Consider the following 69436-nt stretch of genomic DNA (forward strand, 5'->3'; position numbering starts at 1 on the left):
CAGCTCTCCTGCTGACAGAGCCTGAGACCACAGGTTCAAACACGGTCTCTACCGGACAGCGGGCTTCCCCCAAGAAGGCTGTGGCGACCCAGACACAGAGGGCCTGCGCAGAGATGTGGCGCTTCAGGTCTCTGGCTGCAGGGAGTGCCTGAGTGCCGTGGATATCAGGGTCAGAGTCGATTGCTCTCGGGTGGGGAAGCACGACAGTGCTCAATATACGAGTGGTCAGGCTTCAGTTTATTACCCGGACAGCCTTATTCTTATAGTGTTCAAGACAGGGGCGTATATAAAATATCACACAACCATTGGTAGAGAGCCTTGAGAAAAACAACTTTAAAACAACTCCCAACAATTAACAGCAGTGAGAAACACATTCTGGAGGAGGCGACTTTTGATCTCATCCTAATCCTAAGAAACCAGGCAGGAATGCGTCGGCAGCGGATGTGAAGTGCAGTGCTAGCAGGGCGTCCCCTGTTTCAAAGTGCACTTTTCCTCTCCCACTCGCCGCAGACCATCTCCTGCTTGTACTTTTGTCAAGGTTCAAACAGTGTAGTTTCCTTTGAGCACCGTATCAGCGTGGCCAGTGCATAACACAGAGCCCAAAGGGAACACCTGCTAGCTAAACAGAATGGACTATCAAGGACAGCTTACTCTAAAAAATACCTATAGTTACAATTATCAGCAGTCCTGTGAGGCCCTCTTTGCTGAAGGCAGGCTGAACAACATAATCACAGAAGTTTCCCATAGACATCTCGGCAACTTGGGCTGCTCAGCTGAAGCATTCATGTCCACCTTGAGTTGTTTGTCGCTTGGCCCAGGGCCATCATGACCTCCTATCGACATCTAATACTTTTCCATGAGTATATAGTCTGTGCTGCAGTGCAAACTATGCTCGTACATATCACCGTGACCTCCCTGCTCCTGCAGCCATTTCCCAACACCGGAGCCTGCTGCTGCCGGGGGAGGATGGGAAGGATGCCACCTGCGTGCGGTGCGGTGCGAGCAGGCGGACGAGCTGCTCAGCCTGGTGGTGGAGCTTAGGGAGGAGGTCGAGAGACTGAGGACCATCAGAGAGCGCGAGCGGGAGATCGACTGTTGGAGTGACTCTCTGCGAGAAAGACACAGAGATTGCACCCCCTAAACCGTAGCGGACCCTCTCCCTTGCCGTAGTCGAGCAGAGAGAGCCAACTTGAGAGGCAAGGAGGAACGGCAGCAGGTCCCAGCTCGGCAAGGCGGGCAACCCCCATCCCAACCTATCTCAGTTCCCCAGGTGCCTCTATGTAATAATATAGGATGTGCTGTGTGTTTGAGGCCTTGCCATCTTCCCCCAGCTTCCAATTCGAGGGTTGGCCAGGACTGCCGAGGGATAACTGAGGGAAAGCGGCTTGGCGATCACTTCGGCCAGCTCCCTCAGGACCCTCAGGCAGATCCCATGTGGCCCCACGGCCTTGTGACAGTCTCGGAGGAGTAGCAGGTCGCTAACCACTTCCTCCTGAACTGTGCGGCGTTTATTCTGCTCCCCGGCCCCGTCTTGCCGCTCAGGGGGCTGCGTACCCTGAGGACAGCTGGTCTGACTGTCAAAGACAGAAGTAAAGGCAGCATTGAGAACTTCGGCCTATTCCTCCTCCTCCTCCTCCTCCTCGGTGGCGATGTTCCCCACCGCATCGAATAAGGAAAGGGGATTCTCCTTGGCCCTCCCCTTGCTGTTAGTATCTTTGTAAAATCGTTGTTTTAATCGTCTCGAACAGTGGCGGCCACATGAAGATCTTGCTGGGCTTTTGCCTTTCTAATTTTCTCTCTGCATATCCTAGCAACATCCTCGTACTGTTCCCGAGTTGCCTGTCCCTTCTTCCAAAGATGGCAAACTCCTGGGCTGCCCCGCCAATAGGCGGTCGCTTGACTGGAGGGATCGGCAGCCAAAAACCAAACGCGCCCAGCGCGTTTGCGGAGGAGCCGATAAGGGCGATCCGAAATACTTGGGGGGCCTTTTCTGCGGGCCTCGTTTCCCCGCCGCAGATTTCGGGGCGCAGCACTAGAGGGCGCAGATTCCGTTCGCGGAGACGCCCGCCCCTGCCCGCCCGCCCCTGCCCGCCCGCTCCCCTCAGGTCGCCCCCTGCGCGCCCGGAGGCGCGCGCGAATTCCCCGAGCCCCGAAAAGCACCGGGACGACGGGAGCGGAGCCGCCAACAGGGCGGGGACAAGCGTAAAGGGGAGGCGAAGGCACGGCAGGGCGCGGCAGAGCAGGCGAGACAGCCAACCGGGGCGCGGCAACGGTCGGCGGCGGCGCTCCGTCGGCCAATGAGCGCCACCGAGGGTCGCGCCGAGTGGGGGAGGTTCGGGGCGGAGGGAGTGTTGTAGCGAGCGGGCGCCGTCATGGCCGGCAGGACGGTTAGGTCGCCGGCCGCCTGGCGCGGTGGCGCCGCTCTCTTCGGAAAAGTCGCCCGCCAGGAGTTCTCCGCCAACGTTATCCGTGACGAGGAGCCGTTGCGGACGAGGAGGTAGCCGCGGCTTTGCTCTGCGTTGTGCGATTCTTCCCCTTCCCTTCCTCCCTTCCCACCCCTCCCCCAGCCTAGCTCGCTCGCAGGCCCTCCGGAACGAGGGCCCGTTGCGGCGCCGGCGAGTGCGGCGGGGCGAGCGACGGGGCGGGCCGGGGCGGAGCGGGACGAGTGGACGGACGGAAGTGCCTTTCTGGCTGGTGACGCTCGCTTACTGCAGTGCTTCCGCTAGAACCCCGCGCTCCTTCGGTGCCACGGGGCTGCCGCGGCGCGTACTGGCTTGCCGGTGCCGTCTGGCTCGCCTGGCTTCCCAGCGCCACCGTGTGGTGTGTCCGCGTGTATCGAGGCGGGCCCAGAGCCACATCCCGCCTTGCCTTGCCTTGCCTTGCCTTGCCTTGCCTTGCCTTGCCTTGAATGCCTCCAGGGATGGGGCATCCACAACGTCTCTGGGCAACCTGTTCCAGTGCATCGTCACCCTCTGTGTGAAAAGCTTCCTCCTGATATCTCACCTAAATCTCCCCTGTCTTAGTTTAAAACCGTTCCCCCTTGTCCTATCACAGTCAACCCGTGTAAGCAATCGTTCCCCCTCCTGTTTATACGCTCCCTTCAAGTACTGGAAGGCCACAATGAGGTCTCCCCGGAGCCTTCTCTTCCCCAAGCTAAACAAGCCCAGTTCCCTCCACCTTTCCTCGCAGCAGAGGTGCTCCAGCCCTCCGATCATTTTAGTGGCCCTCCTCTGGACCCGTTCCAACCCCAGGCTCTTTGAAAATGCCTCAGTCCTAAGTAGGATAGGAAGGTGATATTTGTCTGTAACTGAGGGATGGTGAGCAACTGTTTGCCGCTTGAGTATTTATGCAGGGTCTAAATAAGGGAGTGGCAGAAGCAGAAATGGAGGTGCTTTTGGTTTGGTTTAAAATCGCTCTGTGCTCGTAGCAGCAGGAGCCTGTGAAAAGGTGTTTTGTGTATACAAGGGAGAGGGATTGGCCAATTCAAAGATCGCTGAGGAAAAATCACCATCTGGTCTTGCGTTTGGGGTACCCGATAATCTGCTTCTGTACGAGTTCGGTGGGGCGTAGCGATCTGCTTAAGCTGTTGCCTTTCTCCGAAGCCAATCCCGTTGTAACCATGTACTCTTCCTCCACTGCCTTGCTTTCCACCAAGCTCCTACGCTTTTTCCTAGCCGCTCCCGAGAAGGCCGTTGCCAGGTCATCCGAAGCGGAAGATTCTGGTGGACCGGTAAGTACCGTGGAGGCTTTCCGTACACTAAACGGTACCTGTAAGCGGTAGGTAATTTAGTAGGCTCTGTCCTGTCGTCCTTTTTCCTCCTGATGCTGCAAAGAGGCACAGTAGGCTACTTGGGGTTTCCCGGCGCCGTAATCTTTTGCCTCTAGCTTGTTAACGGAGCTGAGCGTTTTGACTGGGGGAAGCGGTAGAAAGCGATGCTCGTTTCTGGGTACGTACATGTAGTGCAAAATGCAGTGCTGTTCTGAAGTACGGCCCGATGCCTGTTTGCACGGTTTCTGGACGGCGGTACATGCTGTAATACGGAGAAGAGGGCTTGGGGTTTTGAGCAGGTCGGAGGTGAGGAAAGGGAAAGCTGGCTGAGGGGTGCTGGTTGTTTCACTGTCAGCTATAGAAGTCAAGGTGGATGGCTTTTGCGCAGGCTCACAAAGCGTACATCGAGTTTTTCTGTTCTGCCAGAAAGACTTAACGTCGCCCGAAGATGTAATGGGGGGGCCGGAACCCTGAGACAAATCTGGCTTCTGTGCCTGATTTGTAGTCTTCCGCTACTGTCTAGCTCAGAGTGGGGAGTGGGGGGCGTGGGAAGTGGGTGATAAAAAAAAAAAAAAAACAAAGAGAAAAAAAGAAAAAGAAAAGAGATGGTAAGTCCCCTAGCTTCCCCTCCCCCCATTACGCGTAGTCGGCCTTTGCAGCTTGGCTTGGAACGTGTCCGTTGCAGACAGGCAGTAATTTGATGAGCAGCGTTAGAACTGCGAAGAACTAGCTAACCGCATTCTGTGGACGGTTCTCTGCTCGCCTTCCTTTGCGTCCTGCCCTCTCTGCTCTTCTTTGCGTTGCGGCATGCTACTTTCCGTAACGCTATTTCCTTCTCCAGCTTCTTGGGCGTTTGATGATTGCTGACGACAAGTGTGCTGCTAACCTGGGCCTGACCAATGGATTCCGGATGGCTGTGAGATACTCACCCTCAGGCCCTTCAGACTACCGCGCGCGTCTCTGTATTCTGGGCGACCGTCAGTTGGGCCAGCCTCCCGGCTAAGATGTTTGCACCGCCGGAGTTGCTGCGAGCGTACGGATGGCCACCGAATAGATTTCACAGGTTGCCCGTCAGTCTAGCCACCGTTGATGTATAATTGTTTTTGGTGGGTGTCTATGGAGGGTAATAGAAAGCTCTGAGCAGCATTTGCACAATAAAGATGGAGCATGGGGATATCATCTCTGTCTCGAGGTCCTTACTGATGGACATGGTTCTGCAAGTTAAAACGAGGGGGTCTCCGTCTCCCAAAGATAATCATAGCATCATAGAATCAGCAAGGTTGGTGTCCGTCTCCCAAAGATAATCATAGCATCATAGAATCACCAAGACCCACAGGATCACCCAGGATCACCCAGCCCAACCATCCACCCATCACCACTAGTTGTCACTAAACCATGTCCCTGAAAGCAACGTCCAAACATTCCTTGAACACCTCCAGGGTCAGTGACTCCACCACCTCCCTGGGCAGCCTATTCCAGTGCCTGACCACTCTTTCAGAGAAGCAGTATTTCCTAACGTCCAGCCTGAACCTCCCCTGGCGCAGCTTGAAGCCATTCCCTCAAGTCCTATCCCTGGTTACACGAGAGAAGCGGCCGACGCCCAGCTCACTACAACCTCCCTTCAGGTAGTTAGAGAATGCAATCAAGGTCTCCCCTGAGCCTCCTCTTCTCCAGACTGAACAATCCCAGCTCCTTCAGCCGCTCCTCGTAAGGCCTGTGCTCCAGACCCCTCGCTATCTTTGTTGCCCTTCTTTGAACACGCTCCAGGGCCTCAATGGCGTTCTTGCAGTGAGGGGCCCAAAAGTGGACACAGTACTCGAGGTGCGGCCTCACCGGTGCTGAGTACAGGGGGGACAATGACTTCCCTGTTCCTGCTGGCAGGACTGTTTCTGATGCAAGCCAGGATGCCATTGGCCTTCTTGGCCACCTGGGCGCGCTGCTGGCTCGCGTTCAGCCGAGCGTCAATCAATACCCCGGGTCCGTTTCCTCGACACGGTCTTCCAGCCGCTCTGCCCCAAGCCTGTAGCAATGCCTGGGGTTGCTGTGGCCAAAGTGCAGGACCTGGCATTTGGCCTTGTTGAACCTCATCCCGTTGGCTTCAGCCCAGCTATCCGGCCTGTCCAGATCCCTCTGTAGGGCCTCGCTACCCCCAGGCAGATCGACACTTCCAGCCAACTTGGTGTCATCTGCAAACTTACTGAGGGTGCACTCAATGCCCTCGTCCGGGTCATCAGTAAAGATATGGAAGAGGACAGGTCCCAGCACCGACCCCTGGGGAACACCGCTTGTGACCGGTGTCCAGCCGGATTTAAGTCCATTCGCCACCACTCTCTGGGCCCGGCCACCCAGCCAGTTCCTTACCCAGCCAAGATTGTACCCGTCCACGCCACGGGCTGCCAGCTTCTGCGGGAGAATACCGTGGGAGACAGTGTCAAAGGCTTTGCTGAAGTCTAGGTAGACTACATCAACAGCCTTTCCCTCATCCGCCAGACGGGTCACTAGATCATAGAAGGAGATCGGGTTGGTCAAGCAGGACCCGCCCTTCGTCAGGCTAGGCCTGACCCCGCGGTTGTCCCGCACATGCCACGTGATCTCCCTCAAGACAGTCTGCTCCATAGCCTTCCCTGGCACCGAGGTCAGGCTAGCAGTCCCGTAGTTCCCCGCATCCTCCTTAAAAACCCTTCTTGTAGATGGGAGTCACGTTGGCAAGCCTCCAGTCTTCTGGGACCTCACCAGTCAACAAGGAGCGCTGATAGATGATGGAAAGCGGCTCGGCTATCACCTCCGCCAGTTCCCTCAGCACTCTCGGGTGAATCTCATCCGGCCCCATGGACTTGTGGCAGTCCGGTTGGAGTAGTAGGTCTCTGACTGTGTCCTCCTCAATCGTGGGGGAGGTTTGTCTGCTCCGCAGCCGAGACTACCAGGTCAGAGAGTGGAGTCCCCCGAGGGGGTCCTTCAGGGTGGGCTGCTGAGCCAGCAGGGGTGGAGCTGGCACTACCCACTCCTATCTCTTGAGCTTGACCTTGACCCTTGGCTGTGAGGCGAAAAGCAGCCCTCGGGTGAGAAAAGGGTGTTACTGTCCGCTGACAACAGGGAGGGAAGTCCGAGCGTGGGCACAGCCCACGCTGCCCATACGATACTGCAGCAGCAGGTGTGGGAGGTGGGTCTTGTGGCAGGACACCTGAGTGCTTTTGTCTTTGCTCAGGAGACCAGCTCTCCTACTGACAGAGCCTGAGACCACAGGTTCAAACACGGTCTCTACCGGACAGCGGGCTTCCCCCAAGAAGGCTGTGGCGACCCAGACACAGAGGGCCTGCGCAGAGATGTGGCGCTTCAGGTCTCTGGCTGCAGGGAGTGCCTGAGTGCCGTGGATATCAGGGTCAGAGTCGATTGCTCTCGGGTGGGGAAGCACGACAGTGCTCAATATACGAGTGGTCAGGCTTCAGTTTATTACCCGGACAGCCTTATTCTTATAGTGTTCAAGACAGGGGCGTATATAAAATATCACACAACCATTGGTAGAGAGCCTTGAGAAAAACAACTTTAAAACAACTCCCAACAATTAACAGCAGTGAGAAACACATTCTGGAGGAGGCGACTTTTGATCTCATCCTAATCCTAAGAAACCAGGCAGGAGTGCGTCGGCAGCGGATGTGAAAGGCAGCGCTGGCAGAGCGTCCCCTGTTTCAAAGTGCACTTTTCCTCTCCCACTCGCCGCAGACCATCTCCTGCTTGTACTTTTGTCAAGGTTCAAACAGTGTAGTTTCCTTTGAGCACCGTATCAGCGTGGCCAGTGCATAACACAGAGCCCAAAGGGAACACCTGCTAGCTAAACAGAATAGACTATCAAGGACAGCTTACTCTAAAAAATACCTATAGTTACAATTATCAGCAGTCCTGTGAGGCCCTCTTTGCTGAAGGCAGGCTGAACAACATAATCACAGAAGTTTCCCATAGACATCTCGGCAACTTGGGCTGCTCAGCTGAAGCATTCATGTCCACCTTGAGTTGTTTGTCGCTTGGCCCAGGGCCATCATGACCTCCTATCGACATCTAATACTTTTCCATGAGTATATAGTCTGTGCTGCAGTGCAAACTATGCTCGTACATATCACCGTGACCTCCCTGCTCCTGCAGCCATTTCCCAACACCTGAGCCTGCTGCTGCCGGGGGAGGATGGGAAGGATGCCACCTGCGTGCGGTGCGGTGCGAGCAGGCGGACGAGCTGCTCAGCCTGGTGGTGGAGCTTAGGGAGGAGGTCGAGAGACTGAGGACCATCAGAGAGCGCGAGCGGGAGATCGACTGTTGGAGTGACTCTCTGCGAGAAAGACACAGAGATTGCACCCCCTAAACCGTAGCGGACCCTCTCCCTTGCCGTAGTCGAGCAGAGAGAGCCAACTTGAGAGGCAAGGAGGAACGGCAGCAGGTCCCAGCTCGGCAAGGCGGGCAACCCCCATCCCAACCTATCTCAGTTCCCCAGGTGCCTCTATGTAATAATATAGGATGTGCTGTGTGTTTGAGGCCTTGCCATCTTCCCCCAGCTTCCAATTCGAGGGTTGGCCAGGACTGCCGAGGGATAACTGAGGGAAAGCGGCTTGGCGATCACTTCGGCCAGCTCCCTCAGGACCCTCAGGCAGATCCCATGTGGCCCCACGGCCTTGTGACAGTCTCGGAGGAGTAGCAGGTCGCTAACCACTTCCTCCTGAACTGTGCGGCGTTTATTCTGCTCCCCGGCCCCGTCTTGCCGCTCAGGGGGCTGCGTACCCTGAGGACAGCTGGTCTGACTGTCAAAGACAGAAGTAAAGGCAGCATTGAGAACTTCGGCCTATTCCTCCTCCTCCTCCTCCTCCTCGGTGGCGATGTTCCCCACCGCATCGAATAAGGAAAGGGGATTCTCCTTGGCCCTCCCCTTGCTGTTAGTATCTTTGTAAAATCGTTGTTTTAATCGTCTCGAACAGTGGCGGCCACATGAAGATCTTGCTGGGCTTTTGCCTTTCTAATTTTCTCTCTGCATATCCTAGCAACATCCTCGTACTGTTCCCGAGTTGCCTGTCCCTTCTTCCAAAGATGGCAAACTCCTGGGCTGCCCCGCCAATAGGCGGTCGCTTGACTGGAGGGATCGGCAGCCAAAAACCAAACGCGCCCAGCGCGTTTGCGGAGGAGCCGATAAGGGCGATCCGAAATACTTGGGGGGCCTTTTCTGCGGGCCTCGTTTCCCCGCCGCAGATTTCGGGGCGCAGCACTAGAGGGCGCAGATTCCGTTCGCGGAGACGCCCGCCCCTGCCCGCCCGCCCCTGCCCGCCCGCTCCCCTCAGGTCGCCCCCTGCGCGCCCGGAGGCGCGCGCGAATTCCCCGAGCCCCGAAAAGCACCGGGACGACGGGAGCGGAGCCGCCAACAGGGCGGGGACAAGCGTAAAGGGGAGGCGAAGGCACGGCAGGGCGCGGCAGAGCAGGCGAGACAGCCAACCGGGGCGCGGCAACGGTCGGCGGCGGCGCTCCGTCGGCCAATGAGCGCCACCGAGGGTCGCGCCGAGTGGGGGAGGTTCGGGGCGGAGGGAGTGTTGTAGCGAGCGGGCGCCGTCATGGCCGGCAGGACGGTTAGGTCGCCGGCCGCCTGGCGCGGTGGCGCCGCTCTCCGGAAAAGTCGCCCGCCAGGAGTTCTCCGCCAACGTTATCCGTGACGAGGAGCCGTTGCGGACGAGGAGGTAGCCGCGGCTTTGCTCTGCGTTGTGCGATTCTTCCCCTTCCCTTCCTCCCTTCCCACCCCTCCCCCAGCCTAGCTCGCTCGCAGGCCCTCCGGAACGAGGGCCCGTTGCGGCGCCGGCGAGTGCGGCGGGGCGAGCGACGGGGCGGGCCGGGGCGGAGCGGGACGAGTGGACGGACGGAAGTGCCTTTCTGGCTGGTGACGCTCGCTTACTGCAGTGCTTCCGCTAGAACCCCGCGCTCCTTCGGTGCCACGGGGCTGCCGCGGCGCGTACTGGCTTGCCGGTGCCGTCTGGCTCGCCTGGCTTCCCAGCGCCACCGTGTGGTGTGTCCGCGTGTATCGAGGCGGGCCCAGAGCCACATCCCGCCTTGCCTTGCCTTGCCTTGCCTTGCCTTGCCTTGCCTTGCCTTGCCTTGCCTTGCCTTGCCTTGCCTTGAATGCCTCCAGGGATGGGGCATCCACAACGTCTCTGGGCAACCTGTTCCAGTGCATCGTCACCCTCTGTGTGAAAAGCTTCCTCCTGATATCTCACCTAAATCTCCCCTGTCTTAGTTTAAAACCGTTCCCCCTTGTCCTATCACAGTCAACCCGTGTAAGCAATCGTTCCCCCTCCTGTTTATACGCTCCCTTCAAGTACTGGAAGGCCACAATGAGGTCTCCCCGGAGCCTTCTCTTCCCCAAGCTAAACAAGCCCAGTTCCCTCCACCTTTCCTCGCAGCAGAGGTGCTCCAGCCCTCCGATCATTTTAGTGGCCCTCCTCTGGACCCGTTCCAACCCCAGGCTCTTTGAAAATGCCTCGGTCCTAAGTAGGATAGGAAGGTGATATTTGTCTGTAACTGAGGGATGGTGAGCAACTGTTTGCCGCTTGAGTATTTATGCAGGGTCTAAATAAGGGAGTGGCAGAAGCACAAATGGAGGTGCTTTTGTTTTGGTTTAAAATCGCTCTGTGCTCGTAGCAGCAGGAGCCTGTGAAAAGGTGTTTTGTGTATACAAGGGAGAGGGATTGGCCAATTCAAAGATCGCTGAGGAAAAATCACCATCTGGTCTTGCGTTTGGGGTACCCGATAATCTGCTTCTGTACGAGTTCGGTGGGGCGTAGCGATCTGCTTAAGCTGTTGCCTTTCTCCGAAGCCAATCCCGTTGTAACCATGTACTCTTCCTCCACTGCCTTGCTTTCCACCAAGCTCCTACGCTTTTTCCTAGCCGCTCCCGAGAAGGCCGTTGCCAGGTCATCCGAAGCGGAAGATTCTGGTGGACCGGTAAGTACCGTGGAGGCTTTCCGTACACTAAACGGTACCTGTAAGCGGTAGGTAATTTAGTAGGCTCTGTCCTGTCGTCCTTTTTCCTCCTGATGCTGCAAAGAGGCACAGTAGGCTACTTGGGGTTTCCCGGCGCCGTAATCTTTTGCCTCTAGCTTGTTAACGGAGCTGAGCGTTTTGACTGGGGGAAGCGGTAGAAAGCGATGCTCGTTTCTGGGTACGTACTTGTAGTGCAAAATGCAGTGCTGTTCTGAAGTACGGCCCGATGCCTGTTTGCACGGTTTCTGGACGGCGGTACATGCTGTAATACGGAGAAGAGGGCTTGGGGTTTTGAGCAGGTCGGAGGTGAGGAAAGGGAAAGCTGGCTGAGGGGTGCTGGTTGTTTCACTGTCAGCTATAGAAGTCAAGGTGGATGGCTTTTGCGCGGGCTCACAAAGCGTACATCGAGTTTTTCTGTTCTGCCAGAAAGACTTAACGTCGCCCGAAGATGTAATGGGGGGGCCGGAACCCTGAGACAAATCTGGCTTCTGTGCCTGATTTGTAGTCTTCCGCTACTGTCTAGCTCAGAGTGGGGAGTGGGGGGCGTGGGAAGTGGGTGATAAAAAAAAAAAAAAAACAAAGAGAAAAAAAGAAAAAGAAAAGAGATGGTAAGTCCCCTAGCTTCCCCTCCCCCCATTACGCGTAGTCGGCCTTTGCAGCTTGGCTTGGAACGTGTCCGTTGCAGACAGGCAGTAATTTGAAGAGCAGCGTTAGAACTGCGAAGAACTAGCTAACCGCATTCTGTGGACGGTTCTCTGCTCGCCTTCCTTTGCGTCCTGCCCTCTCTGCTCTTCTTCGCGTTGCGGCATGCTACTTTCCGTAACGCTATTTCCTTCTCCAGCTTCTTGGGCGTTTGATGATTGCTGACGACAAGTGTGCTGCTAACCTGGGCCTGACCAATGGATTCCGGATGGCTGTGAGATACTCACCCTCAGGCCCTTCAGACTACCGCGCGCGTCTCTGTATTCTGGGCGACCGTCAGTTGGGCCAGCCTCCCGGCTAAGATGTTTGCACCGCCGGAGTTGCTGCGAGCGTACGGATGGCCACCGAATAGATTTCACAGGTTGCCCGTCAGTCTAGCCACCGTTGATGTATAATTGTTTTTGGTGGGTGTCTATGGAGGGTAATAGAAAGCTCTGAGCAGCATTTGCACAATAAAGATGGAGCATGGGGATATCATCTCTGTCTCGAGGTCCTTACTGATGGACATGGTTCTGCAAGTTAAAACGAGGGGGTCTCCGTCTCCCAAAGATAATCATAGCATCATAGAATCACCAAGGTTGGTGTCCGTCTCCCAAAGATAATCATAGCATCATAGAATCACCAAGACCCACAGGATCACCCAGGATCACCCAGCCCAACCATCCACCCATCACCACTAGTTGTCACTAAACCATGTCCCTGAAAGCAACGTCCAAACATTCCTTGAACACCTCCAGGGTCGGTGACTCCACCACCTCCCTGGGCAGCCTATTCCAGTGCCTGACCACTCTTTCAGAGAAGCAGTATTTCCTAACGTCCAGCCTGAACCTCCCCTGGCGCAGCTTGAAGCCATTCCCTCAAGTCCTATCCCTGGTTACACGAGAGAAGCGGCCGACGCCCAGCTCACTACAACCTCCCTTCAGGTAGTTAGAGAATGCAATCAAGGTCTCCCCTGAGCCTCCTCTTCTCCAGACTGAACAATCCCAGCTCCTTCAGCCGCTCCTCGTAAGGCCTGTGCTCCAGACCCCTCGCTATCTTTGTTGCCCTTCTTTGAACACGCTCCAGGGCCTCAATGGCGTTCTTGCAGTGAGGGGCCCAAAACTGGACACAGTACTCGAGGTGCGGCCTCACCGGTGCTGAGTACAGGGGGGACAATGACTTCCCTGTTCCTGCTGGCAGGACTGTTTCTGATGCAAGCCAGGATGCCATTGGCCTTCTTGGCCACCTGGGCGCGCTGCTGGCTCGCGTTCAGCCGAGCGTCAATCAATACCCCGGGTCCGTTTCCTCGACACGGTCTTCCAGCCGCTCTGCCCCAAGCCTGTAGCAATGCCTGGGGTTGCTGTGGCCAAAGTGCAGGACCTGGCATTTGGCCTTGTTGAACCTCATCCCGTTGGCTTCAGCCCAGCTATCCGGCCTGTCCAGATCCCTCTGTAGGGCCTCGCTACCCCCAGGCAGATCGACACTTCCAGCCAACTTGGTGTCATCTGCAAACTTACTGAGGGTGCACTCAATGCCCTCGTCCGGGTCATCAGTAAAGATATGGAAGAGGACAGGTCCCAGCACCGACCCCTGGGGAACACCGCTTGTGACCGGTGTCCAGCCGGATTTAAGTCCATTCGCCACCACTCTCTGGGCCCGGCCACCCAGCCAGTTCCTTACCCAGCCAAGATTGTACCCGTCCACGCCACGGGCTGCCAGCTTCTGCGGGAGAATACCGTGGGAGACAGTGTCAAAGGCTTTGCTGAAGTCTAGGTAGACTACATCAACAGCCTTTCCCTCATCCGCCAGACGGGTCACTAGATCATAGAAGGAGATCGGGTTGGTCAAGCAGGACCCGCCCTTCGTCAGGCTAGGCCTGACCCCGCGGTTGTCCCGCACATGCCACGTGATCTCCCTCAAGACAGTCTGCTCCATAGCCTTCCCTGGCACCGAGGTCAGGCTAGCAGTCCCGTAGTTCCCCGCATCCTCCTTAAAAACCCTTCTTGTAGATGGGAGTCACGTTGGCAAGCCTCCAGTCTTCTGGGACCTCACCAGTCAACAAGGAGCGCTGATAGATGATGGAAAGCGGCTCGGCTATCACCTCCGCCAGTTCCCTCAGCACTCTCGGGTGAATCTCATCCGGCCCCATGGACTTGTGGCAGTCCGGTTGGAGTAGTAGGTCTCTGACTGTGTCCTCCTCAATCGTGGGGGAGGTTTGTCTGCTCCGCAGCCGAGACTACCAGGTCAGAGAGTGGAGTCCCCCGAGGGGGTCCTTCAGGGTGGGCTGCTGAGCCAGCAGGGGTGGAGCTGGCACTACCCACTCCTATCTCTTGAGCTTGACCTTGACCCTTGGCTGTGAGGCGAAAAGCAGCCCTCGGGTGAGAAAAGGGTGTTACTGTCCGCTGACAACAGGGAGGGAAGTCCGAGCGTGGGCACAGCCCACGCTGCCCATACGATACTGCAGCAGCAGGTGTGGGAGGTGGGTCTTGTGGCAGGACACCTGAGTGCTTTTGTCTTTGCTCAGGAGACCAGCTCTCCTGCTGACAGAGCCTGAGACCACAGGTTCAAACACGGTCTCTACCGGACAGCGGGCTTCCCCCAAGAAGGCTGTGGCGACCCAGACACAGAGGGCCTGCGCAGAGATGTGGCGCTTCAGGTCTCTGGCTGCAGGGAGTGCCTGAGTGCCGTGGATATCAGGGTCAGAGTCGATTGCTCTCGGGTGGGGAAGCACGACAGTGCTCAATATACGAGTGGTCAGGCTTCAGTTTATTACCCGGACAGCCTTATTCTTATAGTGTTCAAGACAGGGGCGTATATAAAATATCACACAACCATTGGTAGAGAGCCTTGAGAAAAACAACTTTAAAACAACTCCCAACAATTAACAGCAGTGAGAAACACATTCTGGAGGAGGCGACTTTTGATCTCATCCTAATCCTAAGAAACCAGGCAGGAGTGCGTCGGCAGCGGATGTGAAAGGCAGCGCTGGCAGAGCGTCCCCTGTTTCAAAGTGCACTTTTCCTCTCCCACTCGCCGCAGACCATCTCCTGCTTGTACTTTTGTCAAGGTTCAAACAGTGTAGTTTCCTTTGAGCACCGTATCAGCGTGGCCAGTGCATAACACAGAGCCCAAAGGGAACACCTGCTAGCTAAACAGAATGGACTATCAAGGACAGCTTACTCTAAAAAATACCTATAGTTACAATTATCAGCAGTCCTGTGAGGCCCTCTTTGCTGAAGGCAGGCTGAACAACATAATCACAGAAGTTTCCCATAGACATCTCGGCAACTTGGGCTGCTCAGCTGAAGCATTCATGTCCACCTTGAGTTGTTTGTCGCTTGGCCCAGGGCCATCATGACCTCCTATCGACATCTAATACTTTTCCATGAGTATATAGTCTGTGCTGCAGTGCAAACTATGCTCGTACATATCACCGTGACCTCCCTGCTCCTGCAGCCATTTCCCAACACCTGAGCCTGCTGCTGCCGGGGGAGGATGGGAAGGATGCCACCTGCGTGCGGTGCGGTGCGAGCAGGCGGACGAGCTGCTCAGCCTGGTGGTGGAGCTTAGGGAGGAGGTCGAGAGACTGAGGACCATCAGAGAGCGCGAGCGGGAGATCGACTGTTGGAGTGACTCTCTGCGAGAAAGACACAGAGATTGCACCCCCTAAACCGTAGCGGACCCTCTCCCTTGCCGTAGTCGAGCAGAGAGAGCCAACTTGAGAGGCAAGGAGGAACGGCAGCAGGTCCCAGCTCGGCAAGGCGGGCAACCCCCATCCCAACCTATCTCAGTTCCCCAGGTGCCTCTATGTAATAATATAGGATGTGCTGTGTGTTTGAGGCCTTGCCATCTTCCCCCAGCTTCCAATTCGAGGGTTGGCCAGGACTGCCGAGGGATAACTGAGGGAAAGCGGCTTGGCGATCACTTCGGCCAGCTCCCTCAGGACCCTCAGGCAGATCCCATGTGGCCCCACGGCCTTGTGACAGTCTCGGAGGAGTAGCAGGTCGCTAACCACTTCCTCCTGAACTGTGCGGCGTTTATTCTGCTCCCCGGCCCCGTCTTGCCGCTCAGGGGGCTGCGTACCCTGAGGACAGCTGGTCTGACTGTCAAAGACAGAAGTAAAGGCAGCATTGAGAACTTCGGCCTATTCCTCCTCCTCCTCCTCCTCCTCGGTGGCGATGTTCCCCACCGCATCGAATAAGGAAAGGGGATTCTCCTTGGCCCTCCCCTTGCTGTTAGTATCTTTGTAAAATCGTTGTTTTAATCGTCTCGAACAGTGGCGGCCACATGAAGATCTTGCTGGGCTTTTGCCTTTCTAATTTTCTCTCTGCATATCCTAGCAACATCCTCGTACTGTTCCCGAGTTGCCTGTCCCTTCTTCCAAAGATGGCAAACTCCTGGCCAGCCCAGCCAATAGGCGGTCGCTTGACTGGAGGGATCGGCAGCCAAAAACCAAACGCGCCCAGCGCGTTTGCGGAGGAGCCGATAAGGGCGATCCGAAATACTTGGGGGGCCTTTTCTGCGGGCCTCGTTTCCCCGCCGCAGATTTCGGGGCGCAGCACTAGAGGGCGCAGATTCCGTTCGCGGAGACGCCCGCCCCTGCCCGCCCGCCCCTGCCCGCCCGCTCCCCTCAGGTCGCCCCCTGCGCGCCCGGAGGCGCGCGCGAATTCCCCGAGCCCCGAAAAGCACCGGGACGACGGGAGCGGAGCCGCCAACAGGGCGGGGACAAGCGTAAAGGGGAGGCGAAGGCACGGCAGGGCGCGGCAGAGCAGGCGAGACAGCCAACCGGGGCGCGGCAACGGTCGGCGGCGGCGCTCCGTCGGCCAATGAGCGCCACCGAGGGTCGCGCCGAGTGGGGGAGGTTCGGGGCGGAGGGAGTGTTGTAGCGAGCGGGCGCCGTCATGGCCGGCAGGACGGTTAGGTCGCCGGCCGCCTGGCGCGGTGGCGCCGCTCTCTTCGGAAAAGTCGCCCGCCAGGAGTTCTCCGCCAACGTTATCCGTGACGAGGAGCCGTTGCGGACGAGGAGGTAGCCGCGGCTTTGCTCTGCGTTGTGCGATTCTTCCCCTTCCCTTCCTCCCTTCCCACCCCTCCCCCAGCCTAGCTCGCTCGCAGGCCCTCCGGAACGAGGGCCCGTTGCGGCGCCGGCGAGTGCGGCGGGGCGAGCGACGGGGCGGGCCGGGGCGGAGCGGGACGAGTGGACGGACGGAAGTGCCTTTCTGGCTGGTGACGCTCGCTTACTGCAGTGCTTCCGCTAGAACCCCGCGCTCCTTCGGTGCCACGGGGCTGCCGCGGCGCGTACTGGCTTGCCGGTGCCGTCTGGCTCGCCTGGCTTCCCAGCGCCACCGTGTGGTGTGTCCGCGTGTATCGAGGCGGGCCCAGAGCCACATCCCGCCTTGCCTTGCCTTGCCTTGCCTTGCCTTGCCTTGCCTTGCCTTGCCTTGAATGCCTCCAGGGATGGGGCATCCACAACGTCTCTGGGCAACCTGTTCCAGTGCATCGTCACCCTCTGTGTGAAAAGCTTCCTCCTGATATCTCACCTAAATCTCCCCTGTCTTAGTTTAAAACCGTTCCCCCTTGTCCTATCACAGTCAACCCGTGTAAGCAATCGTTCCCCCTCCTGTTTATACGCTCCCTTCAAGTACTGGAAGGCCACAATGAGGTCTCCCCGGAGCCTTCTCTTCCCCAAGCTAAACAAGCCCAGTTCCCTCCACCTTTCCTCGCAGCAGAGGTGCTCCAGCCCTCCGATCATTTTAGTGGCCCTCCTCTGGACCCGTTCCAACCCCAGGCTCTTTGAAAATGCCTCGGTCCTAAGTAGGATAGGAAGGTGATATTTGTCTGTAACTGAGGGATGGTGAGCAACTGTTTGCCGCTTGAGTATTTATGCAGGGTCTAAATAAGGGAGTGGCAGAAGCAGAAATGGAGGTGCTTTTGGTTTGGTTTAAAATCGCTCTGTGCTCGTAGCAGCAGGAGCCTGTGAAAAGGTGTTTTGTGTATACAAGGGAGAGGGATTGGCCAATTCAAAGATCGCTGAGGAAAAATCACCATCTGGTCTTGCGTTTGGGGTACCCGATAATCTGCTTCTGTACGAGTTCGGTGGGGCGTAGCGATCTGCTTAAGCTGTTGCCTTTCTCCGAAGCCAATCCCGTTGTAACCATGTACTCTTCCTCCACTGCCTTGCTTTCCACCAAGCTCCTACGCTTTTTCCTAGCCGCTCCCGAGAAGGCCGTTGCCAGGTCATCCGAAGCGGAAGATTCTGGTGGACCGGTAAGTACCGTGGAGGCTTTCCGTACACTAAACGGTACCTGTAAGCGGTAGGTAATTTAGTAGGCTCTGTCCTGTCGTCCTTTTTCCTCCTGATGCTGCAAAGAGGCACAGTAGGCTACTTGGGGTTTCCCGGCGCCGTAATCTTTTGCCTCTAGCTTGTTAACGGAGCTGAGCGTTTTGACTGGGGGAAGCGGTAGAAAGCGATGCTCGTTTCTGGGTACGTACTTGTAGTGCAAAATGCAGTGCTGTTCTGAAGTACGGCCCGATGCCTGTTTGCACGGTTTCTGGACGGCGGTACATGCTGTAATACGGAGAAGAGGGCTTGGGGTTTTGAGCAGGTCGGAGGTGAGGAAAGGGAAAGCTGGCTGAGGGGTGCTGGTTGTTTCACTGTCAGCTATAGAAGTCAAGGTGGATGGCTTTTGCGCGGGCTCACAAAGCGTACATCGAGTTTTTCTGTTCTGCCAGAAAGACTTAACGTCGCCCGAAGATGTAATGGGGGGGCCGGAACCCTGAGACAAATCTGGCTTCTGTGCCTGATTTGTAGTCTTCCGCTACTGTCTAGCTCAGAGTGGGGAGTGGGGGGCGTGGGAAGTGGGTGATAAAAAAAAAAAAAAAACAAAGAGAAAAAAAGAAAAAGAAAAGAGATGGTAAGTCCCCTAGCTTCCCCTCCCCCCATTACGCGTAGTCGGCCTTTGCAGCTTGGCTTGGAACGTGTCCGTTGCAGACAGGCAGTAATTTGATGAGCAGCGTTAGAACTGCGAAGAACTAGCTAACCGCATTCTGTGGACGGTTCTCTGCTCGCCTTCCTTTGCGTCCTGCCCTCTCTGCTCTTCTTCGCGTTGCGGCATGCTACTTTCCGTAACGCTATTTCCTTCTCCAGCTTCTTGGGCGTTTGATGATTGCTGACGACAAGTGTGCTGCTAACCTGGGCCTGACCAATGGATTCCGGATGGCTGTGAGATACTCACCCTCAGGCCCTTCAGACTACCGCGCGCGTCTCTGTATTCTGGGCGACCGTCAGTTGGGCCAGCCTCCCGGCTAAGATGTTTGCACCGCCGGAGTTGCTGCGAGCGTACGGATGGCCACCGAATAGATTTCACAGGTTGCCCGTCAGTCTAGCCACCGTTGATGTATAATTGTTTTTGGTGGGTGTCTATGGAGGGTAATAGAAAGCTCTGAGCAGCATTTGCACAATAAAGATGGAGCATGGGGATATCATCTCTGTCTCGAGGTCCTTACTGATGGACATGGTTCTGCAAGTTAAAACGAGGGGGTCTCCGTCTCCCAAAGATAATCATAGCATCATAGAATCACCAAGGTTGGTGTCCGTCTCCCAAAGATAATCATAGCATCATAGAATCACCAAGACCCACAGGATCACCCAGGATCACCCAGCCCAACCATCCACCCATCACCACTAGTTGTCACTAAACCATGTCCCTGAAAGCAACGTCCAAACATTCCTTGAACACCTCCAGGGTCGGTGACTCCACCACCTCCCTGGGCAGCCTATTCCAGTGCCTGACCACTCTTTCAGAGAAGCAGTATTTCCTAACGTCCAGCCTGAACCTCCCCTGGCGCAGCTTGAAGCCATTCCCTCAAGTCCTATCCCTGGTTACACGAGAGAAGCGGCCGACGCCCAGCTCACTACAACCTCCCTTCAGGTAGTTAGAGAATGCAATCAAGGTCTCCCCTGAGCCTCCTCTTCTCCAGACTGAACAATCCCAGCTCCTTCAGCCGCTCCTCGTAAGGCCTGTGCTCCAGACCCCTCGCTATCTTTGTTGCCCTTCTTTGAACACGCTCCAGGGCCTCAATGGCGTTCTTGCAGTGAGGGGCCCAAAAGTGGACACAGTACTCGAGGTGCGGCCTCACCGGTGCTGAGTACAGGGGGGACAATGACTTCCCTGTTCCTGCTGGCAGGACTGTTTCTGATGCAAGCCAGGATGCCATTGGCCTTCTTGGCCACCTGGGCGCGCTGCTGGCTCGCGTTCAGCCGAGCGTCAATCAATACCCCGGGTCCGTTTCCTCGACACGGTCTTCCAGCCGCTCTGCCCCAAGCCTGTAGCAATGCCTGGGGTTGCTGTGGCCAAAGTGCAGGACCTGGCATTTGGCCTTGTTGAACCTCATCCCGTTGGCTTCAGCCCAGCTATCCGGCCTGTCCAGATCCCTCTGTAGGGCCTCGCTACCCCCAGGCAGATCGACACTTCCAGCCAACTTGGTGTCATCTGCAAACTTACTGAGGGTGCACTCAATGCCCTCGTCCGGGTCATCAGTAAAGATATGGAAGAGGACAGGTCCCAGCACCGACCCCTGGGGAACACCGCTTGTGACCGGTGTCCAGCCGGATTTAAGTCCATTCGCCACCACTCTCTGGGCCCGGCCACCCAGCCAGTTCCTTACCCAGCCAAGATTGTACCCGTCCACGCCACGGGCTGCCAGCTTCTGCGGGAGAATACCGTGGGAGACAGTGTCAAAGGCTTTGCTGAAGTCTAGGTAGACTACATCAACAGCCTTTCCCTCATCCTCCAGACGGGTCACTAGATCATAGAAGGAGATCGGGTTGGTCAAGCAGGACCCGCCCTTCGTCAGGCTAGGCCTGACCCCCCGGTTGTCCCGCACATGCCACGTGATCTCCCTCAAGACAGTCTGCTCCATAGCCTTCCCTGGCACCGAGGTCAGGCTAGCAGTCCCGTAGTTCCCCGCATCCTCCTTAAAAACCCTTCTTGTAGATGGGAGTCACGTTGGCAAGCCTCCAGTCTTCTGGGACCTCACCAGTCAACAAGGAGCGCTGATAGATGATGGAAAGCGGCTCGGCTATCACCTCCGCCAGTTCCCTCAGCACTCTCGGGTGAATCTCATCCGGCCCCATGGACTTGTGGCAGTCCGGTTGGAGTAGTAGGTCTCTGACTGTGTCCTCCTCAATCGTGGGGGAGGTTTGTCTGCTCCGCAGCCGAGACTACCAGGTCAGAGAGTGGAGTCCCCCGAGGGGGTCCTTCAGGGTGGGCTGCTGAGCCAGCAGGGGTGGAGCTGGCACTACCCACTCCTATCTCTTGAGCTTGACCTTGACCCTTGGCTGTGAGGCGAAAAGCAGCCCTCGGGTGAGAAAAGGGTGTTACTGTCCGCTGACAACAGGGAGGGAAGTCCGAGCGTGGGCACAGCCCACGCTGCCCATACGTTACTGCAGCAGCAGGTGTGGGAGGTGGGTCTTGTGGCAGGACACCTGAGTGCTTTTGTCTTTGCTCAGGAGACCAGCTCTCCTGCTGACAGAGCCTGAGACCACAGGTTCAAACACGGTCTCTACCGGACAGCGGGCTTCCCCCAAGAAGGCTGTGGCGACCCAGACACAGAGGGCCTGCGCAGAGATGTGGCGCTTCAGGTCTCTGGCTGCAGGGAGTGCCTGAGTGCCGTGGATATCAGGGTCAGAGTCGATTGCTCTCGGGTGGGGAAGCACGACAGTGCTCAATATACGAGTGGTCAGGCTTCAGTTTATTACCCGGACAGCCTTATTCTTATAGTGTTCAAGACAGGGGCGTATATAAAATATCACACAACCATTGGTAGAGAGCCTTGAGAAAAACAACTTTAAAACAACTCCCAACAATTAACAGCAGTGAGAAACACATTCTGGAGGAGGCGACTTTTGATCTCATCCTAATCCTAAGAAACCAGGCAGGAGTGCGTCGGCAGCGGATGTGAAAGGCAGCGCTGGCAGAGCGTCCCCTGTTTCAAAGTGCACTTTTCCTCTCCCACTCGCCGCAGACCATCTCCTGCTTGTACTTTTGTCAAGGTTCAAACAGTGTAGTTTCCTTTGAGCACCGTATCAGCGTGGCCAGTGCATAACACAGAGCCCAAAGGGAACACCTGCTAGCTAAACAGAATGGACTATCAAGGACAGCTTACTCTAAAAAATACCTATAGTTACAATTATCAGCAGTCCTGTGAGGCCCTCTTTGCTGAAGGCAGGCTGAACAACATAATCACAGAAGTTTCCCATAGACATCTCGGCAACTTGGGCTGCTCAGCTGAAGCATTCATGTCCACCTTGAGTTGTTTGTCGCTTGGCCCAGGGCCATCATGACCTCCTATCGACATCTAATACTTTTCCATGAGTATATAGTCTGTGCTGCAGTGCAAACTATGCTCGTACATATCACCGTGACCTCCCTGCTCCTGCAGCCATTTCCCAACACCTGAGCCTGCTGCTGCCGGGGGAGGATGGGAAGGATGCCACCTGCGTGCGGTGCGGTGCGAGCAGGCGGACGAGCTGCTCAGCCTGGTGGTGGAGCTTAGGGAGGAGGTCGAGAGACTGAGGACCATCAGAGAGCGCGAGCGGGAGATCGACTGTTGGAGTGACTCTCTGCGAGAAAGACACAGAGATTGCACCCCCTAAACCGTAGCGGACCCTCTCCCTTGCCGTAGTCGAGCAGAGAGAGCCAACTTGAGAGGCAAGGAGGAACGGCAGCAGGTCCCAGCTCGGCAAGGCGGGCAACCCCCATCCCAACCTATCTCAGTTCCCCAGGTGCCTCTATGTAATAATATAGGATGTGCTGTGTGTTTGAGGCCTTGCCATCTTCCCCCAGCTTCCAATTCGAGGGTTGGCCAGGACTGCCGAGGGATAACTGAGGGAAAGCGGCTTGGCGATCACTTCGGCCAGCTCCCTCAGGACCCTCAGGCAGATCCCATGTGGCCCCACGGCCTTGTGACAGTCTCGGAGGAGTAGCAGGTCGCTAACCACTTCCTCCTGAACTGTGCGGCGTTTATTCTGCTCCCCGGCCCCGTCTTGCCGCTCAGGGGGCTGCGTACCCTGAGGACAGCTGGTCTGACTGTCAAAGACAGAAGTAAAGGCAGCATTGAGAACTTCGGCCTATTCCTCCTCCTCCTCCTCCTCCTCGGTGGCGATGTTCCCCACCGCATCGAATAAGGAAAGGGGATTCTCCTTGGCCCTCCCCTTGCTGTTAGTATCTTTGTAAAATCGTTGTTTTAATCGTCTCGAACAGTGGCGGCCACATGAAGATCTTGCTGGGCTTTTGCCTTTCTAATTTTCTCTCTGCATATCCTAGCAACATCCTCGTACTGTTCCCGAGTTGCCTGTCCCTTCTTCCAAAGATGGCAAACTCCTGGGCTGCCCCGCCAATAGGCGGTCGCTTGACTGGAGGGATCGGCAGCCAAAAACCAAACGCGCCCAGCGCGTTTGCGGAGGAGCCGATAAGGGCGATCCGAAATACTTGGGGGGCCTTTTCTGTGGGCCTCGTTTCCCCGCCGCAGATTTCGGGGCGCAGCACTAGAGGGCGCAGATTCCGTTCGCGGAGACGCCCGCCCCTGCCCGCCCGCCCCTGCCCGCCCGCTCCCCTCAGGTCGCCCCCTGCGCGCCCGGAGGCGCGCGCGAATTCCCCGAGCCCCGAAAAGCACCGGGACGACGGGAGCGGAGCCGCCAACAGGGCGGGGACAAGCGTAAAGGGGAGGCGAAGGCACGGCAGGGCGCGGCAGAGCAGGCGAGACAGCCAACCGGGGCGCGGCAACGGTCGGCGGCGGCGCTCCGTCGGCCAATGAGCGCCACCGAGGGTCGCGCCGAGTGGGGGAGGTTCGGGGCGGAGGGAGTGTTGTAGCGAGCGGGCGCCGTCATGGCCGGCAGGACGGTTAGGTCGCCGGCCGCCTGGCGCGGTGGCGCCGCTCTCCGGAAAAGTCGCCCGCCAGGAGTTCTCCGCCAACGTTATCCGTGACGAGGAGCCGTTGCGGACGAGGAGGTAGCCGCGGCTTTGCTCTGCGTTGTGCGATTCTTCCCCTTCCCTTCCTCCCTTCCCACCCCTCCCCCAGCCTAGCTCGCTCGCAGGCCCTCCGGAACGAGGGCCCGTTGCGGCGCCGGCGAGTGCGGCGGGGCGAGCGACGGGGCGGGCCGGGGCGGAGCGGGACGAGTGGACGGACGGAAGTGCCTTTCTGGCTGGTGACGCTCGCTTACTGCAGTGCTTCCGCTAGAACCCCGCGCTCCTTCGGTGCCACGGGGCTGCCGCGGCGCGTACTGGCTTGCCGGTGCCGTCTGGCTCGCCTGGCTTCCCAGCGCCACCGTGTGGTGTGTCCGCGTGTATCGAGGCGGGCCCAGAGCCACATCCCGCCTTGCCTTGCCTTGCCTTGCCTTGCCTTGCCTTGCCTTGCCTTGCCTTGAATGCCTCCAGGGATGGGGCATCCACAACGTCTCTGGGCAACCTGTTCCAGTGCATCGTCACCCTCTGTGTGAAAAGCTTCCTCCTGATATCTCACCTAAATCTCCCCTGTCTTAGTTTAAAACCGTTCCCCCTTGTCCTATCACAGTCAACCCGTGTAAGCAATCGTTCCCCCTCCTGTTTATACGCTCCCTTCAAGTACTGGAAGGCCACAATGAGGTCTCCCCGGAGCCTTCTCTTCCCCAAGCTAAACAAGCCCAGTTCCCTCCACCTTTCCTCGCAGCAGAGGTGCTCCAGCCCTCCGATCATTTTAGTGGCCCTCCTCTGGACCCGTTCCAACCCCAGGCTCTTTGAAAATGCCTCGGTCCTAAGTAGGATAGGAAGGTGATATTTGTCTGTAACTGAGGGATGGTGAGCAACTGTTTGCCGCTTGAGTATTTATGCAGGGTCTAAATAAGGGAGTGGCAGAAGCAGAAATGGAGGTGCTTTTGGTTTGGTTTAAAATCGCTCTGTGCTCGTAGCAGCAGGAGCCTGTGAAAAGGTGTTTTGTGTATACAAGGGAGAGGGATTGGCCAATTCAAAGATCGCTGAGGAAAAATCACCATCTGGTCTTGCGTTTGGGGTACCCGATAATCTGCTTCTGTACGAGTTCGGTGGGGCGTAGCGATCTGCTTAAGCTGTTGCCTTTCTCCGAAGCCAATCCCGTTGTAACCATGTACTCTTCCTCCACTGCCTTGCTTTCCACCAAGCTCCTACGCTTTTTCCTAGCCGCTCCCGAGAAGGCCGTTGCCAGGTCATCCGAAGCGGAAGATTCTGGTGGACCGGTAAGTACCGTGGAGGCTTTCCGTACACTAAACGGTACCTGTAAGCGGTAGGTAATTTAGTAGGCTCTGTCCTGTCGTCCTTTTTCCTCCTGATGCTGCAAAGAGGCACAGTAGGCTACTTGGGGTTTCCCGGCGCCGTAATCTTTTGCCTCTAGCTTGTTAACGGAGCTGAGCGTTTTGACTGGGGGAAGCGGTAGAAAGCGATGCTCGTTTCTGGGTACGTACTTGTAGTGCAAAATGCAGTGCTGTTCTGAAGTACGGCCCGATGCCTGTTTGCACGGTTTCTGGACGGCGGTACATGCTGTAATACGGAGAAGAGGGCTTGGGGTTTTGAGCAGGTCGGAGGTGAGGAAAGGGAAAGCTGGCTGAGGGGTGCTGGTTGTTTCACTGTCAGCTATAGAAGTCAAGGTGGATGGCTTTTGCGCGGGCTCACAAAGCGTACATCGAGTTTTTCTGTTCTGCCAGAAAGACTTAACGTCGCCCGAAGATGTAATGGGGGGGCCGGAACCCTGAGACAAATCTGGCTTCTGTGCCTGATTTGTAGTCTTCCGCTACTGTCTAGCTCAGAGTGGGGAGTGGGGGGCGTGGGAAGTGGGTGATAAAAAAAAAAAAAAAACAAAGAGAAAAAAAGAAAAAGAAAAGAGATGGTAAGTCCCCTAGCTTCCCCTCCCCCCATTACGCGTAGTCGGCCTTTGCAGCTTGGCTTGGAACGTGTCCGTTGCAGACAGGCAGTAATTTGAAGAGCAGCGTTAGAACTGCGAAGAACTAGCTAACCGCATTCTGTGGACGGTTCTCTGCTCGCCTTCCTTTGCGTCCTGCCCTCTCTGCTCTTCTTCGCGTTGCGGCATGCTACTTTCCGTAACGCTATTTCCTTCTCCAGCTTCTTGGGCGTTTGATGATATCTGACGACAAGTGTGCTGCTAACCTGGGCCTGACCAATGGATTCCGGATTGCTGTGAGATACTCACCCTCAGGCCCTTCAGACTACCGCGCGCGTCTCTGTATTCTGGGCGACCGTCAGTTGGGCCAGCCTCCCGGCTAAGATGTTTGCACCGCCGGAGTTGCTGCGAGCGTACGGATGGCCACCGAATAGATTTCACAGGTTGCCCGTCAGTCTAGCCACCGTTGATGTATAATTGTTTTTGGTGGGTGTCTATGGAGGGTAATAGAAAGCTCTGAGCAGCATTTGCACAATAAAGATGGAGCATGGGGATATCATCTCTGTCTCGAGGTCCTTACTGATGGACATGGTTCTGCAAGTTAAAACGAGGGGGTCTCCGTCTCCCAAAGATAATCATAGCATCATAGAATCACCAAGGTTGGTGTCCGTCTCCCAAAGATAATCATAGCATCATAGAATCACCAAGACCCACAGGATCACCCAGGATCACCCAGCCCAACCATCCACCCATCACCACTAGTTGTCACTAAACCATGTCCCTGAAAGCAACGTCCAAACATTCCTTGAACACCTCCAGGGTCAGTGACTCCACCACCTCCCTGGGCAGCCTATTCCAGTGCCTGACCACTCTTTCAGAGAAGCAGTATTTCCTAACGTCCAGCCTGAACCTCCCCTGGCGCAGCTTGAAGCCATTCCCTCAAGTCCTATCCCTGGTTACACGAGAGAAGCGGCCGACGCCCAGCTCACTACAACCTCCCTTCAGGTAGTTAGAGAATGCAATCAAGGTCTCCCCTGAGCCTCCTCTTCTCCAGACTGAACAATCCCAGCTCCTTCAGCCGCTCCTCGTAAGGCCTGTGCTCCAGACCCCTCGCTATCTTTGTTGCCCTTCTTTGAACACGCTCCAGGGCCTCAATGGCGTTCTTGCAGTGAGGGGCCCAAAAGTGGACACAGTACTCGAGGTGCGGCCTCACCGGTGCTGAGTACAGGGGGGACAATGACTTCCCTGTTCCTGCTGGCAGGACTGTTTCTGATGCAAGCCAGGATGCCATTGGCCTTCTTGGCCACCTGGGCGCGCTGCTGGCTCGCGTTCAGCCGAGCGTCAATCAATACCCCGGGTCCGTTTCCTCGACACGGTCTTCCAGCCGCTCTGCCCCAAGCCTGTAGCAATGCCTGGGGTTGCTGTGGCCAAAGTGCAGGACCTGGCATTTGGCCTTGTTGAACCTCATCCCGTTGGCTTCAGCCCAGCTATCCGGCCTGTCCAGATCCCTCTGTAGGGCCTCGCTACCCCCAGGCAGATCGACACTTCCAGCCAACTTGGTGTCATCTGCAAACTTACTGAGGGTGCACTCAATGCCCTCGTCCGGGTCATCAGTAAAGATATGGAAGAGGACAGGTCCCAGCACCGACCCCTGGGGAACACCGCTTGTGACCGGTGTCCAGCCGGATTTAAGTCCATTCGCCACCACTCTCTGGGCCCGGCCACCCAGCCAGTTCCTTACCCAGCCAAGATTGTACCCGTCCACGCCACGGGCTGCCAGCTTCTGCGGGAGAATACCGTGGGAGACAGTGTCAAAGGCTTTGCTGAAGTCTAGGTAGACTACATCAACAGCCTTTCCCTCATCCGCCAGACGGGTCACTAGATCATAGAAGGAGATCGGGTTGGTCAAGCAGGACCCGCCCTTCGTCAGGCTAGGCCTGACCCCGCGGTTGTCCCGCACATGCCACGTGATCTCCCTCAAGACAGTCTGCTCCATAGCCTTCCCTGGCACCGAGGTCAGGCTAGCAGTCCCGTAGTTCCCCGCATCCTCCTTAAAAACCCTTCTTGTAGATGGGAGTCACGTTGGCAAGCCTCCAGTCTTCTGGGACCTCACCAGTCAACAAGGAGCGCTGATAGATGATGGAAAGCGGCTCGGCTATCACCTCCGCCAGTTCCCTCAGCACTCTCGGGTGAATCTCATCCGGCCCCATGGACTTGTGGCAGTCCGGTTGGAGTAGTAGGTCTCTGACTGTGTCCTCCTCAATCGTGGGGGAGGTTTGTCTGCTCCGCAGCCGAGACTACCAGGTCAGAGAGTGGAGTCCCCCGAGGGGGTCCTTCAGGGTGGGCTGCTGAGCCAGCAGGGGTGGAGCTGGCACTACCCACTCCTATCTCTTGAGCTTGACCTTGACCCTTGGCTGTGAGGCGAAAAGCAGCCCTCGGGTGAGAAAAGGGTGTTACTGTCCGCTGACAACAGGGAGGGAAGTCCGAGCGTGGGCACAGCCCACGCTGCCCATACGATACTGCAGCAGCAGGTGTGGGAGGTGGGTCTTGTGGCAGGACACCTGAGTGCTTTTGTCTTTGCTCAGGAGACCAGCTCTCCTACTGACAGAGCCTGAGACCACAGGTTCAAACACGGTCTCTACCGGACAGCGGGCTTCCCCCAAGAAGGCTGTGGCGACCCAGACACAGAGGGCCTGCGCAGAGATGTGGCGCTTCAGGTCTCTGGCTGCAGGGAGTGCCTGAGTGCCGTGGATATCAGGGTCAGAGTCGATTGCTCTCGGGTGGGGAAGCACGACAGTGCTCAATATACGAGTGGTCAGGCTTCAGTTTATTACCCGGACAGCCTTATTCTTATAGTGTTCAAGACAGGGGCGTATATAAAATATCACACAACCATTGGTAGAGAGCCTTGAGAAAAACAACTTTAAAACAACTCCCAACAACTAACAGCAGTGAGAAACACATTCTGGAGGAGGCGACTTTTGATCTCATCCTAATCCTAAGAAACCAGGCAGGAGTGCGTCGGCAGCGGATGTGAAAGGCAGCGCTGGCAGAGCGTCCCCTGTTTCAAAGTGCACTTTTCCTCTCCCACTCGCCGCAGACCATCTCCTGCTTGTACTTTTGTCAAGGTTCAAACAGTGTAGTTTCCTTTGAGCACCGTATCAGCGTGGCCAGTGCATAACACAGAGCCCAAAGGGAACACCTGCTAGCTAAACAGAATGGACTATCAAGGACAGCTTACTCTAAAAAATACCTATAGTTACAATTATCAGCAGTCCTGTGAGGCCCTCTTTGCTGAAGGCAGGCAGAACAACATAATCACAGAAGTTTCCTATAGACATCTCGGCAACTTGGGCTGCTCAGCTGAAGCATTCATGTCCACCTTGAGTTGTTTGTCGCTTGGCCCAGGGCCATCATGACCTCCTATCGACATCTAATACTTTTCCATGAGTATATAGTCTGTGCTGCAGTGCAAACTATGCTCGTACATATCACCGTGACCTCCCTGCTCCTGCAGCCATTTCCCAACACCTGAGCCTGCTGCTGCCGGGGGAGGATGGGAAGGATGCCACCTGCGTGCGGTGCGGTGCGAGCAGGCGGACGAGCTGCTCAGCCTGGTGGTGGAGCTTAGGGAGGAGGTCGAGAGACTGAGGACCATCAGAGAGCGCGAGCGGGAGATCGACTGTTGGAGTGACTCTCTGCGAGAAAGACACAGAGATTGCACCCCCTAAACCGTAGCGGACCCTCTCCCTTGCCGTAGTCGAGCAGAGAGAGCCAACTTGAGAGGCAAGGAGGAACGGCAGCAGGTCCCAGCTCGGCAAGGCGGGCAACCCCCATCCCAACCTATCTCAGTTCCCCAGGTGCCTCTATGTAATAATATAGGATGTGCTGTGTGTTTGAGGCCTTGCCATCTTCCCCCAGCTTCCAATTCGAGGGTTGGCCAGGACTGCCGAGGGATAACTGAGGGAAAGCGGCTTGGCGATCACTTCGGCCAGCTCCCTCAGGACCCTCAGGCAGATCCCATGTGGCCCCACGGCCTTGTGACAGTCTCGGAGGAGTAGCAGGTCGCTAACCACTTCCTCCTGAACTGTGCGGCGTTTATTCTGCTCCCCGGCCCCGTCTTGCCGCTCAGGGGGCTGCGTACCCTGAGGACAGCTGGTCTGACTGTCAAAGACAGAAGTAAAGGCAGCATTGAGAACTTCGGCCTATTCCTCCTCCTCCTCCTCCTCCTCGGTGGCGATGTTCCCCACCGCATCGAATAAGGAAAGGGGATTCTCCTTGGCCCTCCCCTTGCTGTTAGTATCTTTGTAAAATCGTTGTTTTAATCGTCTCGAACAGTGGCGGCCACATGAAGATCTTGCTGGGCTTTTGCCTTTCTAATTTTCTCTCTGCATATCCTAGCAACATCCTCGTACTGTTCCCGAGTTGCCTGTCCCTTCTTCCAAAGATGGCAAACTCCTGGGCTGCCCCGCCAATAGGCGGTCGCTTGACTGGAGGGATCGGCAGCCAAAAACCAAACGCGCCCAGCGCGTTTGCGGAGGAGCCGATAAGGGCGATCCGAAATACTTGGGGGGCCTTTTCTGCGGGCCTCGTTTCCCCGCCGCAGATTTCGGGGCGCAGCACTAGAGGGCGCAGATTCCGTTCGCGGAGACGCCCGCCCCTGCCCGCCCGCCCCTGCCCGCCCGCTCCCCTCAGGTCGCCCCCTGCGCGCCCGGAGGCGCGCGCGAATTCCCCGAGCCCCGAAAAGCACCGGGACGACGGGAGCGGAGCCGCCAACAGGGCGGGGACAAGCGTAAAGGGGAGGCGAAGGCACGGCAGGGCGCGGCAGAGCAGGCGAGACAGCCAACCGGGGCGCGGCAACGGTCGGCGGCGGCGCTCCGTCGGCCAATGAGCGCCACCGAGGGTCGCGCCGAGTGGGGGAGGTTCGGGGCGGAGGGAGTGTTGTAGCGAGCGGGCGCCGTCATGGCCGGCAGGACGGTTAGGTCGCCGGCCGCCTGGCGCGGTGGCGCCGCTCTCTTCGGAAAAGTCGCCCGCCAGGAGTTCTCCGCCAACGTTATCCGTGACGAGGAGCCGTTGCGGACGAGGAGGTAGCCGCGGCTTTGCTCTGCGTTGTGCGATTCTTCCCCTTCCCTTCCTCCCTTCCCACCCCTCCCCCAGCCTAGCTCGCTCGCAGGCCCTCCGGAACGAGGGCCCGTTGCGGCGCCGGCGAGTGCGGCGGGGCGAGCGACGGGGCGGGCCGGGGCGGAGCGGGACGAGTGGACGGACGGAAGTGCCTTTCTGGCTGGTGACGCTCGCTTACTGCAGTGCTTCCGCTAGAACCCCGCGCTCCTTCGGTGCCACGGGGCTGCCGCGGCGCGTACTGGCTTGCCGGTGCCGTCTGGCTCGCCTGGCTTCCCAGCGCCACCGTGTGGTGTGTCCGCGTGTATCGAGGCGGGCCCAGAGCCACAGCCAGCCTTGCCTTGCCTTGCCTTGCCTTGCCTTGCCTTGAATGCCTCCAGGGATGGGGCATCCACAACGTCTCTGGGCAACCTGTTCCAGTGCATCGTCACCCTCTGTGTGAAAAGCTTCCTCCTGATATCTCACCTAAATCTCCCCTGTCTTAGTTTAAAACCGTTCCCCCTTGTCCTATCACAGTCAACCCGTGTAAGCAATCGTTCCCCCTCCTGTTTATACGCTCCCTTCAAGTACTGGAAGGCCACAATGAGGTCTCCCCGGAGCCTTCTCTTCCCCAAGCTAAACAAGCCCAGTTCCCTCCACCTTTCCTCGCAGCAGAGGTGCTCCAGCCCTCCGATCATTTTAGTGGCCCTCCTCTGGACCCGTTCCAACCCCAGGCTCTTTGAAAATGCCTCGGTCCTAAGTAGGATAGGAAGGTGATATTTGTCTGTAACTGAGGGATGGTGAGCAACTGTTTGCCGCTTGAGTATTTATGCAGGGTCTAAATAAGAGAGTGGCATAAGCACAAATGGAGGTGCTTTTGGTTTGGTTTAAAATCGCTCTGTGCTCGTAGCAGCAGGAGCCTGTGAAAAGGTGTTTTGTGTATACAAGGGAGAGGGATTGGCCAATTCAAAGATCGCTGAGGAAAAATCACCATCTGGTCTTGCGTTTGGGGTACCCGATAATCTGCTTCTGTACGAGTTCGGTGGGGCGTAGCGATCTGCTTAAGCTGTTGCCTTTCTCCGAAGCCAATCCCGTTGTAACCATGTACTCTTCCTCCACTGCCTTGCTTTCCACCAAGCTCCTACGCTTTTTCCTAGCCGCTCCCGAGAAGGCCGTTGCCAGGTCATCCGAAGCGGAAGATTCTGGTGGACCGGTAAGTACCGTGGAGGCTTTCCGTACACTAAACGGTACCTGTAAGCGGTAGGTAATTTAGTAGGCTCTGTCCTGTCGTCCTTTTTCCTCCTGATGCTGCAAAGAGGCACAGTAGGCTACTTGGGGTTTCCCGGCGCCGTAATCTTTTGCCTCTAGCTTGTTAACGGAGCTGAGCGTTTTGACTGGGGGAAGCGGTAGAAAGCGATGCTCGTTTCTGGGTACGTACTTGTAGTGCAAAATGCAGTGCTGTTCTGAAGTACGGCCCGATGCCTGTTTGCACGGTTTCTGGACGGCGGTACATGCTGTAATACGGAGAAGAGGGCTTGGGGTTTTAAGCAGGTCGGAGGTGAGGAAAGGGAAAGCTGGCTGAGGGGTGCTGGTTGTTTCACTGTCAGCTATAGAAGTCAAGGTGGATGGCTTTTGCGCGGGCTCACAAAGCGTACATCGAGTTTTTCTGTTCTGCCAGAAAGACTTAACGTCGCCCGAAGATGTAATGGGGGGGCCGGAACCCTGAGACAAATCTGGCTTCTGTGCCTGATTTGTAGTCTTCCGCTACTGTCTAGCTCAGAGTGGGGAGTGGGGGGCGTGGGAAGTGGGTGATAAAAAAAAAAAAAAAACAAAGAGAAAAAAAGAAAAAGAAAAGAGATGGTAAGTCCCCTAGCTTCCCCTCCCCCGATTATGCGTAATCGGCCTTTGCAGCTTGGCTTGGAATGTGTCCGTTGCAGACAGGCGGTAATTTGAAGAGCAGCGTTAGAACTGCAAAGAACTAGCTAACCGCATTCTGTGGACAGTTCTGTGCTCGCCTTCCTTTGCGTCCTGCCCTCTCTGCTCTTCTTTGCGTTGCGGCATGCTACTTTCCGTAACGCTATTTCCTTCTCCAGTTTCTTGGGCGTTTGATGATATCTGACGACAAGTGTGCTGCTAACCTGGGCCTGACCAATGGATTCCGGATGGCTGTGAGATACTCACCCTCAGGCCCTTCAGACTACCGCGCGCGTCTCTGTATTCTGGGCGACCGTCAGTTGGGCCAGCCTCCCGGCTAAGATGTTTGCACCGCCGGAGTTGCTGCGAGCGTACGGATGGCCACCGAATAGATTTCACAGGTTGCCCGTCAGTCTAGCCACCGTTGATGTATAATTGTTTTTGGTGGGTGTCTATGGAGGGTAATAGAAAGCTCTGAGCAGCATTTGCACAATAAAGATGGAGCATGGGGATATCATCTCTGTCTCGAGGTCCTTACTGATGGACATGGTTCTGCAAGTTAAAACGAGGGGGTCTCCGTCTCCCAAAGATATTCATAGCATCATAGAATCAGCAAGGTTGGTGTCCGTCTTCCAAAGATAATCATAGCATCATAGAATCACCAAGACCCACAGGATCACCCAGGATCACCCAGCCCAACCATCCACCCATCACCACTAGTTGTCACTAAACCATGTCCCTGAAAGCAACGTCCAAACATTCCTTGAACACCTCCAGGGTCGGTGACTCCACCACCTCCCTGAGCAGCCTATTCCAGTGCCTGACCACTCTTTCAGAGAAGCAGTATTTCCTAACGTCCAGCCTGAACCTCCCCTGGCGCAGCTTGAAGCCATTCCCTCAAGTCCTATCCCTGGTTACACGAGAGAAGCGGCCGACGCCCAGCTCACTACAACCTCCCTTCAGGTAGTTAGAGAATGCAATCAAGGTCTCCCCTGAGCCTCCTCTTCTCCAGACTGAACAATCCCAGCTCCTTCAGCCGCTCCTCGTAAGGCCTGTGCTCCAGACCCCTCGCTATCTTTGTTGCCCTTCTTTGAACACGCTCCAGGGCCTCAATGGCGTTCTTGCAGTGAGGGGCCCAAAAGTGGACACAGTACTCGAGGTGCGGCCTCACCGGTGCTGAGTACAGGGGGGACAATGACTTCCCTGTTCCTGCTGGCAGGACTGTTTCTGATGCAAGCCAGGATGCCATTGGCCTTCTTGGCCACCTGGGCGCGCTGCTGGCTCGCGTTCAGCCGAGCGTCAATCAATACCCCGGGTCCGTTTCCTCGACACGGTCTTCCAGCCGCTCTGCCCCAAGCCTGTAGCAATGCCTGGGGTTGCTGTGGCCAAAGTGCAGGACCTGGCATTTGGCCTTGTTGAACCTCATCCCGTTGGCTTCAGCCCAGCTATCCGGCCTGTCCAGATCCCTCTGTAGGGCCTCGCTACCCCCAGGCAGATCGACACTTCCAGCCAACTTGGTGTCATCTGCAAACTTACTGAGGGTGCACTCAATGCCCTCGTCCGGGTCATCAGTAAAGATATGGAAGAGGACAGGTCCCAGCACCGACCCCTGGGGAACACCGCTTGTGACCGGTGTCCAGCCGGATTTAAGTCCATTCGCCACCACTCTCTGGGCCCGGCCACCCAGCCAGTTCCTTACCCAGCCAAGATTGTACCCGTCCACGCCACGGGCTGCCAGCTTCTGCGGGAGAATACCGTGGGAGACAGTGTCAAAGGCTTTGCTGAAGTCTAGGTAGACTACATCAACAGCCTTTCCCTCATCCGCCAGACGGGTCACTAGATCATAGAAGGAGATCGGGTTGGTCAAGCAGGACCCGCCCTTCGTCAGGCTAGGCCTGACCCCCCGGTTGTCCCGCACATGCCACGTGATCTCCCTCAAGACAGTCTGCTCCATAGCCTTCCCTGGCACCGAGGTCAGGCTAGCAGTCCCGTAGTTCCCCGCATCCTCCTTAAAAACCCTTCTTGTAGATGGGAGTCACGTTGGCAAGCCTCCAGTCTTCTGGGACCTCACCAGTCAACAAGGAGCGCTGATAGATGATGGAAAGCGGCTCGGCTATCACCTCCGCCAGTTCCCTCAGCACTCTCGGGTGAATCTCATCCGGCCCCATGGACTTGTGGCAGTCCGGTTGGAGTAGTAGGTCTCTGACTGTGTCCTCCTCAATCGTGGGGGAGGTTTGTCTGCTCCGCAGCCGAGACTACCAGGTCAGAGAGTGGAGTCCCCCGAGGGGGTCCTTCAGGGTGGGCTGCTGAGCCAGCAGGGGTGGAGCTGGCACTACCCACTCCTATCTCTTGAGCTTGACCTTGACCCTTGGCTGTGAGGCGAAAAGCAGCCCTCGGGTGAGAAAAGGGTGTTACTGTCCGCTGACAACAGGGAGGGAAGTCCGAGCGTGGGCACAGCCCACGCTGCCCATACGTTACTGCAGCAGCAGGTGTGGGAGGTGGGTCTTGTGGCAGGACACCTGAGTGCTTTTGTCTTTGCTCAGGAGACCAGCTCTCCTACTGACAGAGCCTGAGACCACAGGTTCAAACACGGTCTCTACCGGACAGCGGGCTTCCCCCAAGAAGGCTGTGGCGACCCAGACACAGAGGGCCTGCGCAGAGATGTGGCGCTTCAGGTCTCTGGCTGCAGGGAGTGCCTGAGTGCCGTGGATATCAGGGTCAGAGTCGATTGCTCTCGGGTGGGGAAGCACGACAGTGCTCAATATACGAGTGGTCAGGCTTCAGTTTATTACCCGGACAGCCTTATTCTTATAGTGTTCAAGACAGGGGCGTATATAAAATATCACACAACCATTGGTAGAGAGCCTTGAGAAAAACAACTTTAAAACAACTCCCAACAACTAACAGCAGTGAGAAACACATTCTGGAGGAGGCGACTTTTGATCTCATCCTAATCCTAAGAAACCAGGCAGGAGTGCGTCGGCAGCGGATGTGAAAGGCAGCGCTGGCAGAGCGTCCCCTGTTTCAAAGTGCACTTTTCCTCTCCCACTCGCCGCAGACCATCTCCTGCTTGTACTTTTGTCAAGGTTCAAACAGTGTAGTTTCCTTTGAGCACCGTATCAGCGTGGCCAGTGCATAACACAGAGCCCAAAGGGAACACCTGCTAGCTAAACAGAATGGACTATCAAGGACAGCTTACTCTAAAAAATACCTATAGTTACAATTATCAGCAGTCCTGTGAGGCCCTCTTTGCTGAAGGCAGGCAGAACAACATAATCACAGAAGTTTCCTATAGACATCTCGGCAACTTGGGCTGCTCAGCTGAAGCATTCATGTCCACCTTGAGTTGTTTGTCGCTTGGCCCAGGGCCATCATGACCTCCTATCGACATCTAATACTTTTCCATGAGTATATAGTCTGTGCTGCAGTGCAAACTATGCTCGTACATATCACCGTGACCTCCCTGCTCCTGCAGCCATTTCCCAACACCTGAGCCTGCTGCTGCCGGGGGAGGATGGGAAGGATGCCACCTGCGTGCGGTGCGGTGCGAGCAGGCGGACGAGCTGCTCAGCCTGGTGGTGGAGCTTAGGGAGGAGGTCGAGAGACTGAGGACCATCAGAGAGCGCGAGCGGGAGATCGACTGTTGGAGTGACTCTCTGCGAGAAAGACACAGAGATTGCACCCCCTAAACCGTAGCGGACCCTCTCCCTTGCCGTAGTCGAGCAGAGAGAGCCAACTTGAGAGGCAAGGAGGAACGGCAGCAGGTCCCAGCTCGGCAAGGCGGGCAACCCCCATCCCAACCTATCTCAGTTCCCCAGGTGCCTCTATGTAATAATATAGGATGTGCTGTGTGTTTGAGGCCTTGCCATCTTCCCCCAGCTTCCAATTCGAGGGTTGGCCAGGACTGCCGAGGGATAACTGAGGGAAAGCGGCTTGGCGATCACTTCGGCCAGCTCCCTCAGGACCCTCAGGCAGATCCCATGTGGCCCCACGGCCTTGTGACAGTCTCGGAGGAGTAGCAGGTCGCTAACCACTTCCTCCTGAACTGTGCGGCGTTTATTCTGCTCCCCGGCCCCGTCTTGCCGCTCAGGGGGCTGCGTACCCTGAGGACAGCTGGTCTGACTGTCAAAGACAGAAGTAAAGGCAGCATTGAGAACTTCGGCCTATTCCTCCTCCTCCTCCTCCTCCTCGGTGGCGATGTTCCCCACCGCATCGAATAAGGAAAGGGGATTCTCCTTGGCCCTCCCCTTGCTGTTAGTATCTTTGTAAAATCGTTGTTTTAATCGTCTCGAACAGTGGCGGCCACATGAAGATCTTGCTGGGCTTTTGCCTTTCTAATTTTCTCTCTGCATATCCTAGCAACATCCTCGTACTGTTCCCGAGTTGCCTGTCCCTTCTTCCAAAGATGGCAAACTCCTGGGCTGCCCCGCCAATAGGCGGTCGCTTGACTGGAGGGATCGGCAGCCAAAAACCAAACGCGCCCAGCGCGTTTGCGGAGGAGCCGATAAGGGCGATCCGAAATACTTGGGGGGCCTTTTCTGCGGGCCTCGTTTCCCCGCCGCAGATTTCGGGGCGCAGCACTAGAGGGCGCAGATTCCGTTCGCGGAGACGCCCGCCCCTGCCCGCCCGCCCCTGCCCGCCCGCTCCCCTCAGGTCGCCCCCTGCGCGCCCGGAGGCGCGCGCGAATTCCCCGAGCCCCGAAAAGCACCGGGACGACGGGAGCGGAGCCGCCAACAGGGCGGGGACAAGCGTAAAGGGGAGGCGAAGGCACGGCAGGGCGCGGCAGAGCAGGCGAGACAGCCAACCGGGGCGCGGCAACGGTCGGCGGCGGCGCTCCGTCGGCCAATGAGCGCCACCGAGGGTCGCGCCGAGTGGGGGAGGTTCGGGGCGGAGGGAGTGTTGTAGCGAGCGGGCGCCGTCATGGCCGGCAGGACGGTTAGGTCGCCGGCCGCCTGGCGCGGTGGCGCCGCTCTCTTCGGAAAAGTCGCCCGCCAGGAGTTCTCCGCCAACGTTATCCGTGACGAGGAGCCGTTGCGGACGAGGAGGTAGCCGCGGCTTTGCTCTGCGTTGTGCGATTCTTCCCCTTCCCTTCCTCCCTTCCCACCCCTCCCCCAGCCTAGCTCGCTCGCAGGCCCTCCGGAACGAGGGCCCGTTGCGGCGCCGGCGAGTGCGGCGGGGCGAGCGACGGGGCGGGCCGGGGCGGAGCGGGACGAGTGGACGGACGGAAGTGCCTTTCTGGCTGGTGACGCTCGCTTACTGCAGTGCTTCCGCTAGAACCCCGCGCTCCTTCGGTGCCACGGGGCTGCCGCGGCGCGTACTGGCTTGCCGGTGCCGTCTGGCTCGCCTGGCTTCCCAGCGCCACCGTGTGGTGTGTCCGCGTGTATCGAGGCGGGCCCAGAGCCACAGCCAGCCTTGCCTTGCCTTGCCTTGCCTTGCCTTGCCTTGAATGCCTCCAGGGATGGGGCATCCACAACGTCTCTGGGCAACCTGTTCCAGTGCATCGTCACCCTCTGTGTGAAAAGCTTCCTCCTGATATCTCACCTAAATCTCCCCTGTCTTAGTTTAAAACCGTTCCCCCTTGTCCTATCACAGTCAACCCGTGTAAGCAATCGTTCCCCCTCCTGTTTATACGCTCCCTTCAAGTACTGGAAGGCCACAATGAGGTCTCCCCGGAGCCTTCTCTTCCCCAAGCTAAACAAGCCCAGTTCCCTCCACCTTTCCTCGCAGCAGAGGTGCTCCAGCCCTCCGATCATTTTAGTGGCCCTCCTCTGGACCCGTTCCAACCCCAGGCTCTTTGAAAATGCCTCGGTCCTAAGTAGGATAGGAAGGTGATATTTGTCTGTAACTGAGGGATGGTGAGCAACTGTTTGCCGCTTGAGTATTTATGCAGGGTCTAAATAAGAGAGTGGCATAAGCACAAATGGAGGTGCTTTTGGTTTGGTTTAAAATCGCTCTGTGCTCGTAGCAGCAGGAGCCTGTGAAAAGGTGTTTTGTGTATACAAGGGAGAGGGATTGGCCAATTCAAAGATCGCTGAGGAAAAATCACCATCTGGTCTTGCGTTTGGGGTACCCGATAATCTGCTTCTGTACGAGTTCGGTGGGGCGTAGCGATCTGCTTAAGCTGTTGCCTTTCTCCGAAGCCAATCCCGTTGTAACCATGTACTCTTCCTCCACTGCCTTGCTTTCCACCAAGCTCCTACGCTTTTTCCTAGCCGCTCCCGAGAAGGCCGTTGCCAGGTCATCCGAAGCGGAAGATTCTGGTGGACCGGTAAGTACCGTGGAGGCTTTCCGTACACTAAACGGTACCTGTAAGCGGTAGGTAATTTAGTAGGCTCTGTCCTGTCGTCCTTTTTCCTCCTGATGCTGCAAAGAGGCACAGTAGGCTACTTGGGGTTTCCCGGCGCCGTAATCTTTTGCCTCTAGCTTGTTAACGGAGCTGAGCGTTTTGACTGGGGGAAGCGGTAGAAAGCGATGCTCGTTTCTGGGTACGTACTTGTAGTGCAAAATGCAGTGCTGTTCTGAAGTACGGCCCGATGCCTGTTTGCACGGTTTCTGGACGGCGGTACATGCTGTAATACGGAGAAGAGGGCTTGGGGTTTTAAGCAGGTCGGAGGTGAGGAAAGGGAAAGCTGGCTGAGGGGTGCTGGTTGTTTCACTGTCAGCTATAGAAGTCAAGGTGGATGGCTTTTGCGCGGGCTCACAAAGCGTACATCGAGTTTTTCTGTTCTGCCAGAAAGACTTAACGTCGCCCGAAGATGTAATGGGGGGGCCGGAACCCTGAGACAAATCTGGCTTCTGTGCCTGATTTGTAGTCTTCCGCTACTGTCTAGCTCAGAGTGGGGAGTGGGGGGCGTGGGAAGTGGGTGATAAAAAAAAAAAAAAAACAAAGAGAAAAAAAGAAAAAGAAAAGAGATGGTAAGTCCCCTAGCTTCCCCTCCCCCGATTATGCGTAATCGGCCTTTGCAGCTTGGCTTGGAATGTGTCCGTTGCAGACAGGCGGTAATTTGAAGAGCAGCGTTAGAACTGCAAAGAACTAGCTAACCGCATTCTGTGGACAGTTCTGTGCTCGCCTTCCTTTGCGTCCTGCCCTCTCTGCTCTTCTTTGCGTTGCGGCATGCTACTTTCCGTAACGCTATTTCCTTCTCCAGTTTCTTGGGCGTTTGATGATATCTGACGACAAGTGTGCTGCTAACCTGGGCCTGACCAATGGATTCCGGATGGCTGTGAGATACTCACCCTCAGGCCCTTCAGACTACCGCGCGCGTCTCTGTATTCTGGGCGACCGTCAGTTGGGCCAGCCTCCCGGCTAAGATGTTTGCACCGCCGGAGTTGCTGCGAGCGTACGGATGGCCACCGAATAGATTTCACAGGTTGCCCGTCAGTCTAGCCACCGTTGATGTATAATTGTTTTTGGTGGGTGTCTATGGAGGGTAATAGAAAGCTCTGAGCAGCATTTGCACAATAAAGATGGAGCATGGGGATATCATCTCTGTCTCGAGGTCCTTACTGATGGACATGGTTCTGCAAGTTAAAACGAGGGGGTCTCCGTCTCCCAAAGATATTCATAGCATCATAGAATCAGCAAGGTTGGTGTCCGTCTTCCAAAGATAATCATAGCATCATAGAATCACCAAGACCCACAGGATCACCCAGGATCACCCAGCCCAACCATCCACCCATCACCACTAGTTGTCACTAAACCATGTCCCTGAAAGCAACGTCCAAACATTCCTTGAACACCTCCAGGGTCGGTGACTCCACCACCTCCCTGAGCAGCCTATTCCAGTGCCTGACCACTCTTTCAGAGAAGCAGTATTTCCTAACGTCCAGCCTCAACCTCCCCTGGCGCAGCTTGAAGCCATTCCCTCAAGTCCTATCCCTGGTTACACGAGAGAAGCGGCCGACGCCCAGCTCACTACAACCTCCCTTCAGGTAGTTAGAGAATGCAATCAAGGTCTCCCCTGAGCCTCCTCTTCTCCAGACTGAACAATCCCAGCTCCTTCAGCCGCTCCTCGTAAGGCCTGTGCTCCAGACCCCTCGCTATCTTTGTTGCCCTTCTTTGAACACGCTCCAGGGCCTCAATGGCGTTCTTGCAGTGAGGGGCCCAAAAGTGGACACAGTACTCGAGGTGCGGCCTCACCGGTGCTGAGTACAGGGGGGACAATGACTTCCCTGTTCCTGCTGGCAGGAATCAATACCCCGGGTCCGTTTCCTCGACACGGTCTTCCAGCCGCTCTGCCCCAAGCCTGTAGCAATGCCTGGGGTTGCTGTGGCCAAAGTGCAGGACCTGGCATTTGGCCTTGTTGAACCTCATCCCGTTGGCTTCAGCCCAGCTATCCGGCCTGTCCAGATCCCTCTGTAGGGCCTCGCTACCCCCAGGCAGATCGACACTTCCAGCCAACTTGGTGTCATCTGCAAACTTACTGAGGGTGCACTCAATGCCCTCGTCCGGGTCATCAGTAAAGATATGGAAGAGGACAGGTCCCAGCACCGACCCCTGGGGAACACCGCTTGTGACCGGTGTCCAGCCGGATTTAAGTCCATTCGCCACCACTCTCTGGGCCCGGCCACCCAGCCAGTTCCTTACCCAGCCAAGATTGTACCCGTCCACGCCACGGGCTGCCAGCTTCTGCGGGAGAATACCGTGGGAGACAGTGTCAAAGGCTTTGCTGAAGTCTAGGTAGACTACATCAACAGCCTTTCCCTCATCCGCCAGACGGGTCACTAGATCATAGAAGGAGATCGGGTTGGTCAAGCAGGACCCGCCCTTCGTCAGGCTAGGCCTGACCCCGCGGTTGTCCCGCACATGCCACGTGATCTCCCTCAAGACAGTCTGCTCCATAGCCTTCCCTGGCACCGAGGTCAGGCTAGCAGTCCCGTAGTTCCCCGCATCCTCCTTAAAAACCCTTCTTGTAGATGGGAGTCACATTGGCAAGCCTCCAGTCTTCTGGGACCTCACCAGTCAACAAGGAGCGCTGATAGATGATGGAAAGCGGCTCGGCTATCACCTCCGCCAGTTCCCTCAGCACTCTCGGGTGAATCTCATCCGGCCCCATGGACTTGTGGCAGTCCGGTTGGAGTAGTAGGTCTCTGACTGTGTCCTCCTCAATCGTGGGGGAAGTTTGTCTGCTCCGCAGCCGAGACTACCAGGTCAGAGAGTGGAGTCCCCCGAGGGGGTCCTTCAGGGTGGGCTGCTGAGCCAGCAGGGGTGGAGCTGGCACTACCCACTCCTATCTCTTGAGCTTGACCTTGACCCTTGGCTGTGAGGCAAAAAGCAGCCCTCGGGTGAGAAAAGGGTGTTACTGTCCGCTGACAACAGGGAGGGAAGTCCGAGCGTGGGCACAGCCCACGCTGCCCATACGTTACTGCAGCAGCAGGTGTGGGAGGTGGGTCTTGTGGCAGGACACCTGAGTGCTTTTGTCTTTGCTCAGGAGACCAGCTCTCCTACTGACAGAGCCTGAGACCACAGGTTCAAACACGGTCTCTACCGGACAGCGGGCTTCCCCCAAGAAGGCTGTGGCGACCCAGACACAGAGGGCCTGCGCAGAGATGTGGCGCTTCAGGTCTCTGGCTGCAGGGAGTGCCTGAGTGCCGTGGATATCAGGGTCAGAGTCGATTGCTCTCGGGTGGGGAAGCACGACAGTGCTCAATATACGAGTGGTCAGGCTTCAGTTTATTACCCGGACAGCCTTATTCTTATAGTGTTCAAGACAGGGGCGTATATAAAATATCACACAACCATTGGTAGAGAGCCTTGAGAAAAACAACTTTAAAACAACTCCCAACAATTAACAGCAGTGAGAAACACATTCTGGAGGAGGCGACTTTTGATCTCATCCTAATCCTAAGAAACCAGGCAGGAGTGCGTCGGCAGCGGATGTGAAAGGCAGCGCTGGCAGAGCGTCCCCTGTTTCAAAGTGCACTTTTCCTCTCCCACTCGCCGCAGACCATCTCCTGCTTGTACTTTTGTCAAGGTTCAAACAGTGTAGTTTCCTTTGAGCACCGTATCAGCGTGGCCAGTGCATAACACAGAGCCCAAAGGGAACACCTGCTAGCTAAACAGAATAGACTATCAAGGACAGCTTACTCTAAAAAATACCTATAGTTACAATTATCAGCAGTCCTGTGAGGCCCTCTTTGCTGAAGGCAGGCTGAACAACATAATCACAGAAGTTTCCCATAGACATCTCGGCAACTTGGGCTGCTCAGCTGAAGCATTCATGTCCACCTTGAGTTGTTTGTCGCTTGGCCCAGGGCCATCATGACCTCCTATCGACATCTAATACTTTTCCATGAGTATATAGTCTGTGCTGCAGTGCAAACTATGCTCGTACATATCACCGTGACCTCCCTGCTCCTGCAGCCATTTCCCAACACCTGAGCCTGCTGCTGCCGGGGGAGGATGGGAAGGATGCCACCTGCGTGCGGTGCGGTGCGAGCAGGCGGACGAGCTGCTCAGCCTGGTGGTGGAGCTTAGGGAGGAGGTCGAGAGACTGAGGACCATCAGAGAGCGCGAGCGGGAGATCGACTGTTGGAGTGACTCTCTGCGAGAAAGACACAGAGATTGCACCCCCTAAACCGTAGCGGACCCTCTCCCTTGCCGTAGTCGAGCAGAGAGAGCCAACTTGAGAGGCAAGGAGGAACGGCAGCAGGTCCCAGCTCGGCAAGGCGGGCAACCCCCATCCCAACCTATCTCAGTTCCCCAGGTGCCTCTATGTAATAATATAGGATGTGCTGTGTGTTTGAGGCCTTGCCATCTTCCCCCAGCTTCCAATTCGAGGGTTGGCCAGGACTGCCGAGGGATAACTGAGGGAAAGCGGCTTGGCGATCACTTCGGCCAGCTCCCTCAGGACCCTCAGGCAGATCCCATGTGGCCCCACGGCCTTGTGACAGTCTCGGAGGAGTAGCAGGTCGCTAACCACTTCCTCCTGAACTGTGCGGCGTTTATTCTGCTCCCCGGCCCCGTCTTGCCGCTCAGGGGGCTGCGTACCCTGAGGACAGCTGGTCTGACTGTCAAAGACAGAAGTAAAGGCAGCATTGAGAACTTCGGCCTATTCCTCCTCCTCCTCCTCCTCCTCGGTGGCGATGTTCCCCACCGCATCGAATAAGGAAAGGGGATTCTCCTTGGCCCTCCCCTTGCTGTTAGTATCTTTGTAAAATCGTTGTTTTAATCGTCTTGAACAGTGGCGGCCACATGAAGATCTTGCTGGGCTTTTGCCTTTCTAATTTTCTCTCTGCATATCCTAGCAACATCCTCGTACTGTTCCCGAGTTGCCTGTCCCTTCTTCCAAAGATGGCAAACTCCTGGGCTGCCCCGCCAATAGGCGGTCGCTTGACTGGAGGGATCGGCAGCCAAAAACCAAACGCGCCCAGCGCGTTTGCGGAGGAGCCGATAAGGGCGATCCGAAATACTTGGGGGGCCTTTTCTGCGGGCCTCGTTTCCCCGCCGCAGATTTCGGGGCGCAGCACTAGAGGGCGCAGATTCCGTTCGCGGAGACGCCCGCCCCTGCCCGCCCGCCCCTGCCCGCCCGCTCCCCTCAGGTCGCCCCCTGCGCGCCCGGAGGCGCGCGCGAATTCCCCGAGCCCCGAAAAGCACCGGGACGACGGGAGCAGAGCCGCCAACAGGGCGGGGACAAGCGTAAAGGGGAGGCGAAGGCACGGCAGGGCGCGGCAGAGCAGGCGAGACAGCCAACCGGGGCGCGGCAACGGTCTGCAGTGTCTCGCGGGCAACCCCCTGCAGTGTCTCGGGCACGGACTCAGATGCGAACGATCCAAATCATTTATTACAGATTTTAACATCCCTTATATACTTTCACAAGTTCTCTCTTGTAACTCTCCCACCCGCCTTTACATATCAACAATGTAACTTCCCAAAACAGTCCTTAACATTGCATACAGGCGATGATCCAATCAGGGCTGTGAATCTTCCCAAGCCACGCACTCTTCCTCCGATTAGGGCCTGCCATCACGCAGCTTACTTGAACTTGTTTTCCTCTTCTTCTGGAAGTGTCCTTGGTTCTCAGCCTTCCTTTCTCATGCTGTTTATCCTGTTCCACAGCTGCAGCTCTAAATATACTTTTTGTATTCCCACAATTCCCCCTTTTTTATTTATTAGCAAACTATTAACATACTACAAATGAATAACACTCTGTAACAGTATTTCTGAATGCATTTAGGCTATCACAATTTAATCAAGGCTTCAATTAATAAAACGCTGAATGTAAGGAAAGAGACAAGGTTATCATATCGTAAGGACAAGAAATATTCTTAAACTTAATAAGAAGTGAACAAACACACCTTTCACCCATGGCTTTAGGTTCCTGCAACCTGGAAAAGAATCCCTGAGGGTCCCATTCTTTGTGTACCAGTAATTGATTGGAAGATATAAAGTTGCATGTCAAATGGGATCAACATCAGTGGGTAGGCCTGCTGGAGTATCACTAGGGGTATTGCTTTCCTTTGCCAGCTAACATCCTAACTTGGTGATTGTGGCTGAAGCTTGAGTGGTGCTGTTTCAGGGTATCCTGGATCTGAGAGACAAGACATCTCAAGAGCAGAAACAAGCAAATTGTGTATTCAGAGCAACACAGATGGTTAGGGTTTTAGTCAACATACACACACTTACACACATGCAGACATCCATTTTAGATAAGCAAGAAACAGAAACTCCCTAAGCAAACACATTATTAGCTATTGACCCTTGAGAAATGGCAAACCACCAGAAAGAAGAGAGAAAAGGAACATGCCAGCGGTGGACGCGATAGGTAGTGCCAGCAGGGCGTCCCCTGCTTCAAGGTGCACTTTTCCTCTCCCATCCACCACAGACTCTCCCCTGCTCCTACTCTCCTCAGGGTCTGCAGAGTTTTTTCCATTTGTACACCGAATCCGCGTGGCCAGTGCATGATGCGGAGCCCAAGTGGAACACCTGCTTGCAAAACAGAATAAACTATCAAGGTTAGCTCTCTTAGCATATGCCTTTGTCTCAAATGATGCATGGTTATAAAAAACTATTTTGATTAGCGAATTGAAAGAGAGTTGATCATTCTAAAACACAAAATCAACCCTTTGCCTAGGATTCTTTTCCAGGTTTTTGTCTTTGCAAATTAGAAAAAAGGCTAATTGATGGGCTAATAACATCATAACTGCACATTAAAAGTGCTATTTCCATAAACTCCAGCGTTGGCAACATCAAATCCTGTCTTATTTACACTTGATCTACTACTGAAACAGAAAAAGCACACAACAACCTAGATAATGCCCAATAATTCTTCACACTCGATCTACCACTAAAATAGAAGAAACACACAATCCCAGTAATCATAAAGGCTGGATGCTATTTTCTGCCTTGAGATGAGGCCGAACATATCGTGCCATGTAGGACCAGTCCCTGTGGAAACACAAGCATATCCACGACCCCAAGTTATCAGTGGTAAGGGACCTTCCCAATGCCCTGTGGCCATATTCCGAACGTTAACCATTGGCCGTTCCTTGAGCATTGGGGAGGCCCCAAAATGATGGTCCACATGAGTTCTATCTGTGTGATCACGATTCAAAAAATTCAGCACAAGCAAAGCTTTACATAATCTTTCTTGTGGTGTATCCCCCGTATTCCCCCTCTTTTGTTTATTAAGAATGGATTTCAGTGTTTGATGAGCACGCTCAATGATAGCTTGTCCGGTGGGAGAATGAGGAATGCCTGTAATATGTTTAATGCCCCATTCTTGGAGGAAAGTTCGAGTGGCCTTAGAAGTGTACGCAGGCCCATTATCTGTTTTTATAGTATGTGGGATTCCCATAGCAGCATAGGCAGATAACCAGTGTTTACGGGCATCGCGACTGCGTTCACCTGTATGTGCTGTGGCGAATATGTATGAAGAATGAGTATCTATTGTTACATGGACAAATTTTAGACGGCCAAAATTCAGGAACATGAGTAACATCTGTCTGCCACAGTTGAAGAGGCGCTGTGCCACGGGGATTTGTCCCAATTTGAGGCAAAGGGGCAATTGCCTGGCAGTCTGGGCATGTTAGAATAATGTTACGGGCCTGATCTGCTGTCAGTTGAAATTGTATTTGTAAAGCTCTCCTATTCTGATGAAAAAATTGATGAGAGAGTCGCGCTTGCTGGAACAATTGAGGTGTAGCAAAGGCAACAGTGGCTTGATCAGCCTTACGGTTGCCCTCAGCTATAGGACCAGGCAATGTAGTGTGTGATCGAATATGCATAATAAAATAAGGGAGCGTACGGTGAGAGACATAATGTAAAACTCGCTTGAGCTGCGCAAACAAAGCAGGGTTGTTAACTTCCTTAAGAAAAGATCCTTCAATCCACTGAATGATACCTGTAACGTACAAAGAATCAGTTATTATATTAAGCTTTTGATTTGAAAAAAGTTGAAAAGCTCGGGCTACGGCAGCAAGTTCTACAACTTGAGGTGATCCATTAACAACATGTACATCTGACTGCCACTGTGTAGCAGTCGCACGCCAGAGAACCACTGCTCGATGTGTCTTGCCGGAGCCATCTGTAAATACAGTAACAGCATTAGGTATTGGAACATGTGAAAGTAAAATATTAGGACAAAGGGACAGATCACTCAAATTATGCAGTAACTGATGTTTGGGGGGATGGGTGGAGATCTGTCCTCTATATCCTGCCATAGCAGTTTGTAAAGTGAGTGACTGTGCAAGCAACCAATCTAAATCTTTTTTAGTAGCAGGTATGTAGATGCAATCAGGGTCAAGAGCTCGTAAAATTTGTAAACGATGACGACCTCGCTGTATGAGCATTGCAAACATCTCTACCCATGATGTAATGGTTTTTGAAAAGGTATGTGGTAAGAATATCCATTCCAGGATAATGAGAGGATCTTTTCTTGAGGTATCCCACTGACATAACAGGCTATATGGCTGATACGTATTTGATATTATTACAAGAGATACTGGTAGTGATAAACAAACACGATGGCAATATCGATGTTGCAGTGATGTTATTACAGAGTCTAAGCACTGTAATGCTTGTGGTGTTAGCTGTCTTTTAGAGGTTAAATCCGGGTCTCCTTTGAGTAGCTGGAACAGAGGGTGCAACTCTTGAGTAGTAATACCCAAAAGCGGTCGTAACCAGTTGATGGTTCCTAACAACTTTTGCAGATCATTCAATGTCTGTACGTGAGGTATTATTTTGAGGATTTGTGGCTGAATGGTGTGAGATGTAATTTTCCATCCTAAGTATTTCCATGGAGAACTAAGTTGCACCTTTTCTTCTGCTATTTGTAAGCCAACAGATTGAACTGCCTGCCTTACAAGCATTAAAGTGTCCTTTAGACTCTCTTCTCGTTCTGCTGCTATTCATATATCGTCCATGTAATGATAAATAAGAACGTGGGGTCTAGCTTTTCGTACTGGTTGTAATGCATTTGCTACAGTCAGTTGACATATCGTTGGACTATTAAGCATTCCTTGTGGTAACACAGTCCAGTGATAGCGCTGAGCAGGGCTTTGTTGGTTGATGGAGGGCACTGAGAAAGCAAATCGTGGTGCGTCTTTTGGATGAAGCAAAATGGTAAAAAAACAGTCTTTTAAGTCAATGACTGCTATAAGCCAATTCGATGGTAACATTGAAGGTGAAGGGAGACCAGGCTGCAATGCCCCCATGGGCTCAATTACCGCATTGACAGCACACAGGTCCTGTAGAAGCCTCCATTTTCCACTCTTCTTGAGGATAACAAACACTGGAGTATTCCAAGGGCTGGTGGTAGGCACTATGTGACCAGCAGCCAGTTGTTCTTGAACTAGCTCATGTAAATGCAGCAACTTTTCCTTTGTTAAGGGCCATTGATCTACCCAGATTGGTTGTTCTGTTTTCCAAACTAGGAGTATAGGTTGCTGCCAATCAATGGCCCTTATTGAAAATTTGTTTGCAAAATCATGCCCCATTGACTTAAAAGATCACGACCCCACAGAGTATAGGGAACTGGCAAGATGTAAGGAGCAGTGTGAGCAATGCGACCATCAGGCCCTTCAAAAGATAAAATTCGGGCACTTTGTTTGGGCTGCTGTAAGCCCCCAACTCCTACAATAGCAGAACTAGGGTATTTTAGAGGCCATTCAGAGGGCCAATCGCTTGACTTAATGATGGTAACATCAGCTCCGGTATCCACTAGGCCTAATAACTGCCTGCCATTTACTAGACATGATAATAATGGTTTGTCTTCTGATACTTGTGTAGTCCATAGCACGGCAGGCTTGTCCGTGCTTCCAAATCCCCCAATTCGATCCCCAATACCAGGTTTAGTCATAGAATGAAAAGGGATTAATTGTGCTATTTTTTGGCCTTTGGGGATAAAGCAGGGGGGGGGAGGGTGTCCATGCCATTATCTTAATTTCCCCAGTGTGGTCAGCATCTATAACTCCTGGTAAAACAAAAAGTCCCATCCGTGTAACAGAAGAACGTCCTATCAGGAGGGCACTGCGCCCGTCCCCAAGGGGGCCCATTACTCCTGTTGGAATAAGAGTTACGTCGGTATCAGTCAGCGTCACTGACTGGGCGGTGGCCAAATCCACTCCTGCGCTGCCGGCAGTGGCTGGTCTGAGTGCGCTGGCCAGGCAGCGGCCAGCTGATTCGGGACCGTATTTACTGTCATAGCGCGCGGTCTCGCGCTCTTCTTCCCGTTTCCCGGGAGATAGCAGGGCCGTGCAGCAACAGGGAGCTTAGATCGGCAGTCTCTCGCCCAGCGTAGCCCCTTCCCGCACCAGGGACAGGGTCGAGTAGGAAGAGCAGAAGCATTTTTATCTGCTTTTTTAGGCTTTTTACAGTCCCTTTGTACATGACCAGGTTCCCCACAGTTGTAGCACTTTACTTTTTGAGCTGTCCCTGCACCAAGTCGGGCTGCCAGGGTGTCTGCTAGCGATGCCATTTTATAGCTTTCTGTCCCTACATCTTGACAGGCCTTAATCATGTCAGTAATGGATGGATCTGCATTCTTTAAGGATTGTAGGACCTTTCTACAGTCTGCATTTGCATTTTCTATTGCTAATTGCTTAAGCAAAGCCTCCCGAGCAGCTTGATTTTCTACTTGTCTCTCTAGCGTATTTTGTAAACGGTCAAGAAATTTTATGTAGGGCTCGGCAGCCTCCTGCCTAATTGATGTAAATGATGTGTTAGATGAATTAGTGTCGGGTATCCGATGGATAGCATGCAACACCAAAGTCTTAACTTGTTCAAAGCATTGCCTGTCCATCTGTGCCTGAGCCTGAGGTATTGCCCGGACCCCCTCCCCCATGAGTTCCTCTATGCCAATGTGATTAAGGTTATTCAGATTATTCATAGTCTGGATGGTAGCCAGTTCCCGATACTCTGTCATAAACACGGTGTATTGCATGGGAGACAGAATTGTTCGTAACAAAATTTTCCAATCGTGAGGGGTCATAACGTAACTGTCACCAATTGCAGTCAAAAGATGATATGTAAAAGGAGACTGAATTCCATAATCTCTCACTGACTTCCTTAGTTCCTTCACTGCCTCGTAAGGCAGGGAGTCCCACTGGGGGGGCTGATTTGCATGATACAACACAGGAAAGGTTTGCAACGTATCAGCATCACCCCGTAATATTGCTTCTTTTCTGCACTGCTCTAAAGCACCATAGTATGCTGTAGAAAAATTTTTCTTTCCCACTCCCTTCAAATTATCATCAGGGGGGAAAATGTTCGATATGTCGTCCGTATCTACTGAACCAGGATCTGAAAGATCCTCTGGTTCTGGTTCGTTCTCATTTTTTACCAAGTTACAAGCAGGCTGCGGAGCAGCAACAGTAAGCGACGTAACCGGAGCGGAAGGCGGCAGGGGAGCGGCGACCATCGGGGGCGGAGCGGAGGGCGGGAGCGGCGCGACGAGCGACGAGGGCGGAACATAGGGCGGGAGCGCGGGGAGCGTCGGAGGCGGAGCGGAGGGCGGAGCGGAGATGAACGACGGACGCGTGGGGGAGGGCGGGAGCGCGGGGGGAGATTGCGATTTCTCTTCTCCCCGGTCGCGGGGGGGCTCGGAGCCGCGGATCGGGTCCGGGCAGGGGCTGCTTCCCGAATCGGAAGGCAGAGGCGGGGGTGGGAAGGAGGGCGACAGAGAATAGCCGGAAGAACTTCTTCCTTGTCGAATCTGTTTAAGCCCTTCCATTATTTGGTGCCAAGCAGGTAGAAGTTTGGCAGCCGTTCTGTCTTTAGTAACAGAAGCGACAGAGCAGGCGAGACAGCCAACCGGGGCGCGGCAACGGTCGGCGGCGGCGCTCCGTCGGCCCAATGAGCGCCGCCGAGGGCCGCGCCGAGTGGGGGAGGTTCGGGGAGGAGGGAGTGTTGTAGCGAGCGGGCGCCGTCATGGCCGGCAGGACGGTTAGGTCGCCGGCCGCCTGGCGCGGTGGCGCCGCTCTCTTCGGAAAAGTCGCCCGCCAGGAGTTCTCCGCCAACGTTATCCGTGACGAGGAGCCGTTGCGGACGAGGAGGTAGCCGCGGCTTTGCTCTGCGTTGTGCGATTCTTCCCCTTCCCTTCCTCCCTTCCCACCCCTCCCCCAGCCTAGCTCGCTCGCAGGCCCTCCGGAACGAGGGCCCGTTGCGGCGCCGGCGAGTGCGGCGGGGCGAGCGACGGGGCGGGCCGGGGCGGAGCGGGACGAGTGGACGGACGGAAGTGCCTTTCTGGCTGGTGACGCTCGCTTACTGCAGTGCTTCCGCTAGAACCCCGCGCTCCTTCGGTGCCACGGGGCTGCCGCGGCGCGTACTGGCTTGCCGGTGCCGTCTGGCTCGCCTGGCTTCCCAGCGCCACCGTGTGGTGTGTCCGCGTGTATCGAGGCGGGCCCAGAGCCACAGCCAGCCTTGCCTTGCCTTGCCTTGCCTTGAATGCCTCCAGGGATGGGGCATCCACAACGTCTCTGGGCAACCTGTTCCAGTGCATCGTCACCCCCTGTGTGAAAAGCTTCCTCCTGATATCTCACCTAAATCTCCCCTGTCTTAGTTTAAAACCGTTCCCCCTTGTCCTATCACAGTCAACCCGTGTAAGCAATTGTTCCCCCTCCTGTTTATACGCTCCCTTCAAGTACTGGAAGGCCACAATGAGGTCTCCCTGGAGCCTTCTCTTCCCCAAGCTAAACAAGCCCAGTTCCCTCCACCTTTCCTCGCAGCAGAGGTGCTCCAGCCCTCCGATCATTTTAGTGGCCCTCCTCTGGACCCGTTCCATCCCCAGGCTCTTTGAAAATGCCTTGGTCCTAAGTAGGATAGGAAGGTGATATTTGTCTGTAACTGAGGGATGGTGAGCAACTGTTTGCCGCTTGAGTATTTATGCAGGGTCTAAATAAGAGAGTGGCATAAGCACAAATGGAGGTGCTTTTGGTTTGGTTTAAAATCGCTCTGTGCTCGTAGCAGCAGGAGCCTGTGAAAAGGTGTTTTGTGTATACAAGGGAGAGGGATTGGCCAATTCAAAGATCGCTGAGGAAAAATCACCATCTGGTCTTGCGTTTGGGGTACCCGATAATCTGCTTCTGTACGAGTTCGGTGGGGCGTAGCGATCTGCTTAAGCTGTTGCCTTTCTCCGAAGCCAATCCCGTTGTAACCATGTACTCTTCCTCCACTGCCTTGCTTTCCACCAAGCTCCTTCGCTTTTTCCTAGCCGCTCCCGAGAAGGCCGTTGTCAGGTCATCCGAAGCGGAAGATTCTGGTGGACCGGTAAGTACCGTGGAGGCTTTCCGTACACTAAACGGTACCTGTAAGCGGTAGGTAATTTAGTAGGCTCTGTCCTGTCGTCCTTTTTCCTCCTGATGCTGCAAAGAGGCACAGTAGGCTACTTGGGGTTTCCCAGCGCCGTAATCTTTTGCCTCTATCTTGTTAACAGAGCTGAGCGTTTTGACTGAGGGTAGCGGTACTAAGCGATGCTCGTTTCTGGATACGTACTTGTAGTGCAAAATGCAGTGCTGTTCTGAAGTATGGCCCGATCCCTGTTTGCACGGTTTCTGGACGGCGGTACATGCTGTAATACGGAGAAGAGGCCTTGGGGTTTTGAGCAGGTCGGAGGTGAGGAAAGGGAAAGCTGGCTGAGGGGTGCTGGTTGTTTCACTGTCAGCTATAGAAGTCAAGGTGGATGGCTTTTGCGTGGGCTCACAAAGCGTACATCGAGTTTTTCTGTTCTGCCAGAAAGACTTAACGTCGCCCGAAGATGTAATGGGGGGGCCGGAACCCTGAGACAAATCTGGCTTCTGTGCCTGATTTGTAGTCTTCCGCTACTGTCTAGCTCAGAGTGGGGAGTGGGGGGCGTGGGAAGTGGGTGATAAAAAAAAAAAAAAACAAAGAGAAAAAAAGAAAAAGAAAAGAGATGGTAAGTCCCCTAGCTGCCCCTCCCCCCATTACGCGTAGTCGGCCTTTGCAGCTTGGCTTGGAATGTGTCCGTTGCAGACAGGCAGTAATTTGAAGAGCAGCGTTAGAACTGCGAAGAACTAGCTAACCGCATTCTGTGGACGGTTCTCTGCTCGCCTTCCTTTGCGTCCTGCCCTCTCTGCTCTTCTTCGCATTGCGGCATGCTACTTTCCGTAACGCTATTTCCTTCTCCAGCTTCTTGGGCGTTTGATGATTGCTGACGACAAGTGTGCTGCTAACCTGGGCCTGACCAATGGATTCCGGATGGCTGTGAGATACTCACCCTCAGGCCCTTCAGACTACCGCGCGCGTCTCTGTATTCTGGGCGACCGTCAGTTGGGCCAGCCTCCCGGCTAAGATGTTTGCACCGCCGGAGTTCCTGCGAGCGTACGGATGGCAACCGAATAGATTTCACAGGTTGCCCGTCAGTCTAGCCACCGTTGATGTATAATTGTTTTTGGTGGGTGTCTATGGAGGGTAATAGAAAGCTCTGAGCAGCATTTGCACAATAAAGATGGAGCATGGGGATATCATCTCTGTCTCGAGGTCCTTACTGATGGACATGGTTCTGCAAGTTAAAACGAGGGGGTCTCCGTCTCCCAAAGATAATCATAGCATCATAGAATCACCAAGGTTGGTGTCCGTCTCCCAAAGATAATCATAGCATCATAGAATCACCAAGACCCACAGGATCACCCAGGATCACCCAGCCCAACCATCCACCCATCACCAATAGTTGTCACTAAACCATGTCCCTGAAAGCAACGTCCAAATAGTCCTTGAACACCTCCAGGGCCGGTGACTCCACCACCTCCCTGGGCAGCCTATTCCACTGCCTGACCACTCTTTCAGAGAAGCAGTATTTCCTAACGTCCAGCCTGAACCTCCCCTGGCGCAGCTTGAAGCCATTCCCTCAAGTCCTATCCCTGGTTACACGAGAGAAGCGGCCGACGCCCAGCTCACTACAACCTCCCTTCAGGTAGTTAGAGAATGCAATCAAGGTCTCCCCTGAGCCTCCTCTTCTCCAGACTGAACAATCCCAGCTCCTTCAGCCGCTCCTCGTAAGGCCTGTGCTCCAGACCCCTCGCTATCTTTGTTGCCCTTCTCTGAACACGCTCCAGGGCCTCAATGTCGTTCTTGCAGTGAGGGGCCCAAAAGTGGACACAGTACTCGAGGTGCGGCCTCACCGGTGCCGAGTACAGGGGGGACAATGACTTCCCTGTTCCTGCTGGCAAGACTGTTTCTGATGCAAGCCGGGATGCCATTGGCCTTCTTGGCCACCTGGGCGCGCTGCTGGCTCGCGTTCAGCCGAGCGTCAATCAATACCCCCGGGTCCCTTTCTTCGACACGGTCTTCCAGCCGCTCTGCCCCAAGCCTGTAGCGTTGCCTGGGGTTGCTGTGGCCAAAGCGCAGGACCCGGCATTTGGTCTTGTTGAGCCTCATCCCGTTGGCTTCAGCCCAGCTATCCGGCCTGTCCAGATCCCTCTGTAGGGCCTCGCTACCCCCAGGCAGATCGACACTTCCAGCCAACTTGGTGTCATCTGCAAACTTACTGAGGGTGCACTCAATGCCCTCGTCCGGGTCATCAGTAAAGATATGGAAGAGGACAGGTCCCAGCACCGACCCCTGGGGAACACCGCTTGTGACCGGTGTCCAGCTGGATTTAAGTCCATTCGCCACCATTCTCTGGGCCCGGCCACCCAGCCAGTTCCTTACCCAGCCAAGATTGTACCCGTCCAAGCCACGGGCTGCCAGCTTCTGCGGGAGAATACCGTAGGAGACAGTGTCAAAGGCTTTGCTGAAGTCTAGGTAGACTACATCAACAGCCTTTCCCTCATCCGCCAGACGGGTCACTAGATCATAGAAGGAGATCGGGTTGGTCAAGCAGGACCCGCCCTTTGTCAGGCTAGGCCTGACCCCGCGGTTGTCCCGCACATGCCACGTGATCTCCCTCAAGACAGTCTGCTCCATAGCCTTCCCTGGCACCGAGGTCAGGCTAGCAGTCCCGTAGTTCCCCGCATCCTCCTTAAAAACCCTTCTTGTAGATGGGAGTCACATTGGCAAGCCTCCAGTCTTCAGGGACCTCACCAGTTAACAAGGAGCGCTGATAGATGATGGAAAGCGGCTCGGCTATCACCTCCGCCAGTTCCCTCAGCACTCTCGGGTGAATCTCATCCGGCCCCATGGACTTGTGGCAGTCCGGTTGGAGTAGTAGGTCTCTGACTGTGTCCTCCTCAATCGTGGGGGAGGTTTGTCTGCTCCGCAGCCGAGACTACCAGGTCAGAGAGTGGAGTCCCCCGAGGGGGTCCTTCAGGGTGGGCTGCTGAGCCAGCAGGGGTGGAGCTGGCACTACCCACTCCTATCTCTTGAGCTTAACTTTAACCTTGTCTGTGAGGCGAAAAGCAGCCCTCGGGTGAGAAAAGGGTGTTACTGTCCACTGACAACAGGGAGGGAAGTCCGAGCGTGGGCACAGCCCACGCTGCCCATACGTTACTGCAGCAGCAGGTGTGGGAGGTGGGTCTTGTGGCAGGACACCTGAGTGCTTTTGTCTTTGCTCAGGAGACCAGCTCTCCTGCTGACAGAGCCTGAGACCACAGGTTCAAACACGGTCTCTACCGGACAGCGGGCTTCCCCCAAGAAGGCTGTGGCGACCCAGAGACAGAGGGCCAGCGCAGAGATGTGGCGCTTCAGGTCTCTGGCTGCAGGGAGTGCCTGAGTGCCGTGGATATCAGGGTCAGAGTCGATTGCTCTCGGGTGGGGAAGCACGACAGTGCTCAATATACGAGTGGTCAGGCTTCAGTTTATTACCCGGACAGCCTTATTCTTATAGTGTTTAAGACAGGGGCGTATAAAAAAATATCACACAACCATTGGTAGAGAGCCTTGAGAAAAACAACTTTAAAACAACTCCCAACAATTAACAGCAGTGAGAAACTGTCAACGGTTTACGGGCTGGTTCGGCCCGGTTCCGTGACGATTGGTGCGGGGGACCCACGGACCCACGCCCCAGGAAAGGGGAAGGGAGAAAGGGAAAAGGGAAAAGGGAGATGGGCCTAGGAACAAAACAGCGGCAACAATCTGAGGAGGAAAGCTAATTTACTAAATAAGATATCGGAAAGCAAAATAACACAATATAATACGATATAATTGGAATTAAAGCTAATAAATCAAATAAAATGAGCAAGAGAGAGTGTCCGATAAACCGAAGGCCTTACGCTAACGCTGAAGGCGGATGGCAGCGAGCACCCACTGCTGAGTCGATCCCAAAGGAAAGAGTGTGTCCTGTGACCGCAGACAGTTTTTATCTTTCCCTCTGAGCGTAAACACGTAAGAACGCAAAGCATCGCAAAGTCCTCTGGGGAATGGAGTTCTTCTTCTCTTCTGAGACAGGTATACCTGGAACTATCAATGATCCATGGAACTGGACCATTAACTCTTTAACTCTAAATGCACTACATGATGTTATGATGTGGAATACCAGTACCAAAAATCATAAAACCATGACATTCCACCCCTTATTCCACATCACTACATCATGTTTGATATATATTTGTATAGAAGAACAATGATTAACATGCATTAAATACACACACAACACATATATGTATATACATGGAATTACCGACTGCACTCCCCCAACATCAAATTCACTTGTGGTACACACTGAACATCCCCATTCTTCTGCATCACCCACCAAGTGGACCCAGGTCCTTGAGCAAAAACAGTTCCCTGGAGAGGTTTGCCCTTTCCATAAGCTGGAAGGACCCAAACTGCTTTTCCCAACATGTTCTTTACATGTACTACAGGGACCTTATCTCCCTCTACAGTAGGTAGAGAGCTGGATTGGGCAGGACCATCGCGATTTATGGATCCTCGAGTGTTGACCAACCAGGTGGCTTCTGCCAAATGCTTCTCCCAGTGCTTAAATGTTCCGCCACCCATTGCTTTCAACATGGTTTTTAACAACCCATTGTACCTTTCAATTTTACCAGAAGCTGGTGCGTGATAGGGGATATGATAAATCCACTCGATGCCGTGTTCTTTGGCCCAAGTATTTACAAGAGAATTTTTGAAATGAGTCCCATTATCGGACTCAATTCTCTCTGGAGTGCCATGTCGCCATAGGACTTGTTTCTCAAGCCCTAAGATGGTGTTCCGGGCGGTAGCATGGGGTACTGCATATGTTTCAAGCCACCCAGTGGTTGCTTCCACAATGGTGAGCACATAACGCTTACCATTGCGAGATCGTTGCAAGGTGATATAATCAACCTGCCACGCCTCCCCATATTTATACTTTTGCCATCGCCCTTCCTCCCAAAGAGGTTTCATCCTCTTGGCTTGTTTAATTGTGGTGCACGTATCACAGTCATGGATAACCTGTGCAATAGCATCCATAGTTAAGTCCACCCCTCGGTCTCTAGCCCATTTATATGTCGCATCTCTTCCTTGATGGCCAGAGGTCTCATGGGCCCATCGAGCTAAAAATAATTCACTCTTGTGTTGCCAGTCCAAGTCTGCTTGAGCCACCTTAAGTTTGGCAGCTCGATCTACCTGATGGTTATTTTGTTGTTCCTCAGTTGCCCGGCTCTTAGGAACATGAGCATTGTAGAGTAAATAACTCCTAATGACGATACTCCACCAGGGAATAGTATAGAAGATGGTATATTTTAAGTAGTTCTATACAAACAGTTATACAGGTAATACAAAAGAGAAGATGGCTCACCTTTAAGATGACAAGGCTCGCAGAGGACTCCACATGGGAGGGATCTCCAAGAAGAGATCCTTCCCTGGTGGTGGTCAGCCCTTAAATGGGGTTTGAGAGAGGAGGAACTAGGCTCCACCCCTTCCACCCACACAGGTATATCACCTTCACCTGTGCCCCCATGGCTGACTTGGTGCTCACCTCAGGTGACCAATCAGTGGTTCAGGCCGTGATTCAGCAGTTCCCATACACTCCACCCCTTCACGACATGAACCACTGATCAAGTAACCATAAGGTGAGTTCCCCTTGATACAGAGACCCAATACATCGCGACGCTTACATAATTGCCCGTCGCAACGCATGCTGATGTAATCTGATATGAGTGATGATCGGCGCATCCGTCGAACTCTTCTTTGGGCCAGTGCTCGGTGGTATCTACTGGAAGCATGTAATCATACAGTGCAGGTCCATCTTACGTGTCATCAGTCCCGGTTAGACCATCACCAGATGCTTCACATGGTCTTATAACAACTCTGGAACACTGCAGTATTGTTTTGATTCCTTCTGGTGATTCATAGACTTATGGGGAGTAATACAAGTGTTTTAGAGGTACCAAGAGGGGAAGATCCGCTTTCCAGGGCAAGATACAGGCCGTATTCCTGTCTTGGGTTAACACTTCAGCTTGTACAGGGGCACGCCCTGGTCGCCTGTACCAAACCCTTTGACCCGATGTCTGTGGCTGTACGACTATATCAGGCACCAAAGGGGGTGTCCTGATCTGCCACAGAGACATGATAGGGGTCCCCTTAGCAATGAAGACTGGAGTGTTAACCATTATTTCAGTAGGCCATGTACCTATAACCGGAGGAGCTACCGAACCCCCCACCTCCAATAATCTCCCCCAAGGTGCAAGTAGGCCGCACCATCGTGGTCCTACCTGCACCTTCCAGGGCCATTTTATTCTATTGGTACCTGGTTCTAGGTCCTCAGGGGCAGGGAGCAGAAGGTTGTTCTCATTGCCAATCTGAGGTTTCACTTCATTATCGGTGCCCGTAATTTGGATCCTCAGTGGGGAGGCCCATATTGTTTGTAACATTTTCAAGGCACTGGGTCTGCCATCTCTAGGTCTTTCATTCAGGTCCCGCAGGGTCTCATGGAGTCTCTTTGTCCACCCCTGCAGGGACTGAGAGTCTGTCTTCAGGGCAGCCTTGAGAATACCATTGTAACGTTCGATAAGGCCTGCCCCCGTTGGATTATATGGCAGGTGGAATCGCCACTCAATATTATTTTCTTCTGCCCAGCGTTGTATCACTGCACCCGTGAAATGACTTCCTTGGTCACTCTCGATGACTTGCGGTGTCCCGTAGGCAGCCATCAACCTTGTGAGTGCCTTTATAGTGTATGCCTGGTTGGCTTTTGGTACTGGATAGGCCTGCATTAGCCCACTCGCGGTGTCGACACAGGTTAGGGCATATCTCGCCCCCTCAGACCGAGGGAGAGGCCCAATATAATCAACCTGCCACCTCTGTAGAGGATTGTGTCCTCTAGCAAGATGGGCTGTAGTTTCAGGCAACGACCTCGGTCTTATCTTAGAGCAGGCGTCACAGTCTCGGCATGCTTGAGCGATGTCCGATAGTTGTACGGGCAGTCCCCACGCTTTAGCGGCTGCCCACATGGTCTTCTGCCCAGCATGCCGCAGCTTTTGATGTAGCCAGTAAGCGATATTCTCAGATGGAGAGTTCTCAACCCATCTAACTCGGGCCAGTGTGTCGGCTTCATCATTTCCTGGTGACTGTAGGGGTTGATGACCAGAAACATGGTAGACACACACAGTTCTGTGTTTGACTGTATTCCATATGTCTAACCACATATCTTTGCCCCAGATCGGTCGGGAGTGGATAGTCCAATCCTGGGTGGCCCACTGTGCGATCCAAAGAGTGAGCCCCCGATACACAGCCCAACTATCTGTGCAAATATTCAGGATACCATCACCAGGTTCTTTGGTTATAACCATCCACACCGCCCGCAGCTCTGCCCACTGGCTGCTTTGACCATCCCCCTCTTCGAACCAGATTGTGTCTGTGGCAGGATGGTACGCTACTGCTCTCCACTTACTTGGGTTGCCCTTGCTGGACCCATCTGTGTACCAGGCATCTTCAGGAATAGGATATTTTCCTTCCTGGACGGGACTCTTCTGTGGTGGAGCAACCGAAGTTTGTTTTGGTGCATCACTATGATACGTTACTGGGCCAAGAATCTTCTGAAGCTCTTCTTTCAACGGTGAGGAAGATAGACTACTCCTCTGACTGAGATAGGCAACCCATCGTGCCACCGTCTGCGCCTGGGCCACCCCCGTCTTAGGAAGGTGGGTCAGATCTCTTACCCACCCCTGGATTGGCAATGTAGTCTTGACTATAACTTCGGCCGTTTGGGTTATTGGCTCTACCGCTTGTAATGCAGAATAGGCAGCCAATAACTGTTTTTCAATCATACTATATCTTTCCTCTGCTCCATGCCACACCTGAGACCAAAATCCAATGGGGGTCCGAACAGAACTCTGACGTTGCCACAGGCCCCAGCCAAAGCCATCTTGAGTTACGTGAACATCTAGCTCAGCTGGAAGGGTAGGATCAAATATACCCAGTGCCTGGGCTTGTTTAACTGCCTGTTTCGCCTGTTGAAAAGCATCCTGTTCTGTTCTCCCCCAGTCCCATAATTGGCCCTTTTTGGTAAGTCTATATAAAGGTCTCAGCAGCTGCGCCAAATGAGGTATAAAGGAACGCCAATATCCCAATATACCCAGGAATTCCTGCAGCTGCTTTGGTGTTGTAGGGACTGGAAATGCCTGAACCTTATCTATGACGGCATCAGGTAATACTTTGGTCTTTCCTGACCAGACTACCCCTAGAAATTTTACGGACAGTCCTGGACCTTGCACTTTTTGAGGATTGATAGCCCATCCTCTTTCACTTAGGTAGGCAGTTAATGAATCTGCTGCCTCCCCTACTGCTTCCAGTGAGTCGGATGTTAACAGGAGGTCATCAATATAGTGGTATAGGTTCACACTGTTTGGTTTCCTCCAATCAGCCAGGTCACGTGCCACCAAATTATGACAGTATGTTGGTGAGTGCACGTACCCCTGTGGCAAGACCTGAAAGGTCCACTGCCTGCCTCCCCACGTAAATGCAAATTGATCTTGTGATTCTTTAGCAATAGGTATGCTAAAAAACGCATTCGCTAAATCCAGGACACAATGGTAGGTTTTAATTTCCCTACTAAGAGTGTCCATTAAGGAGGCAATATTGGGTACGGCCGCATGGATGGGCGGCGTGACCTTATTCAGTTCCCTATAATCCACCGTCATTCTCCATGTTCCATCCGACTTCCGTACTGGCCATATGGGGGAATTATATGGGCTGTGTGCAGGCCTTATAATACCTACTTTCTCTAATTCCTGCACTGTTTTTGATATTTCTTCTTGTCCACCCGGGAGTCTGTACTGTCTTACATTAGTAATCCGGCGTGGTTTTGGCAAACAAATGGGCTCATGTTTCGCATGGCCCCTCAATATTGTCCGTATTGCCCGGATACTAATGTACCTCTGCCGTAGTCTGAACTCTCCCACAGTTGTCTGGAGAGCCAGACCCCATAGAATGTCTATGCCCAAGATATATTCTGGAATTGGGGCAATCGACACCTTATACTCCCGGGGCGGGAGACGCCCAACCCCCAATTTCAGCCACGTCTGGGTGACTGGAATAGTCTGTCCCCCAAACCCACCAATCATCACTCTATTACCCTTAAATTTCGTTGGGTCTCCATATATAATCGATGTTTCTGCGCCAGTATCCACTAGAGCCATCACCTTCTGCACATTTGTCCTGGACCAGAATATTGTTAGTTCTACATAGGGCCTCCGGTCACAGCTAGAGGCCCTATGGGGACCAGAATTTTCCGTTAATCCATGAATTTTGCCAGATCTAAATCTTTTGCCACAGGTGGCTCAGGCACTGTAGCCTGTGACACCTGCGGATATTTTTTCCTTCTGTTCGGTATTATAAAGTCAGCCAAATTCCAGGTTGTTGTTGGTGTTTTTTCTATAATTCGTACTCCCGATTTTCTGGGAGCACTCTGAAATTTCTGATCATTTCTAAGCTGTTTCCACAGCTGTAACAAAACATGGTTGGGTTGCCCATCAATTTTGGTAAATGCAACCCCAGCCCGTATGAGATCATTAAACATAGTCCTCCGGGATACCCGTACGGGGCCTGATCGGGGCATCCGTGGAGCAGGCTTTTTAGTTCTAATAGGGAAGGCCTCAGCATCTTCCACTATACGAACATTACGCCTGGTTCTTACGCGCTCCGTCTCCCCTAAGTCTGCTACTAACTGGGCTGCCTGCTGTACGATGGCTTCTGATGCCACCAATGGATTTAATATGGAAACCAACATCCCATATAGGTGGGAGGGGGCCTGCTGTAGTATTAGATCTCTCATGCCCGCTGTAAATTTTTCCGTATCGGGGCTTTCAAAAGTGTCCGCATACAGAGCCTCCCTCATACCCAGTTCTCTGATATAGGTCTGGAGGTCCTCCATAGAGGACCACAAACCAGTATTAAGAGGGATATCGGTTTTGTTGGGCCATGTCAAGCGGCATGCAGCCATCAACCAATCTATAATAGAATGGTTTTCCTCATTATAATGGACAGCTGCATATAATCTTTGTCTTAATGCCGGGTTTATCGTTATAGATGCTAATTTTGACATTTCTGTTCCATTTACTAAAACACTTTCAGCTCCTGCATCCCATAACCTTAGGAGCCATGATGGTATGCTTTCTCTTGGTTTCTGATGGAACCGTTGTACTAGGTCCATCAACTCATTGGCTGTATATGGACGAGCGGTCACATGGAGGCAGGTTTCTGCAGGGGGCCATTGGTCAGGAGGCACCCCTGCTGGTCTATCCTGTACCTTCTTTGTTTTTTGAGTTATAATAGGCCGAATCTCGAATGGGTCCATCATAGATGGAGTTTCGAGATCTGCCTTAGAGATCTTTTCCCCTGTCATATCAGAGTCTTCTTCCTCTGATTTTGGGGTGTCTTCTACCAATATATTCCTTATTTGTCTTGTGGGGACATTTAGGCCAGGCTTTTTGGTTGTTAACGTACCCAGCTGTTGTTCCAGTTTCTCAATACGGTCTCGTAATAACTGATTTTCAGTCTCCAAATTAACATTTGCAACATCTAACTTGAGTATGGCCATTACTAATGGCCAGGCTACTGCAGAGGCAGCTAACCGCCGCTCCTTGGTAACAAGTATGTCTTTATCTAATCCTACAAAGTAGTCAGTCAAATAAGATGGAGAAGGAGCGGCAGTCCCTGGAACCCGCATGGGTCCCCATTTCTCAATAACGGATGCCAATCCATAGTAGGGTGACCCCACGAATCCTGGAATTAGACCAGGGATTGTCTGTTCTAGGGGGGTAACGTTCTCCCCCTTGGCCCATTTAAACATATTCCAAATAAACGACATTATGGATTTAGTTAGAGCTGCCTGGCTCGCCAAATGTAGAGTAAATAACTCCTAATGACGATACTCCACCAGGGAATAGTATAGAAGATGGTATATTTTAAGTAGTTCTATACAAACAGTTATACAGGTAATACAAAAGAGAAGATGGCTCACCTTTAAGATGACAAGGCTCGCAGAGGACTCCACATGGGAGGGATCTCCAAGAAGAGATCCTTCCCTGGTGGTGGTCAGCCCTTAAATGGGGTTTGAGAGAGGAGGAACTAGGCTCCACCCCTTCCACCCACACAGGTATATCACCTTCACCTGTGCCCCCATGGCTGACTTGGTGCTCACCTCAGGTGACCAATCAGTGGTTCAGGCCGTGATTCAGCAGTTCCCATACAAGCATCTACATGGCTCACCTTTACAACCATATTCTTTATTCGGGCAGCAATGTCTCTCCACAGTTCAGCAGCCCAAATAGGTTTTGTCCTCCGTTGCCAACCATTTTGTTCCCATTGCTGTAACCACCCCCATAACGCATTTGCCACCATCCATGAGTCAGTGTAAAGATAAAGCACTGGCCACCTCTCTCGTTCAGCAATATCTAAGGCCAGCTGGACAGCCTTTACCTCTGCAAATTGACTTGATTCTCCTTTTCCTTCAGTGGCCTCAGCAACTCGTCGTGTGGGGCTCCACACAGCAGATTTCCATCTGCGGTGCTGTCACGGTGTTGTCCGTGACAGTGACCCAAGGGAAACCGAGAAGGGAGAGGGGAGAGAAAAAGAAACTGCGTCAGTGGCCGCGTGGCCGCCCGAGCAGAACCGCGCTCCGGGAGGTGGAGGGGGAAACAGCGGGAAGAGATGGGTCTACAAGAAAACAACGGCACGATCTGAGAAGGAACGGTAACTTTACTAAATCTAATAAAATCGAACAATTGAGAGAGAGATAAAAATTTCCAACCCAAAAGCTGTGAGCTTACGTTAAGGAGGACCTGCAGGGGAAGCACACGTGCTGAACCTCCACGGCAGCCCAGAGCAACGCGCCCAGACCGAGCGCCGCCTGGCATCCAGTGCGGAGCTCCGCCCCTCCCCTCTGCTGCTCCCCCAGCATTAACTCCTTAACTGCTGCATGATGCTCTGATGTGGAATACCGGCATCAAAACCACAAAACCACAACAATCCACCCCTTATTCCACATCATCACATCATGCTTTAACACACATCTATACATAACCAAACAGTAATAACATAAGTTACATAGAAACATATATATATACATACATACACACGTAATTACAGACTGCATTCCCCCAGCATCAAATTCCCTTGTGGGACACACTGGACGTCCCCATTTTTATCCATTACCCACCAGGTGCACCCAGGTCCCTGCGCAAAAACGGTTCCACGGAGGGGTTTGCCCTTTCCAGAGGCTGGAAGGACCCACACCGCTTTTCCCAACATGCTCCTCACAAGTACCACAGGGACCTTATCTCCCTCTATGGTCTGTAGGGAGCTGGACTGTGTAGGACCGTCTCGGTTGACTGATCCCCTAGTGTTGACCAGCCAGGTGGCTTCTGCCAGATGCTTCTCCCAGTGCTTGAATGTCCCACCACCCATTGCTCTCAACGTGGTTTTTAACAACCCGTTGTAGCGCTTGATCTTACCAGCAGCTGGTGCATGGTAGGGGATATGGTAGATCCATTCAATGCCGTGTTCTTTGGCCCAGATATCCACAAGAGAATTTTTGAAATGAGTCCCATTATCGGACTCAATTCTCTCTGGAGTGCCATGTCGCCATAGGACTTGTCTCTCGAGCCGTAAGATGGTGTTTCGGGAGGTAGCATGGGGTACTGCGTATGTCTCAAGCCACCCAGTGGTCGCCTCCACCATGGTGAGCACGTAACGCTTACCATCGCGAGTTCGTGGCAAGGTGATATAATCAACCTGCCACGCCTCCCCATATTTATACTTTTCCCATCGCCCTTCCTGCCAGAGGGGTTTCATCCTCTTGGCCTGTTCAATTATGGCACATGTGTCACAGTCATGGATAACCTGTGCAACGGCATCCATAGTTAAGTCCACCCCTCGGTCTCTAGCCCACTTATAGGTCGCATCCCTTCCTTGATGGCCTGAGGTCTCATGGGCCCACCGAGCTAAAAATAGCTCTCCTTTGTTCTGCCAGTCCAAATCGATCTGAGACACCTCAATTTTGGCAGCTCGATCTACCTGATGGTTATTTTTCTGCTCTTCAGTAGCTCGATTCTTGGGCACATGAGCATCTACATGGCGCACCTTTACACCCAACCTTTTTGTTCGGGCAGCAATGTCTTTCCACAGTTCAGCAGCCCAAATAGGTTTACCCTTCCGTTGCCAGTTGTCCTGTTCCCACTGCTGCAACCACCCCCATAAAGCATTTGCCACCATCCAAGAGTCAGTATAAAGATATAGCATGGGCCACCTTGCCCGTTCAGCCACATCTAAGGCCAGCTGGACAGCCTTTACCTCCGCAAATTGGCTTGATTCTCCTTTTCCTTCAGTGGCCTCTGCAACTCGTCGTGTGGGGCTCCACACAGCAGCCTTCCATCTGCGATGCTTCCCAACAATACGACACGATCCATCAGTGAAGAGGGCATACGTCTTTTCATTCTCTAGTAGTTCGTTATATGGTGGGGCCTCTTTAGCACGTGGTATCTCCTCTGATGGGGATGTTCCAAAATTCTTGCCTTCAGGCCAGTCCATGATCACCTCCAGGATTCCTGGACGGTTGAGGTTCCCCATCCGAGCTCGCTGCGTAATCAGTGCAATCCACTTACTCCAGGTGGCATCGGTAGCATGATGGGTGGGGGGAAACTTTCCTTTGAACATCCAATTCAGCACTGGCAGTCGAGGTGCCAGGAGGAGCTGTGTCTCAGTACCAATTACTTCAGAGGCAGCCCGAACCCCCTCGTATGCTGCCAAAATCTCCTTCTCAGTTGGAGTGTAGCACTCCTCTGAACCCCTGTACGCTCTGCTCCAAAATCCAAGGGGTCGGCCTCGGGTCTCCCCAGAGGCTCTTTGCCACAGACTCCAAGTGGGACCTTTCTCTCCAGCAGCAGTGTAGAGGATGTTTTTCACATCCTGTCCCAACCGAACTGGCCCCAGGGCCCCAGCACGGGCTATCTCCTGCTTGATTTGCTCAAAGGCCTGCTGCTGTTCAGGACCCCATGCAAAAATATTCTTTTTCCGAGTCACTTGATAGAGGGGGCTTACTATGAGGCTGTAGTTTGGGATGTGCATTCTCCAAAAACCTACTACACCCAGAAAAGACTGTGTCTCTTTCTTGCTAGTGGGTGGTGACATACTGGTGATTTTGTCAATCACATCTCCTGGAATGTGACGACGTCCATCTTGCCATTTTACTCCCAGGAATTGAATTTCTTGGGCAGGTCCCTTCACTTTGTTCCGTTTAATAGCAAAACCAGCACCCAGAAGAATTTGGATTATTCGCTCTCCTTTTTTAACAACTTCCTCTGCTGTATCACCCCACACAACAATGTCATCAATGTACTGGAGGTGCTCAGGTGCCCCACCCTGTTCCAGTGTGGTTTGAATCAGCCCATGGCAGATGGTTGGGCTGTGTTTCCACCCCTGGGGCAAACGGTTCCAGGTGTGCTGAACGCCCCTCCAGGTGAAAGCAAACTGTGGTCTGCACTCTGTGGCCAAAGGAATAGAAAAGAATGAATTGGCAATGTCAATAGTGGCATACCACTTGGCTGCTTTTGACTCCAGTTCATACTGCAGCTCCAACATATCTGGCACAGCAGCACTCAGTGGGGGTGTGACTTCATTCAGGCCACAGTTACCGTCAGCCTCCATTCTCCACTGGCTTTACGCACCGGCCATATGGGGCTGTTAAAAGGTGAGTGAGTCTTGCTGATCACTCCCTGGCTCTCTAGATGACGAATCAGGTTATGAATGGGGAGCAAGGAATCCCTGTTGGTTCGGTACTGCCGTCTGTGCACTGTTTTTGTAGCAATCGGTACCTGTTGCTCCTCCACTTGGAGAAACCCCACAACAGACGGATCTTCTGATAGGCCAGGCAAAGCAGACAGCTGCTTAATGTTGTCTGCGTCCACAGCAGCTATTCCAAAGGCCCATCAATACCTTTTGGGATCCTTAAAATATCCCCTTTTGAGGTAATCAATACCAAGTATACATGGAGCCCCTGGGCCAGTCACAACAGCATGTTTTTGCCAGTCTTTACCAGTGAGGCTTATTTCAGCCTCCAACATGGTTAACTCTTGGGAACCCCCAGTCACCCCAGAAATATAGATTAAGTCTGTCCCTTGGTGACTCGAGGGCATTAGAGTGCACTGTGCACCAGTGTCCACCAGTGCCTTATATTTTTCTGGTTTTGATGTGCCAGGCCATCGAATCCACACAGTCCAATACACTCTATTATTCCTTTCCCCCACCTGGCTGGGGAGCAGGGGCTATTGTGGCTGGTAGGTACCTCGCTCAGTTCTGAAGGAGTACTGTTCAGACAGGAGGGTGTCTCGCTCAAACTGGAGGGTGTCTCTTTCAGGTTGGAGGGCGCTTCTCTCGGATTGGAGAGCTCCTTGTTGAGACTGGAGGGTGTCTCTCTCGGATTGGAGAGCTTCTTGTTGAGACTGGAGGGTGTCTTTCTCAGTCTGGAGAGTGTCTCTCTCGAATTGGAGGGCGTCTCTCTCGGATTGGAGGGAGTCTTGTTGAGACTGGAGAGTCTGATTGTCAGTTAAAAGACTCTCTTTCTGGATCAGGAGACTGTCCCTTTCGGCTCGGAGACTCTCTCGCTCTATTTCAGAAACTCTATGCCTCTCTGGGATAGTATTGAATAAGGCCCGGTAAGCATAAGCCAGACCCCAAATAATTTGGGCCTCCTCAGATCTGTTTGAGCCGCAACATCCCTGTCTCAAATATCTGTTTAAGTTCTCAGGATCTTGCAGGTGTTCAGGAGAAAAGTTTCATGACACCGGTGATGCCCATTTCTCTAAAGTCTCTCCTAAGTCCCTCCAAACTCCCTGCCAGTCAGTATTCTCTGGCTCTAGGGAGGGTTTTCTCAAAATATTATAAATAAAAATACTGAGTAAAAGTACATTCAGGGAGACTGACACCACAATCATTACGAGCATTGGATGAGCATTCAGAAAATGCATAATGAATTCAAAGGAGAGGCCAGGAGTCTGTTTAAAAATCACAAGTTCCATAGAGTTAACAATTCCATCTGGAGTTACTCCCTCTGGAACTGAATGCCACATCGTATACAAAAGCCAGGTAGGTATGTCCATCAGTGTTTTTAGTTTATCATATAGAGACCAAGCTCCATGGATCAGACTGGCAAACTTAATTAAGTCCCAGTACGTTCTGAGCATTACAAGGGAAAAACCGATAAAATGCAGTCCCTTTAAGACCAGTTTAAAAAGAGAAAGCATTTTTTTTTCTTTTCTAAAACAAGCTGGCAGTATCCAAAAAGTTTACAATTATCCCAGGACAACTGGCAGTACGCCCAGACTTCAAGGTCGTGTTTTGCCGTACAGCACCTGCAGAACAGATAAGCCTGCTAACGAGAGACAGAGATTCACGCTAAAAGTATGTCTCTGCCCGGCTAAGGCAGCCGGTTTGGCCCCACGTTGGGCGCCAAAAATGTCAACGGTTTACGGGCAGGTTCGGCCCGGTTCCGTGACGATTGGTGCGGGGGACCCACGGACCCACGCCCCAAGAAAGGGGAAGGGAGAAAGGGAAAAGTGAAAAGGGAGATGGGCCTAAGAACAAAACAGCGGCAACAATCTGAGGAGGAAAGCTAATTTACTAAATAAGATATCGGAAAGCAAAATAACACAATATAATACGATATAATTGGAATTAAAGCTAATAAATCAAATAAAATGAGCAAGAGAGTGTCCGATAAACCGAAGGCCTTACGCTAACGCTGAAGGCGGACGGCAGCGAGCACCCACTGCTGAGTCGATCCCAAAGGAAAGAGTGTGTCCCGTGACCGCAGACAGTTTTTATCTTTCCCTCTGAGCGTAAACACGTAAGAACGCAAAGCATCGCAAAGTCCTCTGGGGAATGGAGTTCTTCTTCTCTTCTGAGACAGGTATACCTGGAACTATCAATGATCCATGGAACTGGACCATTAACTCTTTAACTCTAAATGCACTACATGATGTTATGATGTGGAATACCAGTACCAGAAATCATAAAACCATGACAGAAACACATTCTGGAGGAGGCGACTTCTGATATCATCCTAATCCGATGAAACCAGGCAGGAATGCGTCGGCAGCGGACGTGAAAGGCAGTGATGGCAGGGCATCCCCTGTTTCAAAGCGCACATTTCCTCTGCCACTCGCCACAGACCATCTCCTGCTTTTCCTTTTCTCGAGGTTCAAACAATGTAGTTTCCTTTGAGCACCGTATCAGCGCGGCCAGTGCATAACACAGAG

At 53.9% G+C, this 69436-nt stretch overlaps 3 protein-coding genes across 3 annotated transcripts; all 3 read left to right on the forward strand.

Annotated features, from left to right (window-relative positions):
- Nucleotides 1–2356: 2356 nt before the first annotated feature.
- LOC136059670 (histidine triad nucleotide-binding protein 1-like) lies at nucleotides 2357–4815 on the forward strand. Its single transcript, XM_065753779.1, has 4 exons — nucleotides 2357–2497; nucleotides 3126–3153; nucleotides 3653–3730; nucleotides 4611–4815. Exons 1-4 carry the CDS (start codon nucleotides 2373–2375, stop codon nucleotides 4770–4772), a joined length of 393 nt encoding a protein of 130 aa, XP_065609851.1. The 5' UTR covers nucleotides 2357–2372; the 3' UTR covers nucleotides 4773–4815.
- An 18522-nt stretch (nucleotides 4816–23337) lies between these two features.
- On the forward strand, nucleotides 23338–25777 carry LOC136059673 (histidine triad nucleotide-binding protein 1-like). The gene is given in 4 exon segments (XM_065753783.1): nucleotides 23338–23390; nucleotides 23392–23460; nucleotides 24593–24698; nucleotides 25579–25777. Coding segments are annotated over 4 exon segments (390 nt in total). The 3' UTR covers nucleotides 25741–25777.
- Nucleotides 25778–50726: 24949 nt separating this feature from the next.
- Nucleotides 50727–53149, forward strand: LOC136059674 (uncharacterized). The gene is made up of 4 exons (XM_065753784.1): nucleotides 50727–50860; nucleotides 50931–51129; nucleotides 51771–52073; nucleotides 52953–53149. Exons 1-4 carry the CDS (start codon nucleotides 50736–50738, stop codon nucleotides 53112–53114), a joined length of 789 nt encoding a protein of 262 aa, XP_065609856.1. The 5' UTR covers nucleotides 50727–50735; the 3' UTR covers nucleotides 53115–53149.
- Nucleotides 53150–69436: the final 16287 nt, after the last annotated feature.

This window comes from Cyrtonyx montezumae, unplaced genomic scaffold (genome assembly GCF_038088225.1).
Source record: "Cyrtonyx montezumae isolate F1298 unplaced genomic scaffold, pur_monq_1.0 scaffold_81, whole genome shotgun sequence".
In the NCBI taxonomy this organism is placed as follows: Eukaryota; Metazoa; Chordata; class Aves; order Galliformes; family Odontophoridae; genus Cyrtonyx; species Cyrtonyx montezumae.

Bases quoted from the DNA above. Each gene is read 5' to 3' on its own strand.
- LOC136059674 (XM_065753784.1), top strand. From the start codon at position 50,736: ATGGCCGGCAGGACGGTTAGGTCGCCGGCCGCCTGGCGCGGTGGCGCC. The intron at 51,130-51,770 runs GTACTGGCTTGC...CTGTGCTCGTAG, and splicing joins CCACGGGGCTGCCGCGGCGC to CAGCAGGAGCCTGTGAAAAG. The intron at 52,074-52,952 runs GTAAGTACCGTG...TTCCTTCTCCAG, and splicing joins CGGAAGATTCTGGTGGACCG to CTTCTTGGGCGTTTGATGAT.
- LOC136059670 (XM_065753779.1), top strand. From the start codon at position 2,373: ATGGCCGGCAGGACGGTTAGGTCGCCGGCCGCCTGGCGCGGTGGCGCC. The intron at 2,498-3,125 runs GTAGCCGCGGCT...GGCCACAATGAG, and splicing joins GAGCCGTTGCGGACGAGGAG to GTCTCCCCGGAGCCTTCTCT. The intron at 3,154-3,652 runs CTAAACAAGCCC...TTGCTTTCCACC, and splicing joins GGAGCCTTCTCTTCCCCAAG to AAGCTCCTACGCTTTTTCCT.